At 33.8% G+C, this 72,089-nt stretch overlaps 6 protein-coding genes and 1 pseudogene across 8 annotated transcripts; all 7 read right to left on the bottom strand.

Moving 5' to 3' along the window:
* Positions 1-10,987: 10,987 nt before the first annotated feature.
* LOC109184739 lies at positions 10,988-11,920 on the bottom strand. The gene has a single exon (XM_019334777.1). The coding sequence runs from the start codon at positions 11,918-11,920 to the stop codon at positions 10,988-10,990; it is 933 nt and encodes a 310-aa protein (XP_019190322.1).
* An 11,912-nt stretch (positions 11,921-23,832) lies between these two features.
* Positions 23,833-28,354, bottom strand: LOC109184821 (N-acylphosphatidylethanolamine synthase). Its single transcript, XM_019334867.1, has 5 exons — positions 28,020-28,354; positions 27,717-27,844; positions 26,297-26,382; positions 26,012-26,149; positions 23,833-24,424 (listed from the first exon to the last, which is right to left on the bottom strand). The coding sequence occupies exons 1-5, from the start codon at positions 28,226-28,228 to the stop codon at positions 24,101-24,103; spliced, it is 885 nt and encodes a 294-aa protein (XP_019190412.1). The 5' UTR covers positions 28,229-28,354; the 3' UTR covers positions 23,833-24,100.
* Positions 28,355-29,570: 1,216 nt separating this feature from the next.
* On the bottom strand, positions 29,571-35,346 carry LOC109184738 (annotated as a pseudogene).
* Positions 35,347-37,254: 1,908 nt separating this feature from the next.
* On the bottom strand, positions 37,255-39,736 carry LOC109184822 (cytochrome c oxidase subunit 6b-3-like). The gene is made up of 5 exons (XM_019334868.1): positions 39,576-39,736; positions 38,741-38,827; positions 38,543-38,625; positions 38,361-38,442; positions 37,255-37,610 (listed from the first exon to the last, which is right to left on the bottom strand). Exons 1-5 carry the CDS (start codon positions 39,615-39,617, stop codon positions 37,557-37,559), a joined length of 348 nt encoding a protein of 115 aa, XP_019190413.1. The 5' UTR covers positions 39,618-39,736; the 3' UTR covers positions 37,255-37,556.
* A 2,310-nt stretch (positions 39,737-42,046) lies between these two features.
* Positions 42,047-47,114, bottom strand: LOC109184790 (alcohol dehydrogenase-like 1). Its single transcript, XM_019334827.1, has 10 exons — positions 46,972-47,114; positions 46,725-46,864; positions 46,577-46,623; positions 45,588-45,913; positions 44,628-44,710; positions 44,181-44,256; positions 44,029-44,093; positions 43,089-43,184; positions 42,620-42,778; positions 42,047-42,315 (listed from the first exon to the last, which is right to left on the bottom strand). The coding sequence occupies exons 1-10, from the start codon at positions 47,024-47,026 to the stop codon at positions 42,190-42,192; spliced, it is 1,173 nt and encodes a 390-aa protein (XP_019190372.1). The 5' UTR covers positions 47,027-47,114; the 3' UTR covers positions 42,047-42,189.
* A 3,125-nt stretch (positions 47,115-50,239) lies between these two features.
* Positions 50,240-55,303, bottom strand: LOC109184791 (alcohol dehydrogenase-like 1). The gene is made up of 10 exons (XM_019334828.1): positions 55,161-55,303; positions 54,914-55,053; positions 54,766-54,812; positions 53,777-54,102; positions 52,811-52,893; positions 52,372-52,447; positions 52,220-52,284; positions 51,280-51,375; positions 50,811-50,969; positions 50,240-50,508 (listed from the first exon to the last, which is right to left on the bottom strand). Exons 1-10 carry the CDS (start codon positions 55,213-55,215, stop codon positions 50,383-50,385), a joined length of 1,173 nt encoding a protein of 390 aa, XP_019190373.1. The 5' UTR covers positions 55,216-55,303; the 3' UTR covers positions 50,240-50,382.
* A 5,524-nt stretch (positions 55,304-60,827) lies between these two features.
* On the bottom strand, positions 60,828-69,182 carry LOC109184793 (alcohol dehydrogenase-like 2). 3 transcript variants are annotated; one of them, XR_002054876.1, is made up of 10 exons: positions 69,054-69,181; positions 68,820-68,959; positions 68,146-68,192; positions 67,734-68,059; positions 66,135-66,217; positions 64,371-64,446; positions 62,991-63,055; positions 62,777-62,873; positions 62,113-62,271; positions 60,828-61,136 (listed from the first exon to the last, which is right to left on the bottom strand). XR_002054876.1 is itself a non-coding variant. In XM_019334832.1 (10 exons), exons 1-10 carry the CDS (start codon positions 69,103-69,105, stop codon positions 61,020-61,022), a joined length of 1,161 nt encoding a protein of 386 aa, XP_019190377.1. In that variant the 5' UTR covers positions 69,106-69,182; the 3' UTR covers positions 60,828-61,019. The 3 variants fall into 3 exon arrangements, 2 of the variants coding, with proteins under 2 accessions (XP_019190377.1, XP_019190376.1); XM_019334832.1 differs by having other exon boundaries at positions 62,777-62,868; positions 62,987-63,055; positions 69,054-69,182; XM_019334831.1 differs by lacking the exon at positions 62,777-62,873 and having other exon boundaries at positions 69,054-69,182.
* Positions 69,183-72,089: the final 2,907 nt, after the last annotated feature.

Below are 72,089 nucleotides of genomic sequence, written 5' to 3'. Positions count from 1 at the left end.
GAAATATAGTTATACTATTCTGGATACACAGACGCAACAAACTGCCAAAACAGAGTACCCGCGAATTCTGAATATATAGATATGCAATTCTGGAAATATAGTTATGAAATTATGGAATTATTATTTTGAAATTCTGGCATTGTTGTTATACAATTATGGATATATACTTATGTGATTTTGTATAAATATTTACAAAACTAAATGGCAGATTCTAAACACAAAAATCACTGCTAAAAATAATTGTATCACAATGAATCACAAAATCAAAAAAAAAAAAAAAAAAAAAAAAAAAAAAAAAAAAAAAAAAAAAAAAAAGCAAAAGGAACAAATGCAAAAACAATAGCAAGATGCAACACCTTGAATCGAATGCCCAGCACCAACTGCAGAATTTGTCTGCTCTATTCCATCTTCCATCTAACAATCAATACGTATTCCGACACCAATTGCGATTGCGATTGCGCATGCGGCGATATCGAATGCCAATTCCACAGTGAATAACTGTCAACGATCGAATTGGAAACTTGGAAACGAAACCAAAAGGAAACAAACGTCGTTAACGGAATTTTTTTTTTTTTAAATAAAATGCTGCGTCCTGACTCTAAAACGACGTCGTGTGCATGGTGCATACCGATGTACAGCATAATTTGCCCCAAAATATAGTGTTGATGGGTGTAATTGCACCTTTAAAAAAGTTTAGAGGGCTAATTGACTTTTCAATTAAAATTCGATGGCCTATTTAACTATTTTATTATTAATTTTTATTCACTGCACAAAGTACATAAACAAAACTGAAGGACTTAAAGAATAATAATCTCAACAATTTGAGATAAATTCAAAGTTTTTATTTTTATTTTTGCTACATTGTTTAAATGGAAATTAAGTATGTAATTGGTTTATTTTTGAAGGTATGTAATTTGTTAATTGAAAGTTTAAATTATGTTATTAGAATATAATACTTTTTTCGTACAAGTCAGTTAATGGAATAGAGCAAAACTTCAAAACTTAAATCGAAATAAATTAAAAACTTCAAAACTTCATTAAAGAAAATAAAAAATCGGAATACAAACAAAACTTAAAAATTTAAATTAAAAATCGGAATACAAACGAAACTTCAAAAATTTTTTCTAAGACTGCATTATTGGGCTCGTCTCGTGTAATAGAGCAATGGGTTACTTGATCGTGTGTTGGGCCTCTTTAATCAACTTTTAGTATGGACCATAAAAAATTAACGTCATCTGAGGCCTTCCGAATATAGTGATTTCGCTACATTTAGTTTTAAATTTCTGTTACGTTTAGCCGTTTAGGATGTCAAAAATAAGGGTAAAATCGTCTTTTTAATTCAACAAAGCCCAATTTCGTATGTTTCTCTCTAAAAAATCCTTAATTACGTAAGTGCATTGAAACAATCGTTATACCCTACACCACGGTGCGCAGCGCGCCTCCCAAAACGACGTCGTTTTGGGGTCGTTTTGGGAGGCGCGGTAAGAAGTTGCTGTGATTATGTGTATTTGTTCACACAATTATGTATATTTGTTCACACAATTATGTGTATTTGTTATACAATTATGTACATTCTTTTTATACAATTATGTACATCCGAATCAGAAAATTTGTGTGTATTATGTTAAGAGTTGATGTGTATTATATTAAAAGTTTATGTTTATTATGTATTATGTTAGATTATGTGTATTATCTTTTAAAAAGAGTATGTATATTTTGTTATATAATTATGTACATTCATGTATACAATTATGTGTATTCTAGTATAACATTATGTACATTTTTGAACAACGGATTTTTTTTAAAGAAAAAATTACTGCCATTCACTGGGACAGGAAATTTCAAAAAATAAAAAATAAAAATTAAAACGACGTCGTTTTACATCTGGACGTACAGTGCAACGCGCGCCGTGATGTAGAATATAAATTGCGGCATTGAAATAGTGAAACGACGGCCATTTAAGAAGGCGGATGAGATATTTGAGTAACTGAATTTGTTTAAACAGATAGATATTAATTAATTTTTATAAGAGAGAACAATTTAGGGGTCTACTTTTTCAAAATAAATAAATAATAATAATAAATTGATTAGGTTATAGAGGATGTGCTTCAGAGAATATTTACAAACATAATTGAATTACAATTCTGTGGAAGGTCCAATTACGCCGTTTAGTTGAAGGGAATTGCAATTCCACCGAATTGCAATTCCCTCCAAATGCTGAATTGTAATTCATACCTCCCCCCTTATGAATTGCAATTCGGTGTTTTGATGGGAGAAGAAAATATAGTGTGAAGACCATTTTACCCTCTAATATTATTTTGTCTTATTAGCTTTACTTCCTTCTTTCATTGTTTCTTCTTCCCCCTTCATCATTCTTTCTTTTCTTCTTTCTTTTCCCTTCCTTATTCTTTCGGCTATTCTATTTCTTCCCCATTCTTTTTTCTTTCCTTTTTGTTTTCCTTTCGTCCTCTTCCTTATTCTTTCACCTTTCTACGTATTATTATTATTATTATTATTATTATTATTATTATTATTATTATTATTATTATTATTATTATTATTATTATTATTATTATTATTACATAAGGGCATTTCAGTCATTGTATCACTTATTCTCTTTCAATTCCATGCCTTATTCTGGCATACCAAACACTGTAATTTGAATTCCTACTTTATTCTCACCTACATACCAAACAGTGTAATTCAAATTCCTACTTTATTCCTATCTTATTCTTTTCCACCGAATTACAATTCTTTTCCACCCTAATTCCTTCCTTCCAACCAAACACCCCGTAAATACAGAAACTAGCAGGGTTGCCGGAGAAGCCAAAAACCAAAAATTTCCGGCCACGCACCCACCCACCCACCTTTAGTTTCTATAGACTACAGAAGAATTGAAGAAAAACTTTGGCTTGGTTGTGGGCTAGTGGCACAAGCACTTAAAAACGAAGCAAATGAGTACTTAGCAAAGCAAGAAGGGGCTGTATATATGGTCTTGGGAGAGAGCGTTGGTGGAACTAGTTTCCCTGCTTTCTTCTTCATTGATGGGGTCTAACATTCTGGATGCCCTGCGCCGCCTTATCATCGTCACGAATTGCGGCGGTGCCACCTCTGTGATGAACCTTACAATGCGTGCATTGGTTATGGCTAGCGTTGGAGCTCTTGGGTTGAGTTGAGGAAGAAATATTGATTTAAAAAATAGAAAAATAACATTATAAGACATTTTTACCTTTCATTTACACGGCTCTAATGGTGGAAACTAATGGCAGGATCACAGATGGTAACATTTTGAAAGTTAGAGGACCACGGATAGTTAGAGGACCACGGATAGTCAATTTGAAAGTTTATGATTAAATGTGGCAAAATCACCATATTCATATGGTATTAACTCGGACCATCAATAATCATAGTAGTTTTATGGTTATTATGTATTGTGTTATACCAAGATTATGTGATCTAATGGTACTTGGGTTAGATTTTCATTTAGAAGGTTGTGAGTTCGAGTTTTAGTTGAGTCAAAGTTATTGACTCTATTATGCTATTGTTATATTTATTTCATAACTTTTAATTTGACTATATTTAATTTCATGATTTGTTGACATTGTCACATTTTTGTTCAATTGACTTTAATTTTGAAATGTATTTGGTAATCTCACAATTTTAATTTATTCTTCAATTAATGCTTAAAGATATTGTCATTGTTATATTTATTTCATAACTTTTAATTTGACTATATTTAATTTCATGATTTGTTGACATTGTCACATTTTTCGCCTGTTACCATTTTTGTTCAATTGACTTTAATTTTGAAATGTATTTGTTAATCTCACAATTTTAATTTATTCTTCAATTAATGCTTAAAGATATTGTCAAGCACCTTGTGCTCAGTTGGCATGTAGTGACCTCTCCTATATGAGAGGTCATGAGATCGAGATCGAACTTCAGTGTAGGCGTTGTTGACTCTTTATATTTCAATAGGTTGACAATGTATGTTTGAATAGATACTATAATATAATAGAGCAGCACCTAATAGCACATCATATCATTTCTTGGTAGAGCACCTCAGTCAGTCAAACACCCACACCTAGTTCTACCTAAGCACTAGTAGCTCATCATATCATTTCTTGGTAGAGCACCTCAGTCAAACACCTAGTTCTACCTAAACCTCAGTGCCTGAGATAGACAGTAACCAAGGGCCAAGGCCACACTTCGCAGCAAGAAAAGGGGGTTAAGACCCTATAGAAGGGACCTCAAGTCTCCCCTTTAGACCTTGTTTGGTGGTGTCTTTTTTTTTTTTTTTTTTCAATTTTTTTAATTTATTATTAAAATTTATTAAAAATGCCAATTCAGCGATCACGTAAGCATAGGTCTGTGCATCGGACGGATCGGATCGCTATTCCGTTCATCCGATCGGATTGCGGATTGCATTTTAGAACTCCTATCCGTTTTTTTGTAACTAAAACCCTAACGGATATGCTATGTCGGATTTCGGAGTATACGGATCGGATGTCAGACTTCATTCGGATTTCGAAAAGGTCATTAATAATTGAAATTTGAAAAACTGAAACAAAATAATATTATAAATTTAATATGATAATATCTTATCTACCAAGTCTCTATTAACAAAATAAGTAATAACTAATAAGTAAACAAAATAAAACATGCAACAACTTAATAATTTGCACTTTGCAGAGCTAAATAATTTAAGTTTACAAACAAAACTGCAAAAAGTAAACAAAAATTACAAAATTAATCTAAGTTTAAGTGTTTAACTTCCAAAACATCAAAAAAAAAATGTAATATTCGAAGTTAATCACTTAAACTTCAGCAATCATTCCAATCTAGGCCTTTTCAGCAAATCTGCTGACATCAATCACCATTTCTACACTTCTTCCTGTTAATATGAAAACTTAACACAATATTAGATTATTAGACAACATATGTAGTAAACAGCTAACTAAGTAACAATATTATGCTGTTGGGGCATTAGGCTAATAGCCTTATAGGCTCATATTGCAATTTTCCATTTCAAGTAAGGATAGTAGCAAATTGCTCAAATGTGTTATAATAGCACATGAGCAACATAGCAACACTATACCATTTGTTCAGACAATAATGGAATCATCATAGCCAAAAAAAATAAGTAATAAATAATAATGCATTAAAACTGAACAGAGATCAATTCAGAGGATGAGAGGAATACCAGAGATCCAAAATGGATGTAATGGGACATCAGTACTGAATAGTGCTCAACTCTAAGTGGGGAAACATTTGTATAATATAATTATAGAAAGTTGCCAAGCCACTTAGACAGTTAAGACTCTTAGAGTTTCATCTTGTGAAGGCCAACAGCAAACAACAGTACAACACCATAACATATAAAGATAAATAATTAGTTAAACAAATAATAATTATTGAAAACATTACAGGAATGGATGGCAGCATTGATGGTAGAGTAGATGCAGCTCCAGTGTGTAACTCTGCAAAACAGTTAAGGATAAGTAATTAGTTCTTGACTTACAAGTTACAAAAGTAAAAAAGAAATGATTTATACAAATATATTTACCTTTCTCCAATCTTTCAACCTCATCTAAATTTTCCTCAAGTGTGATTGGCTGATTATGTAACCTCAACCAATCTTGGGTACAAAGTAGGGCTTCCATAATTTTAGGAGTCAAGGAACTCCTAAATGCATCAAGCACCCTTCCACTTGTACTAAATACACTCTCAGATGCAACTGTGGAAATAGGAACTGCAAGCACATCTCTAGCCATTTTGGAGAGAATAGGAAATCTCTCACTATGACTCTTCCACCACTTTAGAACATCAAAACTCACAGATTCATCATCCTCAACCAGATTTTCACTCAAGTAAATTTGTAGCTCTGTCTGCTTACTGCTTCCACCACCACTCTCCAATCTCTTTTTTTTTTAAGTTCACTCTTCATCCTTGAGACAGGCCTACCAACTGTACAACTAGTAGCCTGAGACTGGACAGGTTGGTTAGAGGATGAACTGTCAGAGTATGTAGCTGCATAGTCATTATACAATGCAACCATTACAGTTTGGACCTTGGCAAAACATTCTTTGCCTTTAACATCTCCATACAACTGGACAAACTGGTGAGGCATGTACTCCTCCTTATCTCCGGGGTCCAGAATATTGGCAAAGAAAATGAGATGGTTCATTTTTTCTGGATCTCCCCAGTACTTATCAAACTTGTCTTTCATTTTTGTCCCCATTGCCTAATAAATACAGAAACTCAGAAAGCATAAACATTTTAAAACATATACAACTTACAAGTTATACAGAATTACACAAATAAACACAAGTGTTTTACCTTTTCAGTATTCTCAGCTTTAGTCATATCTTCCAGCATGCAACTTAGATCAGAGATCTCAGAGAAGAATGTGTTAGAAGTGACATAAAGAGAACCAGATATTCTCACTGTCATTTCATAAAAAATTTTCAAAAGCTTCATTAAGCTTTCAACAGTCTCCCAATCAATGAAAGAAGGTGCAGAACCCAAGTCAGCAGAAAAAGGAGGATCATTTTGATAATATGAGTCAAAGACACTTTGATATTGAATTGCAGTGTTGAACATAATGTAGGTGCTGTTCCACCTTGTAGGGACATCAAGCTGCAAAGCTGCTTTGGCTTCCACCCCAATGAGTTCAGCAAGCTCTCTGAACTTATTCAACCTAGCAGGTGAGTTCCTAACCCATCTCACTGCATCCCTCACCCTTTTTACTGACTCATTTGCAAACCTTAAGCCATCTTGAACCACTAAGTTTAAGATATGGGCTATACACCTCATGTGCATATACTGCACTTTAACAGAAGAAGAACCCCAAGACAACAACTTGCTTTTAAAAAATCCCATAGCTGTATCATTAGAAGAAGCATTGTCCACTGTCACAGAGAACACATTTTTAATCCCCCACTCCAACAGACAACTCTCTAAGGCTTTGGCAATATACTTCCCCCTATGAGAAGAAACAGGGACAAAGGAAATTATTTTTTTCTAAAGCCTCCACTGGTCATCAATAAAATGTGCAGTAATGCACATATAATTAATCCTCTGGACAGAAGTTCATGTATCAGTGGTTAAACTGACCATTTGGGTGCCCACTCTAAACAACTTCTTAAGACTCAATCTCTCATCTAGGAAAATTTGGTAGATATCCCTAGAAATAGTCCACCTAGAAGGAATCTGAAACCTAGGACAAGCTACAAGAATACACTTCTTGAACCCCTGACCCTCAACAAACCTAAAAGGGAGTTCATCTATGATGATCATCTCACACAATGCCCTCCTAATGGCCTCTTGATTAAAGACCCATGTCCCCAAAACCCCCCACAGGAGCCTTTGTTGCAGAAGTTGAAACAGTATTGAATGTGAGAAAGGACTGCCTAATATCCTTTGAAACAGGATTTTTAAGGCATGCCAGCATATGATTTTTCAAAGATGATGTGCCATGTTTCTTAGACTCACAGACAAACACTTTCAGGCAGTAAATGCACTTGCCTTTAACCACTACATTTTCAGAGTTTTTGATCTTTTCAAAGTGATACCACTACATTTTCAGAGTTTTTGATCTTTTCAAAATGATCCCAGACTGGAGATCTAGACTCAACCACCTTCCTCTTTTTTTTGCAGGAACAGCAGGAGTAACCTGAGGCTGTTGAGCAGGATTCTCAGTGCCTTGGGCTTGTCCTCCATGTCCCTCTTGAGTTGAGGGTTGAGGTCCAAAATCAGGAAGATTGATGCTCTCCATCTAAAATGATGGGCATCAATTAAAGGTCCAATAAATACAAGTACTTCAAGTACTTAGCAAAGGCAACAATCACATAAACATACAAAGAAATCAAGATTTCACATTTTCATATTTACATATTTACATATTTACATATTTACATTCAATTAAGGGTAATACATCCATAAACATACTCAATGAATGAAAGAAATCCAGATTCAGGAACTGTATCCAGTTCATCATTATCTGGATTTCAGTTAATGGCTTCCATCAATAAATGGAAATTTCAAGTTTGAAACTTCTCAACAGATCGCAATATCAGATTATCAATTTATCATAGTCCACAGAAATCACAATCACATAAACCCTAAGCAAACTATCAAAACTATCAAAGTATCACAAATTATACACAAGTGACACTGTGACATGCAATCTGAAACTTCTCAACAGATCACAATATCCCATTATCAGTTTATCATAGTCCACGAAAATCACAATCACATAAACCCTAATCAAACTATCAAAACTATCAAAGTATCACAAATTATACACAAGTGACACTGTGACATGCAATCTGGAACTTCTCAACAGATCACAATATCACATTATCAATTTATCATAGTCCACAGAAATCACAATCACATAAACCCTAATCAAACTATCAAAAGTATCACAAATTAGAGACAAATGACATGCAATCTGGAACTTCTCAACAGACCACATTATCACAGTCCACACAAATCACAATCTATAAGACTAGGGTGAGTAAATCAGTTAGTAAATCACAACTACAAAACTAGGGTTTGTACTTCCACCATAATAGATCACAACATAGCATAATCACAATCTATAAGACTACGAGTGAGTAAATCAGAACTACAAAACTAGGGTTTGTGCTTCCAACATAATAGATCACAAAATAGATCACAACATAGCATAATCACAATCTATAAGACTACGAGTAAGTAAATCAGTGAGTAAATCACAACTACAAAACTAGGGTTTGTGCTTCCACCATAATAGATCACAAAATAGATCACAACATAGCATAATATAACACAAATATACGAACATCTGAACATGCAGAGAGAAAAGAATCAACAAACAATAAAAACAAAAACTAGGGTTTGTGCTTTACTTGGTTTCCCCTTAATATTCCCCGGAGAACAAGGGCCTCTAATCACCAGTCCACCACCAACTCGAGAAGGGCTTCCACCAGTCCACCACCAACTCAACAAGTCACCAACGGCCAACGACCACCGGACAATCAGACAATCGAAGTATCCACAGAGTTTCAGATAGAGAAACTATAGAGTAGAGACTCAGAGTCTCAGACAGTCAGACTCTCAAAGAGTAGGGACTAGAGAGAGGTGAGACTGTGAGAGACTCAGAGGAGGAGATTTGAGAGGAGTAGAGAGAAGTCAGAGAACAGAGAACAAGAGAAGAGAGCTGAGAGTCTCAGAGAAGAGAGCTGCGCATCTGGCTCACAAGCGTTCAACATACATATATACTAACCTCATACGACGTCGTGTAGCATACACCTAAATCCTAACCCTAGCAAACTTCGAATAATCGGACGGGTCGGATGGGAAAAAACCAAACCCTATCCGAAGTCCTTTATCCGACGTCGTATAGGGCTGCGGATCGGATATGGAATCTCGGATGCGGATCGGGTCGGATGCCTTGGTTTCGGATTTCGGGTCGGACGGTTTTTTCGGGTTTACACAGGCCTACGTAAGCAGGTAACCTGCTATCCGGTGAAACTACATACATTTGGAGTGTTCAGTGCTCTAATTGCACGTTTTTGAGGTGTTCAGTGGCCTAATTGCACTTTTTTTCATTCAATGGCCTAATTGCATTTTCAGGTTAGATTACCTTATTCCAACAATAGACTATGTAAGGTCAAAGTGGACCATGTGTTCAAGGAATATGCTCTTATTAAAGTTGTCATTTGGTCATGATCATGGTTTGATAAGAGCAGTATAATTAGAACAATTTTGCTGCTACTCCAATGTCCTTAGATGTGCTAGGGGCAATTCATCATTAAGATATGGGCTTGATGAAATCAGAAATGTCAGTTTCCTGGGAAACAAGTTGTATGCAAACATTCTGCTCCTTAACGTCAAAATGATTCCTCACAGTGATATACACACTGAATTAGGTAATTAATACTTACCTCAACCTATTAATTAAAATACATACTCAACATTTTACGCTTTATTCTTTTTCCATTTTCATTGTGACAAAAAGATAAAATCGTTCACTTCAAGTGTTTCCACACCCCTACCTGACAATTTGCGAAGGGGTGAATACAAAACTCAACTGATCATCAAAGGTTAGACTTTTGTTTACCGTGCACAAGAAACCCTCCCCGTTTTGAGAGGTTACTCCACACTGTCACTAGTGAGACTCGATCATTGATCTCTTGTGACCAGGGCCGTATTTTAAATTTTGGTGGCCCTGTTCTGGTAAATAAATGTGGCCCTACCAAAATCACAATTTTTAAAATCAATACATGCAAGTTTCGAACCTTTGACCTCCAAGTTAAAATACAATAAATATACATTTTTACCATCTCTTCATAGAACCTTTTAAGTTTAATTGAAAACTCTTAATTTTTATTTCTAAACTAGCTAGGTAAAAATTAAATATTGGACCTATAAAATTTGGGGCCCCTCTAAAATTGGGGGCCCTGTGCGGTAGCCCAGCTTGCACAGCCTAAAATCCGGCCCTGCTTGTGACAAAAGTTACTTCACACTGTTACTAGTGAAACTCGATCATTGATCTCTTGTGACAAATTTTACCATGTGACCAACAATCATTATTGTGTGGACAAGCTGTGTGGGTCATATTTTGTATACTGTAAAATAATGTACATTCAGTATAAAAATAATGCACTTCTAATATATTAAAAATGTACATTGTATTCAGGGGATATACATTATTTGGATGTAAATTATATTATATAATGTACATTCAGTACACAAGCCTCTTTTTTCCATTTTCCTGAGCCGAGGTAAGTAATTAGTAATCAATACTTACATGTTGGTCATAGCACATACTTCCCAAAAGATATCATTCATACTTCATACTTTCATAGGTTGGAAAGTAGTGTTTCTGCAATGTGGCAACAATTTACTTGGTTTCCATTACAATACAAACACACTTCAATATATAATAAATGGGGAATAATATACTAAACTTGATATGATGGGTATATTAACAGTAATGTCAAGAATCTAAGCATTCCCATTGATGAGCAAGAGCATGAACAACACCATCAAAGCTATCAAACCTGGAACTCACCACATCAATCCCAACTCCAAGCCTCTCGGCGCCGGAAGCCGTCACCGGACCGTGGGCGGCCACCACTAGCCCCGGGCACATCCTCCTCACCGTCTCCCAATCCAACCCGTACTCTCTCAAGCTCTTCAGCAGCCCCTCCACTTCTCCGGTGCTCGAGAACACCATCGCATCAATCCCACACTCCTCTCCGCTCCTCCTCACCACCTCCGCCGCGCACGCCGGCCCTCCCCACCGCGTCTCGTACGCGTTAACTCTCACCGGAACCCACCCTTTCTTCGCCAAGTCCCGGAGGAACGCCGGCACCACCGGCGGCTCCTCCAGGCCGATAACCGACGGGACGGGGCAAAGAACTTTCTTTCTCCCTTCCCCGTCGCCCAGCGCCTCCACTAGACCCGTCGGGGTCGCAATCCGAGGCTCCACGACCCTGATTCTCTCCGGGTTTTCGCAGATTCTTGAAATGAAAGAGTCATCGAGAAGCTCCAGATCCTTACCCAGAGCTGAAATTACCAAGATTTCTCCGGTTGGGGACAAAGGGTACGTCCCTATGCTCGAAAGCGCTTCTGAAAAGGCAGAAATTCCTGTTCTTGAAGTGAAGGCAATGGCGGAAAAGTGTTCGAGGAGGGGGTTAGGGTTTGGGGAAATATGGGAGTGGATAGAGGAAATGGTTTGCGGGGTGGTCTGAACAATGACGGTGGGGCACCAGAGAGGAGTCCAGCCTTTGAGGTGGATGAGATCCGATAGCCTTGCGGCGTAATTCTGAGGAGTGGTGAAAGCTATGACTCTGTTTTTGCTCTGTGGAGAGTTTGGAGTTCCCCAAGAAATTAGGGGAGGAGGGTGTTGCAGATTCAGGATTATCATTGCCACATCTTTCTGGGGAGATTGATACTTTCCAGCTTTGCTATTTTCATTTGAGAAAGTGAGGAACTATGGATAACTTAATCTATTTATTTGGGTGGATGTCAAAAATCAAAATTGTGTCCTCTTCTTCTCTTCGAACAGTAACACCTGGTATGCGTAATCCGACCCACCCGAAGAATTTGACCGATCCAAATCTGAAACCGAGCAAGAAATGGGATCAGTGGGAGCCACAATTACGCCGTTTGGTTGGAGGGACGGAATTGCAATTCTCTCATTTTGCTGAATTGTAATTCATGGCACCCCACTATTAATTGCAATTCGGTGTTTGTGAGAAAAGAAAAAAAAAAGGATGAAATAACAAAAGTACCATTAATTATTACTACTATTATGGAATAAGGGTCAAATAGGTCATCCAACTGCACACAATAATTCAATTAGGCCACTGAACCTAAAAAAAAAAAACAATTAGATTCCTAAACTAATCATTTTTTTGCAATTAGTCTAATTTGTAAGTTTTCTAGGTTGTTAGCAGGTCACCTTGGATTTAAAATATTTTTTTAAATTTAAAATATTTTTAAAAATATTTATTATTTAAAATAATTATTTAAAACTTAAAAAAAAAAAAAAAAAAAAAAAAAAAAAAAAAAGGAAACAGATCGTCTCCGGCCATGGATTCGTCTCCATGGCCAGAGACATCTTCGTCTCTGGCCGGCCGGAGACGAAGAGACCCGGCGAGTCTCTTCGTCTCCGGCCATGGAGACGAAGAGTCTCTTTGTCTCCACTGTCGGAGACGAAGAGACTCTTCGTCTCCATGGCCGGAGACGAAGAGTCTCTTCGTCTCCGGCCATGGAGACGAAGATAACTTCTTCGTCTCCGGCCGGCCAAAGACGAAGAGGTCTCCGGCCATGGAGACGAATCCATGGCCAGAGACGAAGAGGTCTCCAGCCATGGAGACGAATCCATGGCCGGAGACGATCTTCTTCTTTTTTTTTTTTTTTTTTTTTTAAATAATTATTTTAAATAAAAAAATTATAAAAAATACTTTAAATTTTAAAAAAAAAAATATTGGGAAAATGACACTTTTTCCCCCTGAGTTATATACTTATAGCACTTTTCCCCCCTGAATTATTTAAGTGGCTTTTTTCCCCCCTAAAATGTTAAATGGACATATTTACCCTTAAAATAAATATTTAAAATAAATATTTCATTTATTTTTCTTCTCCAACAAATTATTACTGTAATTTGGTTCAAACCAAACAGATACTATAGCAACCAAACCAAAATATTCCAATTACAATTTAGAATCAATACGCGATATTTAGAGTTTATTAAAATCGCAAATCGAAATGGCATGTTCATGTTCCGAACTGAAAAAATAAAATAATTTATTGTTGAATTTAGACTATTTTTAAATAAAAAATAAAATAAAAACGGTTCAAAATTGCGAACCAGATCCGGAACCGCCGGTTCACAGTTCATGATCCAGTTTTTTTGGTTCATAAATTTAATAAATTGAAATCTAAATATTGGATTCTAGATCTGAATCATAACCGAAAAATTTTAATTCGATTGCTATAGTGTCCGGTTCAGTTCGAACCGAACCGTGATCATTGCTACATATACACAATAATTTGTTGGAGAAGTAAAATAAATAAAATGTTTACTTTAAGGGTAGAAATGTCAATTTAATATATCAGGGGGAAAAACCACCACTTTTAAAATAATTGAGGGGGCTAATGTGCTTACATAAATAATTGAGGGGGAAAAAGTGCTATAAGTATATAACTTAGGGGGAAAAAGTGCCATTTTCCCAAAAATATTTTAAATTAAAAGGTGACCTGCTAGCAACCTAAAAAATTTATAAATTAGACTAATTGTAAGAAAATTGTTAGTTTAGGGATCTAATTGTTGCTTTTTTAGGTTCAGTGGCCTAATTGCATTATTGTGTGCAATTGGATGGCCTATTTGACCCTTATTCCCTACTATTATTATTATATAAGGACATTTTAGTCTTTATATCACTTGTTTCATTCTCTACCCAATAATTCTATTCATCCCTACCAAACAATGTAATTTGAATTCCTACTTTATTCTCACCTTATTCTTTTCACACCGAATTGCAATTCCTTTCCACCCTAATTCTTTACTCCCAACCAAAGTGTGATACCCCATATTTTCTGAACATTGTACGAGAGTCGTATGTTTTAGACTAAATCAAAATACATGTTATATAATTTTATTTTATTCTTTGGGCTCCAAGTGTCTTCCTAAGTCCATATTATTATAGTGGGCCTAATTATATGATATGTACCTACGTCTATTAACATGTATATATTATATATATAATAGCTTTCCAATTAAATGTGTATGTAGCTACACTGTACACACGGCTATATAATATAAGTATACATACATACATATATATATATATATATATATATATATATATATTCCTAAATTTAATATTTTCTTAATCATATATATTATAATTCTATATAGTTATATTATTCCTAAATATATATATACTCCTCAAAGTTAACCCTAGTCTTACCCTAAACCTATTTAGTTTTTCTCTATCTTTTTGTGTCAAATAATTTTTACAGATGAACATGGATAGGAATTCAAGATGAATTCAAGCTAAGAAGGAATTAAGAATAGATCGATTGGAGATTTATTATTTGAGAAGCTTTATGGTTGTATATTATTATCCTTTCTTGTATTATAGAAGTTGGGTTTTGGTTGAGTTTATTTGATGTTGTAAATCTTAGCCTTAGCGTTTGGGTATAGGGAAATACCTGAGCGTGGCGGTAACACCCATTTTCTTTTGGTTAGTTAATGCTTCCACTATGTTATTAGTGAATATTTCAATTAAGAATGATTAAATACTAAGGAAAATTTGGTTATGAAAATTGGGGTGTTACACAAACGCCCTGTAAACGTCTGTCATTAAATATATATAAGAAAATCTAATTGTTTATAAGGGAAGGAGTAGGGATGACAATGTGTCCCGTTCCCGACGGGGATCCTCGATCTTCGTTCCGATAGAGACGGGGATGGAAAAAATTTTCGGGGAACGGGAACGAGAACGGGGAGTATGTATGATTCCCCGTCGGGGACGGGGATACCCCTCCTCGTCCCGTCCTGTCCCCGATTAATTATATATATATATATATATATATATATATATAAGTAATTGCAGTAATGTAATAATGCACTGTACTATGGCTCTGTTTGGCAAACCTAGTTGAAAAGCTATAAGCTCGGAGCTGAAAGCTGAAAATGAGCTGAAAGCTGAAAAGCTATAAGTTCGGAGCTGAAAAGTGAAGAGTTGTTAAGCTAGCTGTTATGGTTGAAAGGCTCTGTTTGTCAACGCTAAGCTAGGAGCTTATAGCTTATTTTAAGCTACTCATAAGCTATAAGCTCTGTTTGGTAATGTTCCCAAAATAAGCTCCTAGCTTAAAATAAGAGCTTATTTTGGAACGCTACTATTATTATTAATGTTATTTTGGAACATTATTATTATTATTATTATTATTATTATTATTATTATTATTATTATTATTATTATTATTATTATTACTACTACTACTACTACTATTATTATTAATGTTATTTTTAAATTAGCAATATGGCTTCAATCTCAATTTGAACAAGAGCAGCCAACTAATGCTCAAGAAGCATTTAATCGTGCACCTTCTTCTCTTCGAAGTTGTATTGAGAAATCGTTTGCAATATTGAATAAGAGAGGGAAGATACTTGCTAAAATGTCGCAGTTTAGTGAGGAAACCCAAATTGATGTTATTATGGCCACATTTGCACTACATAATTATATTCGGAAAAATTCACAAGATGACATGATGTTTAATGTGCTTGAGCAGCATCCAGATTACATACCGCCCGATGAACTTCAAGATTCAAGTAGTAATATCTCCATCAACGAAAATTTAAGTCACACCTCTATGGAGATGAAGGAGGTTCGCAACAATATTGCTACTTCATTATGGGATGCTAGATCATGATCATGCTAATAGTTTTATTTTAAAAAGTGTTTACTTTTTTTGGAAGATGAAATGTTAAATTTTAATATGTAAACAAACTAATTTAAATTTTATGAAGATGTCTGTTTTAGTCTTTTTACATTTATCAGCTTATCAAAAAGCTAATTTCACCAAACACTTTCAATCATAACAGCTCTTCAATTTTCAGCTCCGAGCTTATAGCTTTTCAGCTTTCAGCTCCTTTTCAACTATCAGCTCCTAGCTTATAGCTTTTCAGCTAGGTTTGCCAAACAGAGCCAAAGTGTTTGGTAAAATTAGCTTTTTGATAAGCTGATAAATGTAAAAAGACTAAAAATGACATCTTCATAAAATTTAAATTAGTTTGTTTACATATTAAAATTTAACATTTTATCTTTAAAAAAAAAAATTAACATTTTGAAATAAAACTATTAACATAATCATGATCTAGCATCTCATAATGAAGTAACAATATTGTTGCAAATCTCATAATAATAATAATAATAATAATAATAATAATAATAATAATAATAATAATAATAATAATAATAATAATAATAATAATAATAATAATAATATTTGTGGTGAAAGTTGCGGATAAAGGAGAAGAGAAAAGGATTTTAATTGGGAAGAGTAAATTATGTCATTTCTTTAAAATAATAAGGATAAAGATGGAAAAAAGTTAGGAAGCTAGGAGCTTATTTTGATAGGTAACGTTCCAAAATAAGATCTTATTTTAAGTTAGGAACTTATTTTGGAAACATTACCAAACAGAGCTTATAGCTTATTAATAGTTTAAAATAAGCTATAAGCTCCTAAATAAGCTCTGGCAAACAGAGCGTATATGTAATGAAATATATATAGAAGTAATGGTGGCAATATGGACTCTACTATATATATATACAATGAACCATATATAAAAGTAATGTTGCCACGGAATATATAAGTGGTAGTATGCAATGTAGTACTGTACTATATATATATACATGCAGTATAAATCTCTCTCTCTCTCTCTATATATATATATATATAGGCTTCGAATCCGGTGCACCCCCTATATTAGATGAGGTCATGAGGTCTCATCACAACCATTAAGTTACTAGAATTTGATGGATGTGATTGAAAGAGATGTGTTAGATAATTAAGGTTAGAATTTAAAAATAAGGATAAAAGAGTCATTGTAATAGTGTTGTTAATTATGGCTAAAATAAATTAGTAATATTTAGCATAATATTAGATGGAATAAGAATGGCAACAAATATAAAGTATCTGTGGATGAGATACGAACATGTAGTAGTAGTACGGAAATTTAGCACGCTGTAGTGTTTGGGGTCTGTGCGTTTGGAATTGCGGTCTGTGCGTCTTGTAATGGCATGTACGTGTTCCTGTAATTCGACATCCAAGGAGTTAAAGAATTATTGGGGGTATGATTGAATGCATGTTGTTTGCCCGAATGTGGAAGAAATTAACTAAATGGGTAGAAGTGGTTTGTTATTGTTTGGGCGTCACGGGAGTAGTATAGGGGGTCTGTGCGTTTGGGATTGTGCTCTGTACATCTGCTTGTTATAGTGTGTGCGTGTTACTATTGTAGAGTGTGCGTTTTAGTGAATTGGAGGTGTAAAATGTTTTTCCTGTAATTCGTGATCCAAGGAGCTAAGTTATTATTGGGGGTATGGTTGAATGTATGTTGTTTGCCCGGATATGGAAGAAATTAACTAAATAGGTAGAAGTGGTTTGTTATTTTTGGGCGTCACATGAATAGTATTGCGGGTGTGTGCGTTTGGAATTGTGGTCTGTGTGTCTACTTGTAATGGTGTGTGCGTGTTACTGTTGTGGCGTGTGCGTTTTGGTGAATTGGAGGTGTAAAATGTTTTTCCTGTAATTCGAGATCCAAAGAGCTAAGTTATTATTGGGGATATGGTTGAATGCATGTGGTTTGACCGTATATGGAATAAAATTACTGAATGGGTAGAAGTATGGGGGGTCTGTGCGTTTTTAATTATGGAGTGTGCGTATTCATGTAGTGGCCTGTGCGTGTCGTGGATTCGGTTAGTGCGTGTTGGGTAAATTCATTTTGGTAGCAGATGTTTAATTGTCAGTATGGTGTGCGAGCAATGGAGAAGCGTGTGCGTAATGATGATGGGGCGTGTGCATTTACGCGTTGTGGTGTGTGCGAATGAATCACATTATGAAATGGGTTCAAATAGATGAAAAGGCAATATCACACTGGAACCACACGAATTCTGATACTTCTATATAATGAGAAGAAAATCAACTTTTGGAGGCAATTGATTTAAACACATTACACATGTAATGAATTGTTGGCAAGAAAGCAACCATTTAATTAAATTGAGTCACTTCAGTTACATGGTTGCGTGAAAGCCTAAATGTCATCCATTAACAACCAATATTCTAGGCAAAAATGGTGAAATGTACACCTTGGCAGATAAAAGAGATAAAAGAGTATCTGGCTCTCTCTTTATATGCAGGTCATGATCAATAGAGAAGAGCCAATCTTTCTGTATACAACTTCAAAAGCTTTGAATATCTCAGCCTCATAAAATCCATACTTCTTATAAGCCTCCATCTTCTTTTCCCAAGTCTCTTTGCTCATTGCCCTGAAGGCATGAACTACTAGAAGAAACTTGTATCTCCATGGGTTAAACCCCATTCCCTGGAGGTTGAAAATCATGAATTGCAGTGCAGGATGAATTCAAAACATGAATTGCAGTGCAGGTATAGGCAATACATTTAGCAAAACATTTAAATTGCATTTAAGCTTGTTGAATTCAACTTTAAAACTAAGACCCATTGTTGAAACCCACAGTTTATGTGAAGCCATAGCTCTATAACACCTTAACAACACAATCAAAACCACCAAAAAAACAACTGGAATAAGGTGAGCAACAGCACATACTATCCATTATTCTTCATTGTCCAATAACAACAACCTCTTGATTTCCAGGTCCATAATTCAATACATAATCTAATCATAGGCAGTCATTTACAGCAAACAAGAACAACCCCAACAGGAAACAATCACAAAGACTCAATCTTTTCTTGCCTACATAAACACTCTTATAAGCAAAAAAAAAAAAATTAAACTCACTGGTAACACCACAGTAATAACAAGGTCTTTGCTTTCCCATATTTGTGAATTTAATTCCCTCCCTTAATTTCAAACAACAAAATTCATAAACAATCCTGAATCAAAAAGCAGGCTTTTTTTTAATGAAAACAAATCCAAAAAAAAAAACTGAAAATTACATATTTCTTTTAGCAAATCAAAAATTACCTCAGCTTCAACTCTTGCCAATGCTATAAGTGGTGCTATACCGCCTTCTTGTCCAATAGCAATACTATTACAACAACAAACATTGTATAAAGCATTAATTCTGAAAATAGACAATATAAACTATACCAGCAATCATTGCTTAAACCCACCGCCCAACACCTCCACACCAAAAACCCCCAACCCTGTACACCCCCATCTAAAATTCAAAAAACACCCAAAAAAATCACCACACCACCATCCAAATAGTAATTACAATTAAACCTACAAGCACATGGTAACACCCCTAGAACGCACAAACCTATGAACAACCCATAAATCACAATCCACCTAAACCCCCAATCCAACACACTCCTGCAGAACAAAAAAACACCAAAATCCCTAACATGCAGATACTATTAAGCCCATGCACCCAGACCAGTCCAAACCAAACCCAGGCTGTTAAGGGAGACTACTGTGGAGAGAGAAACAAAATAAACCCCCTATTTCATCAACACACACGCAATAAAGCCGGCGAAGATCCAGACTTGTTATAATCAAATATAATAATGAATTACAAAATAGCCCCTATCCACAAACTAAAGCAGCGCACGTGTATTAAAATCCCACAACATCAGGACCGTTAAAAAATAAACATCAACGATTAGAAGGAGTGCTCACGGGCTCGGCTAAATAGGGGGTGTGCACCGGATTCAAAATCTATATATATATATATATATATATATATATATATATTAGCCTTAGTATTTTAATTTTTGAAACTACGATTTAGATTTTAAATTTTTTCTTATTAAAAATTAGAGTAAATATCCAAAATGGTCCCTCGACTATAGCTAAATTCACAAATTGGTCTTCGACTTTTAATTTCAACCAATTAAGTCCTTAACTTTGCAATTTTGGCACGATTTGATCCTCCATCTATTTGACCGTTTGTTGACCGCGATCTTTGAGGATATATATGTAGTTTCACGTGCAAGGCTCAAGAGAACGCTCTTGGAGGTGACATCGTTGTTTCGGAGGGGGAAGTGCTTCTCCGCTTGCTGCTTGGGGATCACAAGCCGGTTCAGCTTAGAGAACGCTCTTGGAGGTGACAACGCCGTTTTGGAGGGGGGAAGTGCCCTCCGCTTGCTGCTTGGGGATCCCGAGCCGGTTCAGCTTGCCTACATCGCTTGGAGTCACAGCTTTCTCGAAGAGCCACTCCAGGGACTTCGGCGATCTATCGATCAAAATGATGAAAGTTTGATATGGACTAACTTGAGCTAAGATGGAAAGTAGAACTAAGCAACTTCATTGATGGTAGAACAATTGAATGAATAAGATACAGATAAGGAAAGGAAGAAGACTTCCTTATATGGTCTGGTACAGCCACAACCGAAAATAACAGAAAGGGAAAGGAGTGTTAAAAAAAGACAATACTACTCTTAACAAGTCTTTATAAACAAAGCACTACTTATTCACTTTGACACAAAAGCTATAATCTCTCCGGCATGGGGTGCAGCGCCGACGGTGGATTCAAATGTAACAGTGCGGTCTAGAAATGCAACCGGAACCTTAAAAAACCGACGATGAACCATGAAATTACATATATATCCTAAAAAAGTGCAGTCAACAAACGGTCAAATAGACAAAGGACCAAATTGTGTTAAAATTGCAAAGTTAAGGACTTAATTGGTTGAAATTAAAAGTCGATGACTAATTTGTGAATTTAGCTATAGTCGAGGGACCATTTTGGGTATTTACTCTAAAAATTACAATTATTTAGCATTTTGACTAGGAGTTGACGGGGAATGGGGAATCCCCGTCCCCGCCTAATTTCCCGCGGTGACGGGGACGGGGAATATTTTCAATTCTCCGCCGGGGATTGGGACGGGGTCGCGCGGACGGGGACGGGGAGTATACTCCCCGCCCCGCCCTGTTGCCATCCCTAGGAAGGAGATACCCACATATCATAATCGCCTCCACTGAAGTTCGAACCATCTATCTCCCACATAAGAGAGCAATCGGGTACTAGTGGACCACAAGATTCTTGATAACAATGGTGGTGTTGTGTTGTGCTTTGGACAACTGTGTGTACTCATGCACAACATTGTGTGCACCATAGAATGTCGTCAGAATAGTGTGAACACTTCTATATTGCACTATGCAGATTTATGCATTGCAGTGTGCACCTTCCTTATTGTACTATGCACACGCCCACATAAATACGCATGCACCACCACCTCAGCAAGGAAAACAGTGATCAAATGTCTAGTTGATTCACATACCTAACTAGTGCACAAACACATCATTAGATGCAACCCACGGCACAATGCACAAACTTATGTACTATATTGCACACAGTTCACACTTATACATAATACATTGCACTATACACACTAATATTACATTTACATACGTTCACATTGAAATGCATGCAAAGACATCAATACATCATACACCACCACCACCACCCTTAAGGAAAACAAGTTTTAAAAAATCCTAGTTATTTAACATGTCTGAGTAGTGCGAAAACAAATCATTAGATGCAAACAACACTACAAACAAATACACATGCATATGTACTATAATCACACACACCACGCTTATACATTACACTGTGCACACTCTAAAATTACAGTGTGTACATGTTCATGTTGAAATGCACACATAAACATCATGCACCACCACCACCAGCAAAGAAAATAAGGAAAAAACACCCAAGTTAAATCACACACTCAACTAGTGCACAAACACATCATGACATGTTAACCACACCACAAACAAATGAACATGCATATGTACTATAAGCACACACGCCAAGTTTATAATGCATACGATGTAAGCCTGAGAGTCTAGGCTAATTTATCTTCTTGCGGTGCATATTTTTACTTCTTCGAATGCATATGTTTATCTCTTCAAGTCCATATTTATTTTATTAGTTTCTAAAAATATGAGTGCACTATTTTCCTTCGTTTAAGTGCATTTTTTTCCTTTTTTATGTGGATATGTTTGTCTCTTTGATGTATAGTTTCTTTTTTAATACACATAGTTCATTATATTCATTTAGTAGCTCATTAATTGAATTGTATCCAAATATCCATTGCTTGGCAAATTCTACAATGTTGATCAGCGTTGAATGCAATTTAAATAATAATAATAATAATAATAATAATAATAATAATAATAATAATAATAAGGAAGTTTTATGTTTATATCAAGTGCATAACTTGAAAATTTTATGGTGAATGCTTTAAACCTTAGAGTGCATAACTTTGTTCTTTGGAGTGCATAACTTTAAACCTTCAAATGCATAACTTTGAACCTTCAGTTGCATAACCTTAAACCTTCGGTTACATAACTTCGAACCTTGAGGTATAAAACTTTGAACCTTGAGGTGCATAGCTTTAAAACTTAAAGTGCATAACTTTGAACGTAGGTGTGTATAACTTTGAATCTAGTGCAAATGATCATCAAATATTGTGTATAACAAGCTTGATACCAGAAATTGTTCTTGAAATTCAAACCAAAGACAGAAGAAACATATTGTATATAATCATGGATTCTTTAGTAAAGTTAAAAACTAGTATTATGTTTAACTAGTGGATTCAATTCATAGGGCGCTCCATCTACCTGCAATGATTAATTTACCAATGTTCATGTGAGGGAACAAAATATGAAATAGGCTCATGAATCAACATAAAATAAACTCATACAAAAATCCAAAGAATCAATCTCAAACACACCTCATTCAAACTCAAATCCATGAAGCGTTTTATATATATATATATATATATATATATATATATATATATATATATATATAATTTTCTTTCATTTCAAGCAGTTGATCTAGATTAGATCAATGTCTCAAATCTCACTCATTTTTTATCTGAGGGTTCATTCGCATTTGAGATTCAAATGAAGATGAGCTCTCGGATAAAAAATGGAGTGAAATCTCAATCATTGATCTAACCAAAATCACAACAATCCAAAATAATGAATTTTTTTTTTTTTTAAAAAAAAAACATGGTGGCATTATAGTAATTTAGTGCATAACTTATAACTTTAAGTGCATAACTTAGAACTTAAATATATAAGTTCGAAACTTAAGGTACATCAGTTCGAGACTTAACGTACATAGCTTTGGAACTTAAGGTGCATCAATTCGAAACTAAGTTGCATCAGTTAAAAACTTAAGATGCATCAAGTCGAAACTTAAGGTGTATCACTTTGAAACTTAAGCGCATCACTCGAAAACTTAAAGTATATCACATTGAAACTTAAAGTGCATAACTTCGAAACTTTAACTGCATGACTTTATCCAATAAAATCTGTACACCAAAATTTATACTTATTGAAAATACATCTAACATCTTCCTTTCCAAAATGTAAGATAAGGAAAAAAAAACGACAATTGCAGGAAATCATTCGCAGCCAGTTGCCAGGAAGCGTTTCTTTTTTCTTTTTCTTTTAAAAAAAAAAATTTTTACCTTCATTCTGAGCAGTTGATCTAGATTATATCAACGGCTCGAATCTTATCTCATTTTTTACCTGGGAGTTCATTCCCTCGTGAACCATACATATTTTAATGGGAGATGATGAAAAAAGGAATTCAAGAAGCCAAGTTACCTACCAGGAAAGAAAGGATGAATACAGCTCTAAATTTATGAAGTTCCCTAAGCTGAGCAACAAAGATCCTTTTTCTCTCCAGTGCAATCAGTAATTTTTCCAACACGAGTAGCTAAAACACATCAATAGTCCTAACTGTATAGAAAAAACTCAGAAGATGATACCTACCTGCATTCTAAACCTCTTGGAAAGAACATGGCCTCTTCACTTTCACAATTATCTCTCTAACTGCAACATAAATTTCAAAAAGATGCACCTAATAACCTATTTTGATTCCTCAGAAGATGTCAAGTTACACTCCGACTTCATATGAACTTTACAGCAACTTCTTAACCTCTCCATTGCAGTTCGTATTTGATCTGAAATCGTTGTGTATAGATATTTTTGTGCTGCTTCATCCAGTCCACCTACGACGGTTTTGGGCCACTGATCATCACTCGAAAATGTCGACTCTTTGGACATTGATAGCGCCATCTGCCTTAATACAGGAAGGTCAAATTCTATCGGCTTGCCCACAACTATACTCATCTTCCGATTACACAAAGGAAAAGGCGGTCTTCTGCCAAACATATAATTTTCAGGCATAACCTGGAAATAGTTATTTGGATAAGAAATCACGCACAACTTGACAATCAATCCATAAATATCAACAATTATTCATGCAATGATTGCTCTCCCCAGCCAAAATGGCTAAAGATACAAACTTGTAATCACAAGGTCACGAGTTCGAATCTCAGCCCTCTTGTTTGAGCCGGTCAACTATGGACAACCGTTGGGGTCTGGCACAACATTTGCTTATCAAGAATAATCACAGATATTTAACGATAAGAAAATAAATAGCAGCGTAATGTAATTTCAAATCTCCAAATATATGAGTTATTCCAAGTTTTCATTTGCATAACTCAATTTCTTTGAATGTCCTTCCTCCTAGATCGTTAGCAAATAACAGGAATGCTGATAATTTTAGTTGGGTACAAATTACAGAAATTTCAATAATAACAGGACTGTGAATTTACATAGGCAAGAAACTCGCACCAGTGTAACAAACAGACAAACAGTCCATGATTAAGGTGTGAACCTAAACAAATTAGGTAAGTACTCCACTGGCCCTAGCCTGACCTTTATGCTTTGGGTCACACTTGTGTGAGACTGTCTCACGGGATCCTTATCTGTGAGACAGGTCGAGTCAATATGAAAATATAATATTTATACTGAAAAATGTAATACTAATAATGAATAAAGCGTTTGTTACTTGGAAAGTGTAATACTTTGGAGGAAAAATGTAATAATTTTACATTTTGATGTAGAAGTATCACATTTTTCATAAAAAATATTACACTTTATCTTATAAATAATGTTGGCAAGTGTTTGTTACTTATAAGAGAAAATGTAATAATGTAATACTTATGATGACAAATGTAATACTTTTAAATCAAAATGTAAAAGTATTACTCCGTACACTTTTCTTCAAAAGTATTACATTTTTCGGTTTTTTCCATTTAAGTAATAAACACTTTATTCCTCATTAGTACTCTGTATTACGTTTTTCAGTATAAGTATTACATTTTCATCTTGACCCAACCCGCACACAAGTTTTTGCCTTATGCTTTATGCTTTTAGCTTTACCTCCTCTTTGCCAAAGTAGCTTCCCTGGTCGTAAACCATATTGTCTTCTGATTTTACTGCCCGTCACGTTATCTTCAATATACATTGTAACTATAAGACATTCAGATCCTAATACTATGTTCTACTTATTTATACCTCTTGCAGACTTCTTGAAGGAGTCTATAAATTTCCACTTTTGATTTCGAAATATTCAAGTCTCAAATATGGGTACTTATATTCCAGTTCTTGGCTCCAACTCGGGAAATTTGTTTCTTGTCTTCTGGAATAATTAAGACTCAAAATTCTAAAAGCCCATTAACGTGTAATCAAGCTTAAAAGAGGGAAAAGAACGGCTCAAAAAGACCAGAAAATTTTTCTAAACTCAACCTGTGAAGTCTTGATACTTCTAGTCGCAACATTTAGACCGGGATAAAAGCTAAAATAAAATCGAATTCTTTCTCGATTAATGCAGCAAAAATGAATGTGCGAAGAGAGGAGATGAGAAACGAGGATTCACATGCATTATTTTATTATCACAAGAACCACTACAAGATGAAATTGAGATGGTACCTTTTCAAAGCCATGATGGATAATTGGTAAAACTATCGGAGTTACCGGAGCACGGGCAATGAGACTGGCAGTTCCCCACTTTAGTCGTCTTATGGGTGCATCTTCTTGACATACCTTTCCTTCTGGGAATGTATGCAACTACTCATTTGAAAAAAAAAAGTTTAAAATCATAGTTAATCCATTATTTCTCCAGAATGAATCAATGAAATATCCAATTTAATAGCATATAAAGAAACACATTCCACAAAGTGCAAAAATCAAATTACAGGGGAACAAGGAGAGTACCCAGGCTCCATCACTCAATTGGTCAAGAGCTTCATTCATATGCTCTTGATAGATTCCACCTCCTCGTATAATAGGTATGCATTTCCCTACAGAAACATTGTCAGAACAAAAGAAGGTGCATCTTTCCTTATTCACCAGAAAGTAAAGTAACAATAACGATTATTATAACCCCAGCAAAACCAACATCATTAAAATTCAACTGCTTTGCACTTGTCATGAGTAAATGCAAAAACTTCCCAGTTCTACATGAATGACACTTGAATCAAATCCATTTGAAAAATGCACTAATGCAGTGCCATATATATACTTGCAAGTTGCAACAGTTCACAAAAAGTCTGATTTTAGATATCAACCCACACTAATCCGGTGAGCACACTTCAAGCATAAGTTGAGTTAATAATAAGGGGCAAGTCTAACACATATAGGCCCTGTTTGGTAAAATAGTTAGCCTATCAGCCAATTTTGGCTTATTTTACCACTATTAGCTATTTGACTTGATTAAACAATCAATATGAGTGTTTGATTAATTAGCTTTTTGTAACAACTTATTGCTCCAAAATGCTAAAATTAAAAAAGGTTAGCTTTTTGAGAAGTCATTTTGTATGTAATCAGCTATCAGCTAATAACTAATTTACCAAACACTTTTCTACAATCAGCTAATGCTATCAACTATTTAAATCCACTAACCCAATCAGCTAACAGCCATTTACCAAACACCCCCATAAACTTTTATCTTGGTATTTCACTGTATTCTTCCTAAGCTGTTTAGCATCCCTGAGATGGTTAGGCAGTTAGAGTTTTCAATTTAAGCATCCATTCAAAAGTTATTCAGCCAGTGAAGTCTGCTGCTTCTTGTTTTCTCAACATTTTCTGGAGCTTCGTAGCTTATTAGTCAATAATGTTGGATCTTTCCCGTATTATATATTAAGGCCTTAATTATAAGTTGACTAGGCTTATTAAGTAGTTTTTAACTGAATAACTAGAAGTTGACTTTGTGCCTAATATAAAGCCTATATTGATGAGATATAGGATATACATTATATAGCACATACAGATTACAGTACTAATGCTGCTTAGAATAATCCCAATACACCATTTAAGGTCCTAAATCAAGTATGAGACAAAACAACTAATGTTACTCTACAGGTCTACCGTTCAAGAGGTAACACAACTAAGAGGACATCAAGTATGGCTGGAGATAACATTGCTTCGGCTTTCACTACTATGAGGTTAGATTTTCCTAACCTAGACTTTATATTTAGTTAATCCTTAGACTACATTTATATCTAACAAGTATTACTACTACAATTGTGACGGAGAACTCCGGTCTAAGTTGATGAATGATGAGAAATGCACATTCAAATTTGGAAAATGCAAGGATGCAAGAGAAGAACAGCAAAACTAACAAACCATTACACACCAAGGCGGAAAAAATATGACAGAATCGAGTTTTTAAAGCATATATCCTCTGCTGCCAATACCCATCTCGCCAGTTTTGCATCACAAGTCGGAAAACCTTTGAATCCCCACATTACAGGATCATCCAAACTGAAAATGCCAAAGAAAAATCACAACCCATGTATTAGAACAAAATAATTAGCCCCAAAATAAAAACCTAGTACCTAAAAATCGTTCCAAAATATGAACTTGGGGGGGAACCCGAAGATTTATATGTGAAAAGCGGCGAAGAAAATAATGGGAAATTGAAGACTGACTGACTGACGTGGACATGTGATTGCTGACGGTGATGAGAGGGATGCCGGGAGGACGAGAGGCGACGAGGCGGAGGAGGGTGTCGGCGTTGTGGACAGTTGTGGTGTTGATCAGATTGGCCACGGCCTTGGCAAAGCAGCCCACGGCGGCGATTACCATCTTTCTTGGAACGCCGGCAAGGTGGTTTGGTCTCGCCGCCCACTCTATCGTCCTCCCCATTTCGGTCTCCTCCGGCCTCCGCCTCCAGTCCTCCTGCTTCAGCAGTATTCGCTTAGTCAGACTACTATGGCTTTAGAGTTTTTTTTTTTTTTTATCGAATTTTTCCTTCAGAGCCAAAAACCCAAAATATTTTTGCATAAAGAAATGTCAAATACACTTTAACTATACTATGTTTGATTTTTTAATTTTTATACTTAAAAGAGTTCATCCTAGTGGATGTCTTTTTTTTTTTTTTTTTGATAGTAATTCCATGTTTAGTTTTAAATTATGATTTTTGTCATTTAACACTCCAAAGTATCATATTTTATGTCTTTGTTTCATCACTTACAGGGCGTTTGGTTGGAGGGAGGGAATTATGTGGGAAAAGAATTGTAATTCCATGGGAGTTGAATTACTGGGAATAAAGTGGGAATTTAAATTCCAGTGTTTGGTTGACAGGAATAAAATTACTGGGAATTTCAATTCCAATGTTTGGTATACATGGGAATTGAAAGAGAATAAGTAATATAAAGTCAAAAATGTCCATTATTGTTGTTAGACATTAATTTTAGGTTAAAAAAGGAAGGGGTAATTTTGACTCATCACTATCTTTTTTTCCCAGGAATTAAAATACCAGGGGGGGGACCTGGGATTTTAATTCCATGAAAATGGGGGAATTGCAATTCCATGGAATTGCAATTCCCTCCAACCAAACTACGGAATTTAATGGTCTTTGGAATTATGTGGGAATTAAGTGGGAAGGGAATTTAAAATCCCTCCAACCAAACACCCTGTTAAGGTTCAAATTGGTCCCTGAATGTAATTTAAAAGTGCAATTAGGCTGCTGAACGAAAAAAAATATAATTAAGTCACTGAACACTTCAAACGTATGCAATTTCACATGATAGCAGGTTACCATCAATTCCAACAGGTTGCCTACTTACGTGGAAAGTGAGTTGACATAATTTTTAATAATAAATTTTAAAATTAAAATAAAAAATAATAATACTGAGTACAAAACTTCGGGGTGACTGCCGACCATCCCCTCCTCCGTCTCCGGTAGGAGACGAAGGCATATATTATCCCAGAAAGTTTATTATTCAAACACATAAACAGCTGAGCAGATTACACAGTTATTGACAAACGGAATTCCTTTTACGTTAAAACGTCGTCGTTTTACACCGTGATCCACAGAGCTCCACACAATAATTTGTCCAATTGTGATATCTAACAAAGCTTACACAACAAAGATTTCGACACAACCACAACGTCATTGTCGAAAGTCCCCTCATGCACATTTTACAAGTGATCCTTCACCACCACTACCAAGTAACATCTAATTGAGTGAGATAGTGAGTGATAGCTAGCGACTTGTAAAGTCAGTAAAAGACTGAGTGGCACCAAGGGTTGACATTCCAGCAGAGGCTGATGCATCGGTAGTTAATCTTTTGTCGAAATCAATGAAGGTTGGCTTGCTTGGGGATTTCAATTCAATTGGAATATCACTGGTAAGCATCACAATTACTTCTGACATGCTGGGCCTCAGATTAGCCGGTGATTGAGTGCACATTAATGCGATCTCTATCACTTTCTTCATCTCTTCTGCCTTGTAAGTTCTCGGGTCTAAACTCTTATCTACCAGTTTTAGATGCTTCTCATTCTCGTGCAGCTTCCATGCCTATTTGCCATGATTCAGAAACGAAAATGTTTATGCTTCAATTTAGTCCCCATACAATGAATGTGTTCTAGAATATTGGTGTTGGGTAGAGGCCGGTAAGGGCCAAGTGGAGCAGGATTTGGCTAGGGGATTATTGGGCGGAGGCTAATGAAGGGCCAAGTCTAGCATCCTGACGCTAAAAATTATGTGGCGGTATAAAAAAATAAATTCGCATTGCACCTTCGCTACTAGATATAACTTTTGGCGTAGTAGTAAGCTTATATCATGGCTAGGCAATGTTGCAAAAATCGCGCATAGGCGGTCCCCAGGTGCCTAGAGGGCGCCTAACGATTTTTTCAACATTGTGGCCAGGTCACGGGTTCGAGTTCAAGTCCTAGCTAGCAAGAGTAGTTAAGTTTAACTGGTGTTGAGAGGGGGATTGTTGGGCGGAAGGGCAAGTCTAGCACAATGTGCCTAGGGATTGTTGAGCCGAGACTGCACCATGTGACTAGGTGGATTGTGGGCGGAGGCTGGTAAGGGCCAAGTCCAGCACCATTTGGAGGGATTGTTGGACGGAGGCCTCCGCTATAGCTTTTGGCTAGTAGTAGGTGCTTAATCCTAACAAATATAATGAGTTGTGTAATAAGATACCACCTCTTTGAGGAGGAATTCGGTGCTAGGTTCCATCCGCAGATGATTGCTTCTACAACCACTGATGATTTCTAGGATGACAACACCAAAGGCATAGGTGTCCACTTTTTCAGTCAAATGCCCATACATTGCATATTCTGGGGCTATATATCCCCTGTTCAATAGGAATTAGTCCTTTTGTTGATCAGTAGCTATAACAATAATTTTGTGAAATTATGGTTAAATAAAGCTAAAGCACTTAAGCAATATAACTTACAACGTCCCGGCAAATTTGGTGCTAAGATGACTATGATTCTCGGGGAAAAATCTTGCCAATCCAAAATCAGCAATTTTTGGTTGAAAATAATCATCAAGTAAAATATTGCTGGCTTTCACATCCCTATGGATAATGCAAACATGGTATTGCTCATGTAGATATGCAAGACCTTTAGCAGTGCCAAGGATTATATCAAATCGTTGCTTCCAATTGAGTGTGCCTTGTTTGTCACCTATGATACCAGCACCATATATAAGGAGAGTTAATATATAGTTTTTTTTTTCTTATAACAATCAATGTTGCAGAAGGCGCTAGGCGCTAGTCGAGTTTTAGGGTGCCTAGGCAGCCACTTAATTAACAAAAAAAGGGTTTCGACTGACTAGCAAACGCCTACACCCCTTTTCGTCTCAGTCTAGTGGCGCCTAATGCCTAGGTGGCCGCCTAGGCCGATTTTTACAACACTGATAAGTGATAACCATATAATACATATATGATATGATGTGAAAGAAATCGTTTAGGAACAATCACTGTTTTGATCCCTCAATTATTTTGCAATTGTCAATTTAGTCTCTAATTTTTAATTTGGTTGAATTGACCCTCCAATTGTTTTAAATTTCATAAATTAAGTCCCATAGCCACTATTCCGTCAGTCAACGGTTAGTTACCAAAACAGTTGCTAGGGGATTTAATTGACGAAATTTAAAACAATTGGAGAGTCAATTCGACCAAATTGAAAATTAGAGACTAAACTGACAATTGTAAAACAATTGAGAGACCAAAACAGTGATTTTCCCAATTGTTTATGACCAATATTTTACTAAAGAGATAAGAAGCTACCAAATAGGTATCTGTCAAGGCTGCTGTTTTCCATGTATTCATAAACTAGTAACAGCACTGATTCTTTCTTAGAACACCCCAAAAGGTGAATAATGTTGCGGTGATGAACATTACTAAGAATCCTAACTTCGATCTCAAAATCATCCTTCGCTCTTCTGGAAAGCATTAGTTTCTTCACAGCAACTACATTTCCATTTTTGAAAGTGCACTGTTTTGACAACATAAGAATTAGTGAATCATTCTTTTCTAAATTTATTGTCACAGTAGTGAAAATGAGTTAAACGACTTGATCTTATTTGTTACTTGCCTCGTATACATCTCCAAAACCTCCTCCTCCTAGTTTGTTAGCTTCACTGAAATTGTTTGTCCCAGTTTTCAAATCTCTATATTTGTACTTCATAGGGCCTCTCAGTGCAGCTGTCCCCAATACATTACCTGTTGCAATAGTGGATACAATATCAGACTGTTGGGTGGAGGCCAGTAAAGCTAGGGACGAATCTAGCACCCTGAATCTCGAAAATGTGTGGTGGTATAAGGAAATAAAGTTGCGCATTTATTACTAGCTATAGCTTTAGGCACTAACAAATGGTATCAGAGCTAAAGTCACTACTGAAAATTATGGAATTTCCGACCACCTGAAAATGATCTTAAATCAAGTCAAAAGCCTTGTTCCGACCACTTTTGGTATCCGGAAAAACCTTTGTTGCTATTTCCGACAACTTTTTGCTTTTGAATTGATTTAAGATTAATTTCAGGTGGTCGGAAATTCCATAATTTTCAGTAGTGAGTTACGAATTCGAGTCCCAACAAGAATAGTGAAGGCTAGTTGGTGTTAGGAGGGGATTGTTGGATAGAGGCCGTTAAAAGGCTGAGTCCAGCACCCTAATGTGTGGCAGTATAAGAAAATAAAGTATAGCGTAAGTGGTAAGCATTTGGAGGGGGATTGTTGGGCGGAGGCCGAGTCCAGCACGAGTCAAACACCCTAATATGTAGCGGTATAAGTAAATAAAGTTTAGCATAAGTGGTAAGCGCTTGGAAGGGGATTGTTGGACGAAGGCCGGTAAAGGGCCGAGCCCAACATCCTAATGTGTGGCAGTATAAAGAAATAAAGTTTGGCTTGGAGGAAAATTGTTGGGCAGAGGACAGTAAAAGGTCGAGTCCCGCCCTAACACCGACTATGAACAAAAAATTAACGATTAGATCATCATCATATGCTCCCAAAACACAAGTATAGTACCTCTTTGATTTTCCTTTGGCTTTGATGATCTTTGATACCAAAGTAACAAGGTGATTACTGTCAATATAAGGCCAGTAACTCCAACTGCACATGCAAGAATCAAATTTTTCTTGCTGCTTGAAATTCCTGGAAAAAAAAACAAACATGCTAATCAATATCCCATCTTTATTGCTTTCAATATTAGAGAAATAATGGCAGTATGATTCCCTTACCCCTTACAAAGAATGGAGTGATGTCTATTGTCTGATTATCAAGAAAAAACGGTGTATGTGAATACCTAAGGAAGCACCCTGCATCAACTGCCCTTCCTTCTCCAAATTTTGCTATACATCCCTGTATATAGCAGTCTTAGCGAACAGAGCTTTCGGTAAACTATATTCGTGTTTGGTAAGCGTTCGTTTATGTTCACTTATTAAGGTAAACGAACATAAATAAACAAATATTAGAGCTCGTTTAATAAACAAACAAACAGAGGAATATGGTCGGAATTTCGTTGGAGGTTCTCCGGAACCCTAGTGACCTGTAATTATAGGTCATCAACGGGGTTTTGGGTCTCAATGCTCTAAAATAATATGTTTAAGGGTTTAATTGCGCAACCTTTGAAAGTTTAAGGGCTTAATTGACTTCTTGAGTAATGTTCAGGGGTCTATTTGACCCTTTTCCTTCAAAAAAAAAATAAAAAATTAAGATAGTACTTTAGTTTAGCCTAATTTTTTATAGTCGTTATGTTTTTTGCTTAGTTATTGTTTGTAAACATAGACTATTTCTTGTTCATTAACATGTACATGTGTTTGTCTGTTTGTTTAGCGTTTGTGAACATGTGTGTTTGCTAACATTAACGAATACGTTCGTGAACTTAAAAAACACTAACTTATACTTAACAAACGAACACCAACAGAATTTTCAAAAATCTTAACAGTACAAATGAACACGAACACTTAAAAATCTTATCAAATGAACACACCGAATAACCTCTGTTCGGTTCGTTAACGGGCCCTACCTGTATGTTGTGGTGTGCCACAGTCAAGCAATCTCTGCAACCTTTCTCCGTGATAGTTTGGATGCACTGGGCTACCGCATACACAATTGTATCACCCACACCAACTTCTTTTTTTGTGGCTGCAAAGAAATTTGTGGTCCTGGGGGTTGCAATTATGAGATCATTCAGTAGTACAGTTTTTGTGTTGTTGTATTTATAGCCTGTTCTTGAGAGTCTTTTCGTTTCTGACAAATCTCAACATTTCCTGTGAAAGTAGTCTCGTCATAGAAGTAGTTGCTCTCGTACCTTGATAACAGAATTCACCAATATAACTTTCAACTCATAGCTAAAAATAGGGCATTTTACCATCATCATTAGAATTATGCAGAAACAAAATATATAGCATGTCAAATTAGTAGTATTACTTTATTGGAAAAATCACTGCTTTAGTTCCTCAATTATTTTGTAACTGTCAATTTAGTCCATATTTTTTAATTTGAAACGAATTTGATCCTCGAATTATTTTAAATTTCTTCAATTAAATCCCTTTGACACAATTTCGTCAATTTAAACTCTTACCTGTGACTGGAAGGTATGTTTACTTCTCAGTCACACCGTCGAGAAGTGTGCACTCAAATAAGGGCAACTAACAATTTGAAATAAGGGCGACCAAGAAGCTAAGTAAACTTACTTCTCGGCTAGGTCGAAAAGTATACTACTCTTGCCTATGATTGGAATGTATGTTTACTTCCCGGTCACATTCTAGGTTATTACGTCTAAGAAGTGCGCACTCAAATAAGGGCAGGGCAACTAACATATATATGAGTGACAGAATAGTGCTAAAGGGACTTAATTGACGAAATTTAAAACAATTCGATGATCAAATTCATTCAAATTAAAAAGTAAAAACTAAATTAGCTCTTGTAAAACAATTGAAAGACCAAAACAGTTACTTTCACTTACTTTATGTATTAGCTTGTGATAACACATTTAGGGTATGTTTCCATTTTTCTAGAGAAAGGCCGGGAAAACAAAAAATATGTTTACTCGTACATTTGGAAAACAGAAAACACAGAATGGACCCGAGGATGGAAAACGAGAGAATTGAAGTAAACGCAATCTACAGTTACGAAATTAGAGATGAAACTAACCTGAGTAGGCAGCCATCAAATAGGACACGAGCACCATTGGCATCAGAACAGCTATGAATTTCAGACACTGCAGCATCATAGCAAGCAACACAATCCAGTTTAGAGAGATAGTTCCTGCACTGAACCATGGCATACACAGGTTGCTGTGTCGTTGCAAACCGCTTATCATCGCCATTGTTCAATTGGATTCTAAGATCAAAAAAGCTGGCATTAAGGTCTCTGAAAAAACTTTTCTGGTTGCTAATATTGTATGTGCTGCATCCCTTGGTTAACAGCATAGTTTCCGGGCTTGATTCTCCCAGTTTTAACCTCATTATTAGTCCACAAACTATGACTACCATTAGAGAGCTGTAACTCCACTGGCTTGCCATAGTTATAGGTATATATTGCTTATTAGCACATTGCAACAGTTCAGGGTTCTGGGAAGATTTAATTAGTTCAAAACTTCTAGATATTAAAGATGGTTTTATAAAAGGTATCATAATCGGAAATAGTTGGAAAGATTTAACATATATATAGTGTAATTAATTTGTTAGCCAAGAAAAAAAGTTCAAGTCTTTATTAGACAAAAACTATTTTGTGCCATGGTACATGCATGTGATAGAAAATATTACGTTTTAGCAAACTTTATATGATGTTACTGTTCACTTCTGTTTTTGCGTTTGACAATATTTATTATTTAATAGGTTGAAATGTTCACATCTGGCTTGATACGACATGCTATATCTGGACTCATATTATATTAGTATATTACCATAACAGATATAGTAACTTTGGATATTATCATGGCTGTACTTATGTAGTCAAGCCCTTAGTCTAGGTTAATTTATACATGTGCTGCACATTTTAATCTTTCACATTGGATTGGATAAGAAAATTATACATAATAGCTCTGACACCTAATTAAATACCCAGATCCACTATGATGTTTTACCTAAAATGTATATGGTTAATGGTATCAGCACTATTTTTTTTAGTACTCGTACTACTACTGGAGCTTGAATCCATGATCTCCCATTTGGGAGAGTCACATCGTGCTACTAGATCACAAGGTTATTGGCTGGTATCACCAATATAGTATTGAGTTTCATGGAAAAATCTGGCAGATTGGTTGCAACATATTGACTATATCCCTTGTTTAATTGTGTGCTTATCCCTGGACCCTGGACCAAGATTTACAGTACAATGCAAGCCAAATGGAGATTGATTGTATGAGTAGTTTAGTTAATGTTAAGAATCTCACATTGATTTTTTTTTTTTTTTCCTGAAACACTCCTGCGACCATCAATTTCTAATGGTGTCATCACATTATATAGTAGTTGACAAAAGTTTTATATTGATAAAATAAAAAAAAGAATATATGATTTTATAAGGCAATGAGTTAGACTAGCTAATTTAATTGATTGCATTTAGTCTTTTAGTATTACTTGACCATGTACATTATAGCCCAATCGAAACAAGTTAACAGATAAGAGAGTTCCTGATTATTTAATGAATTAATGTTGTGATACACTCAGGCTGATGCTGCAGTTATTATTATTATTATTAGTGTATAGTGGAAACATGGGTAATTATAATGCAATAATGAGTTAGTGGGTGATTTGGAGTTGGGCTGCCACTCGAAGCACAACCATGTCTCTTCTCCCTCTTTTTCTGGAGTTTAACTCTTGACTCGAAGAAGAGCAACCCATGCAACCTTAGGGTTGTATCATGTTGTTTCCTTAAAAAAAAAAACATATAGAAGATTGCACACTCAAGGAATCCGTCCATAACCTTTTTTGTGATTTAGAAATGAGCTTACCATGTACACTCTTGTAATGTTGAGATCCCTATGTAATATGAATAGTACAGTAGTTTTATTATTATTATTATTATTATTATTATTATTATTATTATTATTATTATTTTAGAATTTTGAGTATGTGTATGAATATAAAAAACAAGATAATGGTGTATGCTTTCTGGTCTTGCAAACTAGCTTCTCATCACTAGTTTACTTAGATTAAATGCTTCTCGCAAATAACTTAAACATTTAATGCACTTCTCATGCAAAGAAAGAAGAGATTATTTCACTTCAATTCAGAATATTACAATCTTGTTTGAACCATTTGGTTATGGTGTATTTATAGGAAAAGAAAAAAAAAAAAAAAAAAAAAAAAAACACTCACCGTTTTTCCATTGAACCTAAGAACTGAAGATTTTGACCATATTGTGGTCTGTTGAAGGCAAAGAAAATATCAAACACAGTTTTTTTTTTCTTTTTTCTCTAAAGAAGATAGTAAGATAAATCAGAGCCTTATTAACCACTGTATGTATGAAAATCTGAACTGACATTAAAAGTTTCTTAACTGGTGCTAAAGACTAATTTATGAGTTACAAAAAAAAAAAAAAAAAAAAAAAAGAGCAAAAACTGAAATTAACTCTTCAGCAATAAATTGGGTTTATGAGCCGTTGGAGCAGCATACTCGTTATTGATTTGAGCTTGTTCAGCAATTAAGTCAAAACTTATTCTCATTGTGTTTGAACCGGATTCCAATTGCATGTAATGAATTCAAAGGCGATGGTAGTGACCGAGAGGCACTTACAAGGGACCTGGAAAGCAGCCATTCTCCCTTTGCTCGTTCCATTTATCTATCTGCATCCAAAAGCATTGTCAAGTTAGAACCGAAGTAGTTTAGTGTACACTACAGTCCTAATGTACAATAATAGCTACTAAACTCTGGAGCTTCATAACATCTAAATGTAAACTATCAAACACCATCTCTACCATGTACTTCCCAAACAAGATAGCCACCAGATCAAGGGTAACCCCAGCCAAGATGGCTAAGGATACAAACTTGTAACCACAAGATCACGAGTTCAAATCTCAGCCTTCTTGGTTTGAGCCAGTCAGCTATGAACAACCTAGACTGGTTTACCTCCTTGTGGTCCTTTACCGGCTAGGATCACAAGGAGGGGTTTACTCAGTGGCTACAGGTTTCTCCCGTCACCCAAAAAAAGAAGAAGACGAGTACAGGGCTCTATAAACCAGTGTTTAAATCCCCGTGTTGGCAGTAATAAAAGAGGAAGAAGATAGCACACCATTTTAGCAGAGTGACATAAGAAGTATAATCCCAATCTATTATGATGGACAATTGTGAGGATTCTAAGTTAGTTAAAGTAGGCAAAAACCAGCAGGGTAGCATACACCATGTTCTTGTAGTGACAGAACAGAACATAGTAATTAAGATTGGGCTAGGGTAACTCAACTGGACAATAATGCACATGGGTCAAACCACACTAAAAAATTGAATTCAACCAATTAACTAGTTTAACCCATGGACTTATAAACTCATATGCTCTCACTTATTTTATCAATGTGGGAAACTCTTAACAAGAATATTACCCATTCGCCTGGGCAAAGGGAGCGATAATACTTTGCAAACTTGTCACACTCAGGTGCACCGTCACCCTTTGCAGCTATGCACCTGAAAGGCAACATAAGCTACATCACTATTCTTGGACAGAAACGTTTATGAAGCAAGATATAAATGGAAAAGAAGTACCAGCATTACTCGTTTGACTCACCGGTGATATTCAACATATCGGGTAAAGCAATGCCTAGTCTGGTTGGTAGTAGGGAACCGGAAATCCGCAGGAGCTGTCTCAAGCTGGTCCCAATTGTGACACAAAACGAGAGAGAAAGAGAGAATGAGCACATACAGTAATAAATATATAGAACGCATGATTCAACAAAGCAACTAGTATCCAAGAGACCAAGATTACCTTAATCTCAACAATACGGGTCTTTAAATCTCCTGCTGGCTCGATGGCCACATTTAATTTGTCGTCTTTCTCTTTCAGTAAATATTGCTGTGAACAAAAAGTATTACAAAAGATTGAAATGCAGCAAGAGCCCCTAATAAGAGGAGTAAAGGAGCATTTCTATGAAAGGTTCAATGGAAGAGGCATTCAATACTTTCTTTCTAAATGTTAATAATATTTAATTCTTGGGTACAATTGCATATATAGGGATGGGCATATGAAGCTAAAGAAAAATACACTGCAGGAAATTATAGAATTTTCGACCACCTAAAATTGATCTTATATCAAGTTGAAAGCAAAAAGTGGTCAGAAATAGCAACAAAGGTTTTTCCGGATACCAAAAGTGGTCGGAACAAGGCTTTTAACTTGATTTAAGATCATTTTAGGTGGTCGGAAATTCCATAATTTCCGGTAGTGAAATTTTCACCCACTTAAACAAAACAATTCATAGTAAGTTAGTAGATTATTTTTCAAGATCAAATGTTAAGTGCAAAACGGAAAGTTCTGTCATATCCAGCCTACATCAAGGCAGGATAAGAAAGAAGATTTTCCCAAACATAAAATGGCATAAATCCCAACAGAGGCAAGAACAAAGAAATGTGATCTCCATCATCTCAACTAATTCAAATATAAATAAGCAAGTAAAAAGCAATTAAACCAAACAAAACAGCATAACATAAACATCTGGATCAATAATAAGAATCCATTATATAAATGAAATCCACAGAATTCAGATCACAAACTAAATTGTGCATGTACATATAGATAAATACATAGTGAGAGATAAGAGTTTTACATCGGAGAGGGAAGGGTAGATTTTAGTATCGACGGCAGCCATTGATTCAGTCAGCTGCGAACTGCGGGCGTCGAGAGAGGGAAAAAGTGATATATGACGAGAAATTGAGTGGTGGGTGTGCGGTGAGTCGAGGAAAGATCCAAGAAGCTTAGAGAATAGAGTGGGAGGATGGTGGACGTGCAACAAACAATCCTTATACCATGGACAGGTTCTAAGTGTCCAATTTTAGTTTTTGGTGTTATGAAATTTTATACCTTAAAAAAGTATGAATTTTGTACTTGAAAGTTGAAATAAATTAGTAATTGTGTTCTATATTATGAATTTTTGTGTCTTGTTTTGTGAAATTATGTGCTTATGAACGTAAATTTTGTACCTAAATCATATTTGAAATATAAGTAAATATGTAACATGTGTATGTATGTATCTTGTGTTGTGATTTTTTGTGTCTTGTGTTATGAAATTTTGTACTGTACGAGTATGAATTTTGTACCTCGTCGTTTCGATCGAGAACCTATAATGCTATGTGGACTTGACCCATGATATCGGTTTTACATGAAGAAAGTGGTCGAGAAGGAAGCTACGAAGGGAAAGTCCAAATTTATTGAAGAGGAAGAGCATGCTCCTCCTTCATAGCAACCAACGAAAGCCTTTTCCAATGAAATGAGGAAGGCCCAAGCTTTTTCAAGGGGCAAATTATTCCCTGGACCCGTGTCCACAATGAATTGTGGACACGGGCCTAAAACGATGTCGTTTTTCAAAGAAAAAAAAAACGCGTCATTTAATTTTAAAAAAAAATTCGCACATGTTTTGCTTTTAACGGCGTTATTTTTTTTTTGGATTATGGATGTACAGTTATGCCGTTATGAATGTACAGTTATGCCATTATGAATGTACAGTTATGCAATTATGAAATTATGAACACAGAGCTCTAACATTATGAACTTACAATTATGAACATATAGTGATAAAATTATGACCATGGAGCTTTAAAATTGTGAATATAGAGCTTCGAAGATTATGAATGTACAGTTATGGAGTTATGAATGTACAGTTATGGAGTTATGAATGTACAGTTATGGAGTTATAAATCTACAGTTATGAGATTATGAATCTACAGTTATGGAATTATGAATGTACAGTTATTGATCGAATTATGAACAAAGAGCTCTAACATTATGAATTTACAATTATGAACATATAGTGATAAAATTATGAACATAGAGTTCTAAAATTGTGAACATAGAGCTTCGAAAATTATGAATGTACAATTATGAAGTTATGAATGTACAGTTATGGAGTTATGAATGTACAGTTATAGAGTTATGAACGTACAGTTATGGAGTTATGAATGTACAGTTATTAACATATTGTAATAAAATTATGAACATATACTCCTATAACGAAGCGGTCTGAAATTTTTTTTTTAAAAAAAAAAGAAAAAAAAAAAAGGAGATAACAGTGCATGCTGGACACGGGTCCAACGCATAACGATTGTTTTCAAGGTTTGAAGCGCAGTTTGTGGACCCGAATCCTCAAGCTGGACCAAGCACGAGAGTTCCAAGTCAACCGAATAGTCCAGTTTGAGAGGTCAGAGAAGACACAATCCGAGTTGATATTGATCGAATGGTTGAATAAGTCATATCAACTTCAATTGTTGAGGCTGAACAGTCAACCGATATTCAACCGAGTCATCAGGCCGAGGACGCAACTCATGCAGAAGCCAAGGAAACAACCCGAGAGGTTGAAGAGGCTATTCACCGAATGGTTAGTGATCTCATTGCCCGAGTGGTAGTAGCAGCTGAGCCGTCGCAAGTATCATCTGAGCCTGCTCGAGGGGTTGTAGAACTGAGCAAAGAGGCTGCCAATGTTGTTGAGATATCGAGTAGCTCTCCAACCACTCGAGAGGTAGTGGAACTGAGTGGTGAGTTATCTCGAGGAGTAGAAGTTCTATCAAGCTCACCTCGTTTGCTAACTACTCGAGAAGATGCAGAACCAAGTGGTGAGGCCGAGCATACAACCATTCATGAGGCATAACGATTCGCAACTCCTCATGCTGAATTTGATGAATGAGTGATTGTTGAATTTGATTCTAGCTTAGCCAGTACTGGTGGAAACTGAGAAGTGCTGACTAGTGCGAGCTCAAAGAATCTATAGCCGACCATCACATCCTGATTGTTGAAATAGTTTTTTGACTATAACAAAATTACCAATTTGGTCCCGAGTTAACGGATGTCTAACAACAAAATAAACGGATGACCAAATTGGTTAAGATTTTTAAAGTTGAGGGACTTAATTGGTCAAGAAAAATAGTCAATGACTAAATTGATAATTTCACTATAGTCAAGGGACCATTTCGATAATTAACTCAAAATAATATATATGGTATCAAATCATTAAAACATTCCAAACTTCTGTACCAACTTTAGCCAAAACATAGGGGGGGGGGGGGGGGTGGTGTAAACAAACAGTCATCACTAAGGATATGATGATTGAATTTGTTACTGTGTTACATAAACAAATTAACACGGCATAATTCTCTGTAAATAAAATCTCTGCATTAATTGATTTGAAGAGAGAATTTCAAATTATGTATTGTGTGTGGCTAAAAATAAAATTATGCATTATTATTATCCATCCAGATGATGCAACGCAGAGATTTCTTCTGCTCCAGCAACTCAAATGCTTGCATAATGTCTTCGAATTTGACTTCATGTGTTTTGAAACCCTCCAAATTCAGCTCCTGCATTTATTTATCGTAACCAAAAACGATTTTACTGTCAGACGTGTAATATTTTTTATAAATGTAAAAAAAATTGTTACATTTTAATTAAAAAGTATTTATCCAGATAAATTCGTGACAGTCACACATTAAACGCAGGCTAAAAAAGGACTACTCAAATAATGTCCCATCAGTTACCACCCCCTAACATTCGAGAAATAACAAGTTTTTTTTTTTTTTTTTCACTCGAAGAAACAACAAAATAGCAAAATAAAATGACAACCATATATTTGTCTGATTTGGAATAATGCATTGCGAAACTTACATTTTTCAGATATTTTTCAGCAAGTTCGGGAATATCAGTTTTGGCATTGATTCCTCCAAAATTGCACCCGATAATGGTCTTTTCTGCTAAGAGTTCGTAAGGATTCACACTTATTGGCTTTCCGTGCATTTCTACTCCAAGTATTATTGTATATCCACCCTATAAATTATAACTCAAAAAATTAATTATGTTAATAAACAAGTTTTACATAATTGAAGATAGAGTATCAATTTTAATAATGAAAAACCTGCAAGTAGAGCTGTTAAAACAGGCTTAACTCGCTGAACTAGCCTATCTCGCCACGCCAAAAGAACAAGACGAGCTCTAAAAATCAGAGCTCATATTATAGCGGAATTTTAGCTCGTCCCTATTTAACCCGCCGGTTTAACGGGGCGGGCTTCGTCCTGTCGGTCCGTTTTGATAGCTCTAGCTAGCCGCAAGTATGGTCAAAGGGGATAACAAAAAATACCTGACGTGAGCTTGCGAAAGCATCTTCCATCAAGGATGCTAATCCAATGCACTCGAAGCTATAATCAACGCCTCCATCCGTCATTTTTTTAATGGCCTATATATTTAAGGTAAAGTTTAGATTTGTTTAATTATTAAATTAAAATAACAGAAAAAATTTATAGTTTTTGATCTCTTAATTGTACATTTTTAAATTTAAATCTAATTTTTCTATTTTAATTTGTACAAATATGACTTTTTAATTGCTAAACAAGTTATAAATTTTGTCTATCAATTCATTTAAGACTAAGACATCGAGTTTTGTTTGTACCTAGGGTTATCATTTATTTATTTATTTTATAAATTTTGGTACAAATGGATTTTAACACCTCAATTTATAACCATTTTAACAAATAAGGCAAATTATTATGTCGACCTAGTCTACCTTACAAGGTGGACCCAGGTCCAAATGTTCACAATTTATTTTTTAAAAATTCACAATGTGTATACTACGAACACATAATGTTAACATATATATAATTGATTATATTATTTTGTATTCACAAGTTCCTTTCAAGTACTGCAGTCACACAATATTAACATATTAGGATTTGGTGACTTGTATTATATTAACATAAAAACACAATTTATATTCTAAAAGTTCACAATTTCAATACTAAAAATACACAAATTATACGTCGTTTAGGACCAGGGTCCACGTTGCTAGGTGGACCCTGGTCCATGGTATAACAACTAAACAAATAAAGGACTGTATTAGTAAAAGTTGAAAGGGTGAGTCTAAATTTAACTCGAGAACAATTAAACGACCAAAAATGTAGGGAGTAATCTTTTTTTTAAAAAAATAAAAAATAAAATTATCTTTTTAATTACTATTTTAATATGATTTGGAACAGTTTTACGAAGATGTAAGCATAAATTCAAGAATGAAAGATGCATCTAACCTCCGGTACTGAACTTTCCCCAATAGCTTTTGGATTAATAAAATCTGTAAGTCCAAACTTCTTCCCTACTCATTGAACAAATATAATAATAAATAAATAAATAATTCATTATTTAATATTAATATTTTTAATAAATATTTTGTAACACTTACCAAGTTCAAATTTGTCTGGATTCAAATCAACGCCTATTATTTTTGAAGCTCCCCTTAGCCTTGCACCTTCTGCAACCTATTATAGTTTGAAACCAGTAATTGATGACTAAATTTTATTCTGAATAATAATTGACAATAATAGAGTTCAAAAATTTACTTATAAATAATTAAATTTTTAAACACTAATTTTTTTAACACTATTTTTTTTTTTTTTGAGAATAATTTTTAAACACTAATCACAAATCATTAATTTCATATTTGTGGTGATATTATAAATATAATACGTGTTGTTATTTGTAATAGTTTCTACTAAATTAAAATATAATCGAGATTTGTATATATATATATATATATATATATATATATATATATATATATATATATATATATATATATATATATATATATATATGAAATTATCCAAAACAAAAAAAAAACTCAAATTACCGCAAGTCCTACAGCACCGAGTCCAAAAATTGCAACTGTAGAACCTTTCTCAATCTTTGCAGTTTTCCACGCTGCTCCTACACCTGTATATATATACACCAACATTAATAATTAAATTTAAATTTATGTTTGATGATGGAAAAATAATAAATAAAGTTATTTTAAGTATTGTGTCAGTTAGTTGATGGTTGATTATGCTAGTTGTTTTGATCAGTTGATAATAGTAATAATTTGTTTTAAAGTGTTTGATAAATTAATTATTTATTATCAGTTAAAATAAAATTAAATGGCATGAGTTTATTATTTTATTTATTAAATTATACTTAAATTATTTTTAATTTTAGATAAAAATAAGTTGTTATTGTAATCACTATTGTGGTTGTTATTGTTATTGTTATTGTTGTTATTATTATTATTATTATTATTATTATTATTATTTATTTTTATTAATAATAATTCAATATTAAAATATAAATTTAAAAAATAGTAAATAAAGTTTTTCTAGGTATTTGTTTTGATAAATGAGTGGGATAGTCAGCGATGTTTTTGTATTCATATACAAATTAAAATATAAATAGTTTTTTTTTTAAAAAATAAAAAATCATCACGAATCAATGATGCAATGATAGATACTAAATATCTATAATAATATGTTTAAGGGGCAAAATTGTCAAAATGAATAGGCTGATTGAGATTCCTCTTAAGTCTCTACTCTCTACACCTCTATAATTTAAATTTCTTTTGAATACTATTGACATTATTACACCTCTATAAATTAAATACTCTGGTTATATAGTCTTGACCTAAAGGAAAAAAAAAAAAAAAAAAAAAGAGTAATTAATCCAATTAATGGCAACTACTATGTATTTTTTTTTTTTTTTTTTTTTTTGTGAGAACTACTATGTAATTTGATGATACATTTGTTATCATTCCAAACGAGAAATAAGAGGATATACAGACCTGTAGGAATACAACAGCTAAGCAAGCAGGCCTTGTCAACCGGTAAATCGGGAGTTATCTTCACAATATGAGAGATATCAACAACGGTGTATTCAGAAAAACTTGACACCCATAAATGGTGATAAATGCCTTTTCCATCCTTATCCCTGAATCGGGTTGTTCCATCTCTTGGCATTCCGCCATAATGCTCAACTGGGAATTTAGTACAAACACTGTTTCTTCCGAGTTTGCAATCCTTGCATTCCCCACAGTTCCTTCTGCATACCGGGATTACCATATCCCCAACTTTCACTTCATCAACATTCTCACCTACACTTTCAACCACCCTACCAAAACCCAACTCTGAATTTGTTAGGCATAATAGTGAAAGATATATGCAATATGTATATGTGAATATTTCAGAATTTAATCATGCGTGTTGTGCTGAGGTCGGTGAAGAAGTCAATTAAGTTCAACACCCTGCCTCTTGAAAATGTGATGACTGCATAAAGTTATGCCTTCATTCGCTATTAGCTATAGCTTTTGGTGTAGTAGTAAGCACTTGATCCTTACAAGCGGTATCATAACCAGGTTACGGGTTTGAATCCTAACAAGAGATTGGTAGGTGTTGGGAGAGAGAATTGTTGGGTGGAGGTCATGGCAGGGATTCAAGCCCTAACAATATATAGATTGGCAGGTGCTGGGAGAGAGAATTGTGGGGCGGAGGTCAGAGAAGGGTCATGGCAGGGGTTCGAGCCTCAACAAGTGCCACGAGGAAGAATTGTTGGGCAGAGCCCGATGAAAGATCATGACAGGGGTTCGAGTCCCAACAAGTACTAGGCCGGTGAAAGGCCCTAGTAGGGTTCGAGCCCCAACAACCATACTTTCATAGTAGGGATTTGAGTCCCAGCAAGACTGACACTTGCTGAGAGGTGAATTATGGGTGGATGGTCAATGGTAAGTGCTTCATCCTTAGAATGCTATAAGCAAGTACTACTCATCATTCTTACCCAGCTGCTTCATGGCCCAGAATTCTTGGAAATAATGAAGCTGGCCCCTGATTAATCAACCATATATGCATAACTCCATTAATAATATAATTCAACTTTAAGTAATCTTAAACAAGATCGAGCTGCTAGTAAGAACAATTAGACTTACAAGATCTAACTTCCACAAAGTGCAATCAGTATGGCAGAGAGATGTGCAGAGAATCTTAACACGAACCTCCCAAGCCTTGGGAGGATCCACTTCGATCTCTTCTATCACAAGTGCCTCTCCAGGCCCTCTACATACAGCACCTGAAACCAAAATTTCTTTCTTTTTCAGTAATTCACAGTTCTAATTTTTAACACCAACAATAATAAGGCAAATGAAATTTAATTTCTTAGACAAATATCAAACCAACCTTTGCATTTGATGGGTTTTCCTATAGTCTCTGATGCACTGTTGTTGGACTCCATCACACTCACAGATTAGATAGATAGATAGATTGATTGATTCTTTCTCTCTTTCTTTCACTTCCCAAGAATATGTTGGGTTTGATTCGGAGTCTTTATATATATATATATATATATATATATATATATATATATATATATATATATAGTGACAAGCAAGTGTAGCAATCTTGAATAGCATATGATATGATATCACACTTTCTCATTTGATGGCTTTTACTCTGGTAGTCAAACTTGGCTCCTTACACTGAACACACACATTCTCTCCAACACAGTATTATATAATTTTAAATATATTTATTCTTTTAAATATATAATGACATACACCCACACACGTGCATTATTTTTTTTAGTTAACTGGCTAAGTGCTAGATGCTATTCTATTGCCCGACTAACACTTACTGTAAGCATGATTTTGATGATGTTAATTTATGTAAGAAAAGGAATTAAACTTCTGATAGATAACACTTGGTACCTGAACTATCTTAGTTAGTGTACGGGAGATCATCTTAGGAAAGCATATTCAGAATCTACTAAGGACATCCTCAATAGTTGAGATTTTGGTGTGATTTTGAGGAGTTTTTGTAGGTGTAATTATGAAAAAGAAGATTGATAGAAGAGAAAAAAGAAAGAAAAAAAACAATAGTATTTCTGACATTATGCAACATATTTCTGACATAATTCTTGTTTTGTAGGTGAAAGATTCAGTTCAAATTTGACCTTCTCATTTGTTAAAAAGTAATCCAGGTGAATTTTACTGTTCTAAAATTAAGGAATGAACCCCTATTAGGATCGCTGTAACAGTAATATCATCTACATGTCACTAATTAAGAGGATATATATTTGTCCAATGTGAAAAGAGCTCTTGGGTACTTCCTTCAAAGGATCCTGACACCAAGATATGTTAAAGACAATATACAACCCTATTAAATTAAGGCATAGTATATTGTCATTAAAAAACTAACAAAATTCTCAAAAAGAAGAGTATACAATGGCAAACACGTGCAAGTTGCAACAAACTTGACAGCTTAATATAGCCAAATATTGGCGGGCTAGCATTTTTTTATATCGGAGAAATATTCTAACACATACTAGTGCTTATTGGGCTGACAAAATTGACTTCCAACTCATTCGCACACCATGCATGATTACAATCACAATTGTTATATTGTGGAATCGTGCAAGATGGACACGATTCTACAATCGTTATGCTATGGACCCGTGTCTAGCATGCATGCTGGACACAGGTAACAGTGCCATTAGGCACTGTTATCTTCTTCTTCTTCTTTCCTTTTTTTTTTTTTTTTTTTTTTTTTTTTTTTTTAATTTCGGACCGGAGTAAATTTCAATTTTGGTCATATGACTATAGATGTTTTGTTAATTTGAGTCTCTGACTTTCAAAAGTGTTAATTTAGTACCTTAACTATGTAATTTTTGTCAATTTTAGTCACTCCGGCAAAATTGCCGGCCAAATTTCGCCGAAAAATTTTAATAATTAAAATAATAAGGGTATTTTGGTCGTTTCATGCCTCTTTTCATCTTCTCCGGCGAGTCCATCACTTTCTCTCCCATTTCTGGCGTTCTTTCTCCATGTAAACCCTATCTTTAATATCATCAAGCATCCTTTCCCCATCATCTTAGTTCATTTCATTCGTCGAAAACGGGAGAGGAATGGCTGGACTCGCCTGGGATGAAGAAAAGAGACGTGAAATGATCAAAATATTCTCATTATTTTAATAATTAAAATTTTCCGGCGAAATTTGACCGGTAATTTGACCGGAGTGACCAAAATCGACAAAAAATTACATAGTTAAGGTACTAAATTGACACTTTTAAAAGTCAGGGACTGAAATTAACAAGACCCCTATAGTCATAGGACCAAAATTGAAATTTCCTCTTTCAGACTGCTTCGTTATAGGAGTATATGTTCATAATTTTATTACTATATGTTCAGAATTGTAAGTTCATAATGTCAGAGTTCTATGTTCATAATTCCGTAACTGTACATTCATACTTTCATAACTGTACATTCATACTTTCATAACTGTACATTCATAATTCCGTAACTGTACATTCATAATTCAATAACTGTAACTTCATAATTTTCGAAACTCTATGTTCATAATTTTATCACTATATGTTCATATTGTAAGTTCATAATGTCAGAGCTCTGTGTTCATAATTGCATAACTGTACATTCATAATTCCGTTAACTGTACATTCATAATTCCGTAACTGTACATTCATAATTCAATAACTGTAAAATCATAATTTTCGAAGCTCCATGTTCACAATTTTAGAGCTCTATGTTCATAATTTTATCACTATATGTTCATAATTGTAAGTTCATAATGTCAGAGTTGTGTTTATAATTTTATAACTTACATTCATAATGTCATAACTGTACATTCATAATGCCATAACTGTACATTCATAATCCCATAACTGTACATTCATAATGGCACAAACGAATAACGCCGTTAACACCGTTAACGACGAGACAAAATCAATTTTTTTTTAACTGGAATGACACGTTTTTCAGCTGAGCCGTCGCAAGTATCATCTGAGCCTGCTCGAGGGGTTGTAGAACTGAGCAAAGAGGCTGCCAATGTTGTTGAGATATCGAGTAGCTCTCCAACCACTCGAGAGGTAGTGGAACTGAGTGGTGAGTTATCTCGAGGAGTAGAAGTTCTATCAAGCTCACCTCGTTTGCTAACTACTCGAGAAGATGCAGAACCAAGTGGTGAGGCCGAGCATACAACCATTCATGAGGCATAACGATTCGCAACTCCTCATGCTGAATTTGATGAATGAGTGATTGTTGAATTTGATTCTAGCTTAGCCAGTACTGGTGGAAACTGAGAAGTGCTGACTAGTGCGAGCTCAAAGAATCTATAGCCGACCATCACATCCTGATTGTTGAAATAGTTTTTTGACTATAACAAAATTACCAATTTGGTCCCGAGTTAACGGATGTCTAACAACAAAATAAACGGATGACCAAATTGGTTAAGATTTTTAAAGTTGAGGGACTTAATTGGTCAAGAAAAATAGTCAATGACTAAATTGATAATTTTACTATAGTCAAGGGACCATTTCGATAATTAACTCAAAATAATATATATGGTATCAAATCATTAAAACATTCCAAACTTCTGTACCAACTTTAGCCAAAACATAGGGGGGGGGGGGGGGGGTGGTGTAAACAAACAGTCATCACTAAGGATATGATGATTGAATTTGTTACTGTGTTACATAAACAAATTAACACGGCATAATTCTCTGTAAATAAAATCTCTGCATTAATTGATTTGAAGAGAGAATTTCAAATTATGTATTGTGTGTGGCTAAAAATAAAATTATGCATTATTATTATCCATCCAGATGATGCAACGCAGAGATTTCTTCTGCTCCAGCAACTCAAATGCTTGCATAATGTCTTCGAATTTGACTTCATGTGTTTTGAAACCCTCCAAATTCAGCTCCTGCATTTATTTATCGTAACCAAAAACGATTTTACTGTCAGACGTGTAATATTTTTTATAAATGTAAAAAAAATTGTTACATTTTAATTAAAAAGTATTTATCCAGATAAATTCGTGACAGTCACACATTAAACGCAGGCTAAAAAAGGACTACTCAAATAATGTCCCATCAGTTACCACCCCCTAACATTCGAGAAATAACAAGTTTTTTTTTTTTTTTCACTCGAAGAAACAACAAAATAGCAAAATAAAATGACAACCATATATTTGTCTGATTTGGAATAATGCATTGCGAAACTTACATTTTTCAGATATTTTTCAGCAAGTTCGGGAATATCAGTTTTGGCATTGATTCCTCCAAAATTGCACCCGATAATGGTCTTTTCTGCTAAGAGTTCGTAAGGATTCACACTTATTGGCTTTCCGTGCATTTCTACTCCAAGTATTATTGTATATCCACCCTATAAATTATAACTCAAAAAATTAATTATGTTAATAAACAAGTTTTACATAATTGAAGATAGAGTATCAATTTTAATAATGAAAAACCTGCAAGTAGAGCTGTTAAAACAGGCTTAACTCGCTGAACTAGCCTATCTCGCCACGCCAAAAGAACAAGACGAGCTCTAAAAATCAGAGCTCATATTATAGCGGAATTTTAGCTCGTCCCTATTTAACCCGCCGGTTTAACGGGGCGGGCTTCGTCCTGTCGGTCCGTTTTGATAGCTCTAGCTAGCCGCAAGTATGGTCAAAGGGGATAACAAAAAATACCTGACGTGAGCTTGCGAAAGCATCTTCCATCAAGGATGCTAATCCAATGCACTCGAAGCTATAATCAACGCCTCCATCCGTCATTTTTTTAATGGCCTATATATTTAAGGTAAAGTTTAGATTTGTTTAATTATTAAATTAAAATAACAGAAAAAATTTATAGTTTTTGATCTCTTAATTGTACATTTTTAAATTTAAATCTAATTTTTCTATTTTAATTTGTACAAATATGACTTTTTAATTGCTAAACAAGTTATAAATTTTGTCTATCAATTCATTTAAGACTAAGACATCGAGTTTTGTTTGTACCTAGGGTTATCATTTATTTATTTATTTTATAAATTTTGGTACAAATGGATTTTAACACCTCAATTTATAACCATTTTAACAAATAAGGCAAATTATTATGTCGACCTAGTCTACCTTACAAGGTGGACCCAGGTCCAAATGTTCACAATTTATTTTTTAAAAATTCACAATGTGTATACTACGAACACATAATGTTAACATATATATAATTGATTATATTATTTTGTATTCACAAGTTCCTTTCAAGTACTGCAGTCACACAATATTAACATATTAGGATTTGGTGACTTGTATTATATTAACATAAAAACACAATTTATATTCTAAAAGTTCACAATTTCAATACTAAAAATACACAAATTATACGTCGTTTAGGACCAGGGTCCACGTTGCTAGGTGGACCCTGGTCCATGGTATAACAACTAAACAAATAAAGGACTGTATTAGTAAAAGTTGAAAGGGTGAGTCTAAATTTAACTCGAGAACAATTAAACGACCAAAAATGTAGGGAGTAATCTTTTTTTTAAAAAAATAAAAAATAAAATTATCTTTTTAATTACTATTTTAATATGATTTGGAACAGTTTTACGAAGATGTAAGCATAAATTCAAGAATGAAAGATGCATCTAACCTCCGGTACTGAACTTTCCCCAATAGCTTTTGGATTAATAAAATCTGTAAGTCCAAACTTCTTCCCTACTCATTGAACAAATATAATAATAAATAAATAAATAATTCATTATTTAATATTAATATTTTTAATAAATATTTTGTAACACTTACCAAGTTCAAATTTGTCTGGATTCAAATCAACGCCTATTATTTTTGAAGCTCCCCTTAGCCTTGCACCTTCTGCAACCTATTATAGTTTGAAACCAGTAATTGATGACTAAATTTTATTCTGAATAATAATTGACAATAATAGAGTTCAAAAATTTACTTATAAATAATTAAATTTTTAAACACTAATTTTTTTAACACTATTTTTTTTTTTTTTGAGAATAATTTTTAAACACTAATCACAAATCATTAATTTCATATTTGTGGTGATATTATAAATATAATACGTGTTGTTATTTGTAATAGTTTCTACTAAATTAAAATATAATCGAGATTTGTATATATATATATATATATATATATATATATATATATATATATATATATATATATATATATATATATATGAAATTATCCAAAACAAAAAAAAAACTCAAATTACCGCAAGTCCTACAGCACCGAGTCCAAAAATTGCAACTGTAGAACCTTTCTCAATCTTTGCAGTTTTCCACGCTGCTCCTACACCTGTATATATATACACCAACATTAATAATTAAATTTAAATTTATGTTTGATGATGGAAAAATAATAAATAAAGTTATTTTAAGTATTGTGTCAGTTAGTTGATGGTTGATTATGCTAGTTGTTTTGATCAGTTGATAATAGTAATAATTTGTTTTAAAGTGTTTGATAAATTAATTATTTATTATCAGTTAAAATAAAATTAAATGGCATGAGTTTATTATTTTATTTATTAAATTATACTTAAATTATTTTTAATTTTAGATAAAAATAAGTTGTTATTGTAATCACTATTGTGGTTGTTATTGTTATTGTTATTGTTGTTATTATTATTATTATTATTATTATTATTATTATTATTTATTTTTATTAATAATAATTCAATATTAAAATATAAATTTAAAAAATAGTAAATAAAGTTTTTCTAGGTATTTGTTTTGATAAATGAGTGGGATAGTCAGCGATGTTTTTGTATTCATATACAAATTAAAATATAAATAGTTTTTTTTTAAAAAATAAAAAATCATCACGAATCAATGATGCAATGATAGATACTAAATATCTATAATAATATGTTTAAGGGGCAAAATTGTCAAAATGAATAGGCTGATTGAGATTCCTCTTAAGTCTCTACTCTCTACACCTCTATAATTTAAATTTCTTTTGAATACTATTGACATTATTACACCTCTATAAATTAAATACTCTGGTTATATAGTCTTGACCTAAAGGAAAAAAAAAAAAAAAAAAAAAAGAGTAATTAATCCAATTAATGGCAACTACTATGTATTTTTTTTTTTTTTTTTTTTTTTTTTGTGAGAACTACTATGTAATTTGATGATACATTTGTTATCATTCCAAACGAGAAATAAGAGGATATACAGACCTGTAGGAATACAACAGCTAAGCAAGCAGGCCTTGTCAACCGGTAAATCGGGAGTTATCTTCACAATATGAGAGATATCAACAACGGTGTATTCAGAAAAACTTGACACCCATAAATGGTGATAAATGCCTTTTCCATCCTTATCCCTGAATCGGGTTGTTCCATCTCTTGGCATTCCGCCATAATGCTCAACTGGGAATTTAGTACAAACACTGTTTCTTCCGAGTTTGCAATCCTTGCATTCCCCACAGTTCCTTCTGCATACCGGGATTACCATATCCCCAACTTTCACTTCATCAACATTCTCACCTACACTTTCAACCACCCTACCAAAACCCAACTCTGAATTTGTTAGGCATAATAGTGAAAGATATATGCAATATGTATATGTGAATATTTCAGAATTTAATCATGCGTGTTGTGCTGAGGTCGGTGAAGAAGTCAATTAAGTTCAACACCCTGCCTCTTGAAAATGTGATGACTGCATAAAGTTATGCCTTCATTCGCTATTAGCTATAGCTTTTGGTGTAGTAGTAAGCACTTGATCCTTACAAGCGGTATCATAACCAGGTTACGGGTTTGAATCCTAACAAGAGATTGGTAGGTGTTGGGAGAGAGAATTGTTGGGTGGAGGTCATGGCAGGGATTCAAGCCCTAACAATATATAGATTGGCAGGTGCTGGGAGAGAGAATTGTGGGGCGGAGGTCAGAGAAGGGTCATGGCAGGGGTTCGAGCCTCAACAAGTGCCACGAGGAAGAATTGTTGGGCAGAGCCCGATGAAAGATCATGACAGGGGTTCGAGTCCCAACAAGTACTAGGCCGGTGAAAGGCCCTGGTAGGGTTCGAGCCCCAACAACCATACTTTCATAGTAGGGATTTGAGTCCCAGCAAGACTGACACTTGCTGAGAGGTGAATTATGGGTGGATGGTCAATGGTAAGTGCTTCATCCTTAGAATGCTATAAGCAAGTACTACTCATCATTCTTACCCAGCTGCTTCATGGCCCAGAATTCTTGGAAATAATGAAGCTGGCCCCTGATTAATCAACCATATATGCATAACTCCATCAATAATATAATTCAACTTTAAGTAATCTTAAACAAGATCGAGCTGCTAGTAAGAACAATTAGACTTACAAGATCTAACTTCCACAAAGTGCAATCAGTATGGCAGAGAGATGTGCAGAGAATCTTAACACGAACCTCCCAAGCCTTGGGAGGATCCACTTCGATCTCTTCTATCACAAGTGCCTCTCCAGGCCCTCTACATACAGCACCTGAAACCAAAATTTCTTTCTTTTTCAGTAATTCACAGTTCTAATTTTTAACACCAACAATAATAAGGCAAATGAAATTTAATTTCTTAGACAAATATCAAACCAACCTTTGCATTTGATGGGTTTTCCTATAGTCTCTGATGCACTGTTGTTGGACTCCATCACACTCACAGATTAGATAGATAGATAGATTGATTGATTCTTTCTCTCTTTCTTTCACTTCCCAAGAATATGTTGGGTTTGATTCGGAGTCTTTATATATATATATATATATATATATATATATATATATATATATATATATATATAGTGACAAGCAAGTGTAGCAATCTTGAATAGCATATGATATGATATCACACTTTCTCATTTGATGGCTTTTACTCTGGTAGTCAAACTTGGCTCCTTACACTGAACACACACATTCTCTCCAACACAGTATTATATAATTTTAAATATATTTATTCTTTTAAATATATAATGACATACACCCACACACGTGCATTATTTTTTTTAGTTAACTGGCTAAGTGCTAGATGCTATTCTATTGCCCGACTAACACTTACTGTAAGCATGATTTTGATGATGTTAATTTATGTAAGAAAAGGAATTAAACTTCTGATAGATAACACTTGGTACCTGAACTATCTTAGTTAGTGTACGGGAGATCATCTTAGGAAAGCATATTCAGAATCTACTAAGGACATCCTCAATAGTTGAGATTTTGGTGTGATTTTGAGGAGTTTTTGTAGGTGTAATTATGAAAAAGAAGATTGATAGAAGAGAAAAAAGAAAGAAAAAAAACAATAGTATTTCTGACATTATGCAACATATTTCTGACATAATTCTTGTTTTGTAGGTGAAAGATTCAGTTCAAATTTGACCTTCTCATTTGTTAAAAAGTAATCCAGGTGAATTTTACTGTTCTAAAATTAAGGAATGAACCCCTATTAGGATCGCTGTAACAGTAATATCATCTACATGTCACTAATTAAGAGGATATATATTTGTCCAATGTGAAAAGAGCTCTTGGGTACTTCCTTCAAAGGATCCTGACACCAAGATATGTTAAAGACAATATACAACCCTATTAAATTAAGGCATAGTATATTGTCATTAAAAAACTAACAAAATTCTCAAAAAGAAGAGTATACAATGGCAAACACGTGCAAGTTGCAACAAACTTGACAGCTTAATATAGCCAAATATTGGCGGGCTAGCATTTTTTTATATCGGAGAAATATTCTAACACATACTAGTGCTTATTGGGCTGACAAAATTGACTTCCAACTCATTCGCACACCATGCATGATTACAATCACAATTGTTATATTGTGGAATCGTGCAAGATGGACACGATTCTACAATCGTTATGCTATGGACCCGTGTCTAGCATGCATGCTGGACACAGGTAACAGTGCCATTAGGCACTGTTATCTTCTTCTTCTTCTTTCTTTTTTTTTTTTTTTTTTTTTTTTTTTTTTTTTTTTTTAATTTCGGACCGGAGTAAATTTCAATTTTGGTCATATGACTATAGATGTTTTGTTAATTTGAGTCTCTGACTTTCAAAAGTGTTAATTTAGTACCTTAACTATGTAATTTTTGTCAATTTTAGTCACTCCGGCAAAATTGCCGGCCAAATTTCGCCGAAAAATTTTAATAATTAAAATAATAAGGGTATTTTGGTCGTTTCATGCCTCTTTTCATCTTCTCCGGCGAGTCCATCACTTTCTCTCCCATTTCTGGCGTTCTTTCTCCATGTAAACCCTATCTTTAATATCATCAAGCATCCTTTCCCCATCATCTTAGTTCATTTCATTCGTCGAAAACGGGAGAGGAATGGCTGGACTCGCCTGGGATGAAGAAAAGAGACGTGAAATGATCAAAATATTCTCATTATTTTAATAATTAAAATTTTCCGGCGAAATTTGACCGGTAATTTGACCGGAGTGACCAAAATCGACAAAAAATTACATAGTTAAGGTACTAAATTGACACTTTTAAAAGTCAGGGACTGAAATTAACAAGACCCCTATAGTCATAGGACCAAAATTGAAATTTCCTCTTTCAGACTGCTTCGTTATAGGAGTATATGTTCATAATTTTATTACTATATGTTCAGAATTGTAAGTTCATAATGTCAGAGTTCTATGTTCATAATTCCGTAACTGTACATTCATACTTTCATAACTGTACATTCATACTTTCATAACTGTACATTCATAATTCCGTAACTGTACATTCATAATTCAATAACTGTAACTTCATAATTTTCGAAACTCTATGTTCATAATTTTATCACTATATGTTCATATTGTAAGTTCATAATGTCAGAGCTCTGTGTTCATAATTGCATAACTGTACATTCATAATTCCGTTAACTGTACATTCATAATTCCGTAACTGTACATTCATAATTCAATAACTGTAAAATCATAATTTTCGAAGCTCCATGTTCACAATTTTAGAGCTCTATGTTCATAATTTTATCACTATATGTTCATAATTGTAAGTTCATAATGTCAGAGTTGTGTTTATAATTTTATAACTTACATTCATAATGTCATAACTGTACATTCATAATGCCATAACTGTACATTCATAATCCCATAACTGTACATTCATAATGGCACAAACGAATAACGCCGTTAACACCGTTAACGACGAGACAAAATCAATTTTTTTTTAACTGGAATGACACGTTTTTCAGCTGAGCCGTCGCAAGTATCATCTGAGCCTGCTCGAGGGGTTGTAGAACTGAGCAAAGAGGCTGCCAATGTTGTTGAGATATCGAGTAGCTCTCCAACCACTCGAGAGGTAGTGGAACTGAGTGGTGAGTTATCTCGAGGAGTAGAAGTTCTATCAAGCTCACCTCGTTTGCTAACTACTCGAGAAGATGCAGAACCAAGTGGTGAGGCCGAGCATACAACCATTCATGAGGCATAACGATTCGCAACTCCTCATGCTGAATTTGATGAATGAGTGATTGTTGAATTTGATTCTAGCTTAGCCAGTACTGGTGGAAACTGAGAAGTGCTGACTAGTGCGAGCTCAAAGAATCTATAGCCGACCATCACATCCTGATTGTTGAAATAGTTTTTTGACTATAACAAAATTACCAATTTGGTCCCGAGTTAACGGATGTCTAACAACAAAATAAACGGATGACCAAATTGGTTAAGATTTTTAAAGTTGAGGGACTTAATTGGTCAAGAAAAATAGTCAATGACTAAATTGATAATTTCACTATAGTCAAGGGACCATTTCGATAATTAACTCAAAATAATATATATGGTATCAAATCATTAAAACATTCCAAACTTCTGTACCAACTTTAGCCAAAACATAGGGGGGGGGGGGGGGGGGGGGTGGTGTAAACAAACAGTCATCACTAAGGATATGATGATTGAATTTGTTACTGTGTTACATAAACAAATTAACACGGCATAATTCTCTGTAAATAAAATCTCTGCATTAATTGATTTGAAGAGAGAATTTCAAATTATGTATTGTGTGTGGCTAAAAATAAAATTATGCATTATTATTATCCATCCAGATGATGCAACGCAGAGATTTCTTCTGCTCCAGCAACTCAAATGCTTGCATAATGTCTTCGAATTTGACTTCATGTGTTTTGAAACCCTCCAAATTCAGCTCCTGCATTTATTTATCGTAACCAAAAACGATTTTACTGTCAGACGTGTAATATTTTTTATAAATGTAAAAAAAATTGTTACATTTTAATTAAAAAGTATTTATCCAGATAAATTCGTGACAGTCACACATTAAACGCAGGCTAAAAAAGGACTACTCAAATAATGTCCCATCAGTTACCACCCCCTAACATTCGAGAAATAACAAGTTTTTTTTTTTTTTTTCACTCGAAGAAACAACAAAATAGCAAAATAAAATGACAACCATATATTTGTCTGATTTGGAATAATGCATTGCGAAACTTACATTTTTCAGATATTTTTCAGAGTCATTTTTACAATTTTTTTTTTTTAAATGAGGATGCCCATTTTTTTTTTTTAATTTTTTTTTATTGATTTAAGCCGTTGATCTAGATTTGATCAACGGCTCAGATCTCACCCCATTTTTAACCTGAGAGTATCTCCACACTTGAATTGCTACACACACACACATATATATATATATATATATATATATATATATATATATATATATATATATATATATATATATATATATATACACACACACACACCCACACCCACACACTCTACAGTGTATTTTGAGAGTCATTTTTCATTAATGCACAATCAGTTATTACAAGTTACACAATTAGGTAGTAACAGTTGTATAATCCAACGTAATGAGTTATACTAGGTAATTCTCACATTTTCACAGAAATAGTGATTCTTATTTGATCCTGACTCTCTCTCACTCTCTCTCTCTATATAATCGAATATTAATCCATGTTATTTGTTATTCAATTGTGTGGTTGCATATATAACTATTTGCATATATTATTTATAAAAAAAAAAAAAAAAAACTACAACTTTTAAGGATGTGTGGTTACTTCTAAATGTAAAATACGTGATTTTTACATAAAGTCATGTTATATTTCTCGACTAACATTACCGTATATAATAGTTCATATTTTTTATTGTGATGGAATATATCAGATTGGGCCTAGCCCATGTGTTCAGGGGTGGCTCAATGATAGAAGGATGGGCTTGCAGACCGGCATGCATGCACAGAGGATGGCTGCATGCGGTCTGCATACACAAAGGATGACTAAAAGCACAATGTACACAAGATTAGCATTAAAAACATGGACATAAATGAGGGATATAACTTTGATTGAGACTTATTATGTTTTTAATTATGCAAATTCTTTAATTTATTAACTTGTAGAAAAATCAACTAATTGATAACTACTCCACTTCAAAAAAAAAAAAAAAAACTAATTGATAACTACTCAATAAAAATGAAAATAAATTGAGTAAACATTAATTAAAGAATTAATATTAAGAAATGATTTTTGAAACTCTCGTTTATAAACTTTTCATGAAAGTATGTATGTTGCTTAGTTCATTAGAAGTCCAGAGTGCATCTATCAGTCTATCTGTCTGCCAATATCACATATTTTAACGGAAGTCCGGGAGCTTTTTTGTGGCACTTTCATGTTGGTCTCAAACTATTATTTTAGTTATTACAGTTCCAGTTGGGCTATTAAGGGTGTGTTTGATTTGAACATGAGAATCGAAATCGAAATATGAATAAAATACTTGATAATTGGAATATATTTTGGTGAGACTAGTTTGCATGTTTGGTAGTAGGGTGGAATTTGAAATAATTATCAACATTGATGTTTGGTTATGTATGGTCCTACAAATCTACAATCGAAATAAAGGTTTTAAAAATACCAAGAGCAAAAAATCAAGGCAATTGATCTTGAAAAAAGAGATCGTGGATCTTGAATGCAAGAGATTCCTAAATGGTTTTGACTTAATTTTTAATTCAATTAATTATCTTTAATTTAGCCGTGAACCACACACAATAAAAAACAACAAGGTAGAAAACTAAGTAAAGAAATAAAACCGAGGACACAACAATTGTTAACACAGTTCGGAAAAATTCCTCTTACGTTTTTCGAGACAACTCAGCCCAGCCCAATCCACTAAATGATCACCAAAGATTACAGGGGTTAGTAAGACATAACCATACACAAAATGGCCCTAGCCAATTACACCAAATCAATCTTCAAACATCTAGGTTGAGTAGGTTTGTGCATGCCACAACAAATCTTCAATCTTCAACACACCATAATTTTACTCATTAAAATTTTCTAGCTACTTCAACATACCAACAATTTGATAGTTTTAAAACTCGTGGACTGCAATTAACAAGACTCCAATAGTCATAGAACCAAAAATGAAATAATTCTAATAATCTAATGTGGATAAAAAGGCAGACGCTTATGAAGATCCAACTAAAATTTGTTAAGCATCCATCCAGATGATGCAACGCAGTGACTTCTTTTGTTCGAGCAAGTCAAATGCTTGGTTAATATCTTCGAATTTGACTTCATGTGTTTTGAAACCCTCCAAATTCAACTCCTACATTCATGTTATAATAGAACAAAGAAAAAAAAATGATTAATTGGACACATAGTGATGTATGAAGTAAGTGATCGCGGTATGTTACTCTTAAATTATTAGTAGTGTAATTGTTATCCTTCAATTTTTAAAACGGTACATATATTGTCCCTCCTATATGGTACGAGAGAAAAATTGAAGGGCAATATTTACACTACGAGAGGATATATATATATATATATATATATATATATATATATATATATATATATATATATATATATATATTGTTTTAAAAATTGAGAATCAGCATTTTCACTATTAATAATTCAGAAATGACCCCGCCTATGTTACTCTTAAATTATTAGTAGTGTAATTGTTATCCTTCAATTTTTAAAACGGTACATATATTGTCCCTCCTATATGGTACGAGAGAAAAATTGAAGGGCAATATTTACACTACGAGAGGATATATATATATATATATATATATATATATATATATATATATATATATATATATATATATATATATTGTTTTAAAAATTGAGAATCAGCATTTTCACTATTAATAATTCAGAAATGACATTGATAATTTACACCAGATAAGACCCTGTTTGGTAAAATGGCTGTTAGCTGTTAGCTGTTAGTTGTTAGCTGATTGTGTTAATTAGAGGGTATAAATAGTTGATAACATTAGCTGATTGTATAAAAGTATTTGGTAAATTAGCTGTTAGCTGATAGCTGTTAGCTGTTTGGTATAATTTTTTTTCTCAAAAAGCTAATTGAAAAAGTTGCTTGGAGTAGCCTTTTAAATTTTAGCCTTTTGAAGTTGCAAAAAGTTAATTAACCAAACATTTGTATTGATATTTTAACTAAATCAAACAATTAATAGTTGTCAAATAAGTCAAAATTGGCCTATAGGCCAATTTTTTACCAAACATGGCCAAGTAAATTCAAGAGCTTACATTTTCAAAAAAAAAATTCAAGAGCTTACCTTTTGCATATATTTTTGGGCAAGTACGGGAACATCAACCTTCGGTTTGATTCCTCCAAACAAGCATCCAATGATTGTTCTTTCCGCTAAGAGCTCATAAGGGTTTATACTTATCGGCTTTCCATGCATTTCCATCCCAAGTATTATTGTACATCCACCCTACAAATTATAATAACTCCAAAAATTAATTATTTTGTAGTATACGTCTAACTTTAATTAAAAATTTATTAGTTTTTTAGTTACTCCTTATAGGACATTTGCGAGGATGTAAATCACAGTGATTCAGACATGATCAAATGTCAGTGCGTAACGCCCCGTCAGGACATTTGCGAGGATGTAAATTACAATGACACAGCAAACAGGGCCAAATGTCAGTGCGTACAAAGAATCTACCCACTTCAACCCCAGGTCCCCACACCCGCCCCGTCAGGGCATCTGCGAGGATGTAAATCACAATGACTCAGCAGATAGGGCCAAATGTCAGTGCGTACAGAGAATCTACCCACTTCGGGCATAATCCCCACACTGCTACCGTTTAGATTCGAGCATTGATCTTAGTGAACCATTGAGCTAAACTCGTGGGGATAGTAATTTTTTAAGCTTTTTAATTGGAATGAAACGCTAGTATTTGTTATGAATATAACATATTAAGTGGATTTGATACTTGACGAGAGCTGGCGAAAGCGTCTTGCATCAAGGATGCTAAACCAATGCACTCGAAGCAATAGTCTGCCCCTCCATTGGTTATTTTTTTTTATGACCTATTTAAGATAAATAAAATAATTAATATTCAACGAGAGTACTAGTTTAATAACTATTCCATATTTTTTAATATCATATATAATAATTTTTTTTTTAAAAAGGAAGATACTCTTGACCTCAGCTACTGAACTTTCCCCACAATTAGTTGGATTGATAAAATCTGTTAGTCCAAACTTCTTCCCTGTGACATTCAACAACAACAATAATGACAATAATAATAAATCAATTTTTTGAATCTCTTAACTGTTGCGATTTTCACTTTTGATTGTCGAGTTTAAACTAATAAAAAATTTGGTCCTCACTCCTGACTAATAAAAATGTGCCACTTTTAATTAGTTCTTATGAAAAACTAAAAATGGCCCAATTTTAATAGTTAGTGATAAATTAATTAAGGGGGTGTATTCAATCATGACTTTCATAGAGTTTTAAAGACTTTTATGAACTTTAAAAGTTTGGAGGTATTCAATTCAAACTTTTAAAGAGTCTTTAAAAGTCATGCGGTATTCAATCAAGATTTTTAAAGAGTCTTTAAAAGTCGTGCGGTATTCGATTAAGACTTTTAAGGAGTCTTTAAAAGTCATGTGGTATTCAAAAAGTTATGAACTTTTGTAGACTTTTTAATTTTAAGACTTTTGTAGACTTTTCCTTCTCAAATATAAATAGTTGAAATCCAACCATCAACCCCAAGATTTCAAAATTTCTTTCTAACAACTTTGAATGTTCTCTCTCTCTATTTAAACTCTATATTAAACCTATCTAAATTCAATAAAATTATTTTTTCTTCATTATCCTATATTTTCCTCATACCTAAACTCTACCAATTTTTCTCTCTCTCATAAACTTTAGAATCTTCATCTAAAAATTTGAAACAATATTATTTTTACTTCATTATTGCTTGTTTATATTAATTTTTATTTTTTTCTATGAATTTTTTATCCCTAACTTTCTCTAATTCTCCCTAAATACATGAACAAAGCAATTTTTTTATCGTCAAATTTTATATATAAGTAATTAGCATATAAGTCTCAGCATACTACGGATAAAAATAATAATGTTGAGAATGTTGATGTGGGTGAAAAACTATATAATAAGAAGAATTTTATGATATATTATAAATGTTTTGTAAAAAAATTGTAAATGATAAGAATCAAAATCATTGAATGTTTGTAATAATGTATTCAATTTAGAATTTCAATGACTTTCGTAGACTTTTTAAAATAAAAAGTTGATAAAAGTCTATGAATATTTTTTTATATAGACTTTTATAGAGTCTTAAAAAGTTTTAAAAAGTTTTGAACGACTCTATGAAAGTCAATCAAAGTTTATTAAAATCTATCATTTTAAAAGTCTTTAAAACTCTACAAAAGTCATGATTGAATACACCCCCTAAGTTGATTTTGAACTCAAAGGATAAAAATGATAAAAATGTAATGGTCAAATAATAATAATAATAATAATAATAATAATAATTTTTATATATTCTTTATCATACCCACCAAGTTCAAACTTTTCCGGAATCAAGTCAACCCCAATAATTTTGGATGCTCCACGTAGCCTTGCACCTTCAGCAACCTATAATATAATAGTTTGAAATCCACAATATTAAGTGAGTAATGTCTTCATTTAGATTATAATATATTTATGCTCTTTTAGATTATCTATCATCTTCACTCTACTTAAATTGTATATGTTCATTTGGTGTTGTAATATTAATGTAAGTGCAATTGAAATGAATGTAAAAAACGCGTTCATCTTATGTATGTTGAATTAGGAGAAATTTTCAATTTTGTAAAACTGAATTCTACTATGTAGCAAAAAGAGAAAAAAAAAATCAAATTTTATTTGTATTATTTTATTGTCATAGGAAAAATATCTATTTCGTAAAAAATCACATCGATCTCAGATCATAGCAAGAACTTCTTAATTATTCAGAGTATAAGGGTCAAAGTACCTATGAGGTTCATATACTATAATGTTTTGTTCAATTTAGTTCTTCTACTTTAATTTTTTCCAATTTAGTCCTTATTCTTTAAAAATTGAAATAATTAAGGACAATAGCTTATGTGACCAAATATTTATGTATTTATTTGTGATATATTAATGTAATATATTGGTGGTAAAAATAATTAGTTTTAAATATTTATAAAATAATATATGAGTTGGCATATAAGTATGATGACGTGACAGAGATAATGTTAGCAGCAAATCAACTATTATCCTTAATTGTTTAGCTTTTCAAAGTAAAGGGACTAAATTGATCAAAATTAAGATAGAAGGACTAAATTGAACAAAACACTATTGTACATGAACCTCATAAGTACTTTGACCAAGTGTAAGTTACCAATTGCAATGCATCATGTCAAATGAAGTTTTTTTTTTTTTTTTGAATGCTCCTGACTCTATTACATTTGAAGTTTATTTATGCTAAGAAATAATACTATTAATAAAATTATCCAAAAACTTGTATTACTACTAGAGTCGTTAATGCATGGATCATAGTCCATACTGTTGTGTGGACCACAAATAAAAAGTACATTATATTACTCCGTATTTGTGTACATAAAGTACATTATTTGATTATTGAAAGTACATTATTTTATATATCAAATAATGTACATTCAATATACGAATAATGTATTTTTAATATATTAAAAATGTATATTGTGTTCATGGAAAGTATATTATTTGAGTACTGAAAATACATTATTTTATATAATGTACATTTAGTACACATATAATCTACTTTTAGTATATTAAAAATAATTTTTTTATGGGGTCACATTTGTGTGAGATCGTTTCACTGATCCTTATCTATGAGACAGGTCGAGTTGGATCGAGTCAATATTCAAATGTAATACTTATACTACCAAATGTAATATTAAATTAGAATTAAAATGTTTGTTATTTATAAGAGAAAACGTAATACTTTTATATTTTGATGTAAAAGTATTACATTTTCCATCAAAAGTATTATATTTATCCTTATTAATAATGTTGCACTTATAAAGGAAATGTAATACTTTTGATGAAAAATGTAACACTTTTACATCAAAATGTAAAAATATTACTTTTTTTCTTCAAAAGTATTACATTTTTCCATGTAATAAACATTTTATTCTTAATTTAGTATTACATTTTCTAGTATAAGTATTACATCCCGACCCATCTCACGAACAATAATATGTCAGGTGGTCTCATACACAAATTTTGTCTTTTTATGATCAACTCATCACTATGTGAACCATAAAAAGTTGCCTTACCGCAAGCCCCACAGCACCAAGTCCAAAAATTGCAACAGTAGAGCCTTCTTCAATCTTAGCAACTTTCCAGGATGCCCCTATACCTACATACATAAACAATTGCATTGATATTTTTTCTCAAGGAGAGAGATAATATCATTTTTGATTTATCAAATATAATGGTAATGGATATATTAGAAATGAGGCAAATCAACCCAAAGAAATGGAGCACCGAAGACCCGGAGCCTTGGGATCAAGCCTCACGCTTAACTCGGGCTGCCTCGGCAACAAACCTCCCAGGTCCGCGTTGGCGACTTCCCAGGCCGCAGTTGGTGGACTGCCCAAGACGACTCCCCCAAGCCAACCTCTCGGTCGGGAGTCTAGCCGACCTGCCTGGGCGGCAGGTGCAGTCAAAGACGGTTGTAACCGTCCCCTCCTCTTTAGGGTGGCGGTTACGGGTCTCTTGGGTATAAAAGGTGTCCCTTTTGTTCCCTTAAGACATCACTGGCTATGTCTTAACATCTTGTGTTGTCTTGTCCTAATTCACTCTTGTAATAGGATTACACTCGTTGTAATTCGTATATCGACTTGTTATTAATACAATATTGTCTCTGTGACACATATTTTGTCCTGTTACCTTGTCAATTTGCTATTCTTTATTTATTCTTCCAAAAAGGCTGAACCCCAACCCTAAGGGCGCTATTCCTTATTTATTGGTTTTATTGATTCGATCCACCCGGGTTAATTAAATCCATCAAATGGTATTTTTATTTTGGGTAACACTTGTGTGAGACCGTCTCACGGGTCTCAATTCCTGAGACCGACCGAATATTTAAGTAATGGGTCAAATATTTGATTAATGGGTTGGATTTTTTACCTTATTAATCAAAGATCTCACCCGTCTCACGGATTAAGACCCATGAGACGGCCTCACAAAAGTTTTTGCCTTTTATTTTTTTGTTTTAAATTACCAATTCAATACTTTTAGTTTCTTAATCTATATAAATTGGCTCACATGACACTCGTGTAAGACCGTCTTACGGATCCTTATTCGTGAAATGGTTCGGTTGGGTCGTGTTAATATACAAATGTAACATTTATACTAGCAAATGTAATACTTATTAGGAATAAAGTATTTGTTACTTATAAGGGAAATGTAATACTTTTACATATTTTGATGTAAGAGTATTACTTTTTTTTTCATCAAAAGTATTATATTTTCCTAATTAGTATTACATTTGCTAGTATAAATATTACATTTTCATCTAAATTTACTAACTTTTATTCAAAACATTTAAAATACCCTTATATTCATCAAGCTTCAATTCACCATTTTTTTATTGAATGACGAGGGAAACCTGCAGCCACTACCCGAGAGTGTGCACTGGTAGTCTAGGTTGCCCATAGTTTAATCGGCAAAGACCACAAGGAGGTAAACCAGCTAGTCTAGGTTGCCCATAGTTTCGTTAACTGACTCAAATCAAGAAAGTTGAAATCCGGACTCATAACCTTGTGATTAAAAGTTTGTATCCTTAGTCATTTTAGTTTATTTTAAAAAGGCCGAGAGACTAAAAATGATCAAACCAACAAAAAATGCTACAGAAGTTGAAGATAATCTACCTGTAGTGACACCACAACTGAGCAAGCAAGCCATATCAATGGGGAAATCAGGGTTCATCTTAACAACATGAGTGATATCTACCACAGTGTACTCAGAAAAGCTGGACACATTCAAAAGATGATGAATGCTTTGTCCATCCTTATCCTTGAACCGGCTTGTTCCATCTCTAGGCATTCCACTTTGATACCTAACTGCAAATTTTGTGCAAGTGTTACCTTTTGGGGATTTGCAATCCCTACATTCCCCGCAGTTCCTTCTAAACACAGGGATTACCAAATCCCCAAATCTCACTTCATCCACATTTTCACCCACACTCTCAACCACACTAAAGAAAAAAAAAATTTATTGAAGTCATTGTACAATTTAATTATGTACCAATAAAAAAATTATGCAATTTAATTAATTACTTACCCGGCTGCTTCATGGCCTAGGATTCTTGGAAAAAAAGACAGTGGTCCCTAAATAGTGAACCATAAGTCACAACTTACATTATATATAGTAACAGAGAGTATATATGTCACTTATTGAAAAATCAAAGTAAATTGTGAAATTATGTTTTTATACTGAATTAGAAACTCATGACCTTTATACACAAAAATTACACCTTACATTTTTTTTTAAAAAAAAAGTATTATATTTTTTCTTACCAGGGACACTTTATTCCTTATTAGTATTACATTTTTCAGTATTATATTTCCATCTTGACCCGACGTGTCTCACTTATACAAGTTTTTGTCATTAAAAAAAAAAAGGAAAAGGATCACCCTTAACTTTTAAAGTACCAATTAAGTCTATCGACATTATATTTTGATGCAATAAAGTCCAAAAATCGATTAGTGATATGTGATTGTCACATGTCACAAGGGTTCCGGTCAACATTCAAGCCAACTCCGACGATATTTTCGACAATAAAGTGAACAGTTGCCGGTAAATATAAAGTGAACGGTAGCCGGAGAATCAAGAAAAGATAAGGCAATTAACCCAGTTGCCTTTTCACCGGAGAAGGCAACCGCTATATGCTGATCATCATAATGTAATTAATATGGAGGTTTTAGTTGAAAATTGGAATAATTCTTAGAACTTACAGACTTAAATTTCCAGTAAGTAAGATCAGAATGGCAGAGGGATGAACAGAGAATCTTAATCCGAACCTCCCCAGGCTTGGGAGGAGCCACTTCGATTTCTTCTATCACAAGTGCCTCTCCAGCTCCTCTACATACTGCAGCTGTGGGTTTAGTTCACACCAAACCCAATTTAATTCCCTCCTTAAAGTATGAATTCAAAAGATTTTAGTGAAATTTCTTAGAGAAGATTCAAACCTTTGCATTTGATAGGTTTCCCTATCGTGTTTGGTGCAGACTTGAACTCCATCACACAACTCTCTCTCACTCTTTCTGTGGCTATAATCTGTCCCGGGATTAGGATAGATGGAGATTCTTTGCAAAGAAAGTTGTCTTTTATTGTTTTGTTTTCGGGAAAATGGTACTTTTTACTCCTGAGTTATATACTTATAGCACTTTTTCCCCCTCAATTATTTAGGTAAGCACATTAGCCCCCTCAGTTATTCTAACAGTGGTGCTTTTTCCCCCTGATATATTTAATTAACATTTATACCCTTAAAGTAAATATTTTATTTATTTTACTTCTCCAACAAATTATTGCGTATACGTAGGGATGACCACGGTTCGGTTTGAATTGAACCGGATACTATAGCAATCGAATTAATAGTTTTCGGTTATAATTCAGATCTAGAATCCAATATTTAAATGTCAATTTATTAAAATTATGTATCAAAAAAATTGAATCTTGAACCGTGAACCGGCGGTTCTGGATCCAATTCACGATTTTGAACCGTCTTTATTTTAAAATTTTATTTTTTATTTTAAAATAGTATAAATTCAACAATATATGTATTTTATTTTTTCAGTTCGGAACATGAACCGTCCGTTCTGGTTCACGATTTTAATAAACTCTAAATATCGGATTTCGATTCTAAATTGTAATTGGAATATTTCGATTTGGTTGCTATAGTGTTTGTTTGGTTTGAACCAAATTATGGTCATAATTTGTTGGAGAAAAAAAATAAATTAAATATTTAGTTGAAGGGTAAATATGTCCATTTAACATTTCAGGGGGGAAAACAGCCACTTCAATAATTTAGGGGGCAAAAATGCTATAGGTATATAACTCAGGGGAAAAAAGTGTCATTTTCCCTTTGTTTTCTAATAAAAACAAATAGCTCAATCAACGAGAATGCACTAATTAGAGCACAATATAAACGTGTGTCTTTTAGGGGTATGCAAACTTCGGATAATTTTCGGTTAACCGACTGAACCGACAAAATTCGGTTAACTGTTTTTTAATCTAACTTTTTTGATTCGGTTAATGGTTAAAATTTTTTTCAAACTTCAGTTAACGGTTAATTCGGTTCGAAAGTGTCAGTTAACCGAACTTTTCAATATATACTAGCAGGGCACGCGCGATGCGCGTTATGCAAGGCTGAACTAACATAGATGTAAGAACTTTAATATAACAGGGACATATGAATGTGAATACAATACGACTTAAATTTCAGAAGAAGCGGTTTGAGTGTAACTGGAAAGACAAAATAAGCGTGACAATTATATGAAGGCAAATTTTTCTATCAGTAGGAATGACCAGGTACCTGAAGAAGTCATCGAAAGAAGAGAAAACATCTCTCAAAAGTCTTAACTGCCATAACGCATTATTAAATCATTAGATGTTTGAGTGAGTATGATTCATTGGATCATTTCAAGATTTTATACTTAGCATTTCGCTATCACCAAAAAATGGTTAATTGACAATTGCAAAATATTAATTAGTTCAGTAAAATCTCTAATAAGTGCAAGCAGTAGAATTTCACACAACTCTCTCCCTCGCTCTCTTTCTGTGGATATAGTCTGTCCCGGGATGGAGATTCTTTGCAAAGAAAGTTGTCTTTTATTGCTCTGTTTTCTAATAAAAACAAATAGCTCAATCAAAGAGAATGCACTAATTCGAAAAACAATATAAACTTGTATCCTTATCTACTATCCACTATATCCAGAGCCAATAAACTTTGGTCAGAACTACTATCCACTATATCCAGAGCCAATAAAGTTTGGTCAGAAATTATTGGATGAAATGAATGGTTCAGATTATTTAGATTTTAGTAATTTTTTTTTTCTACTTTACCCTCTATTATATTATTTTATTTCCTTAAAAATATTCGTATTTCATTAATATAAACTCTAGTAACAAAATATTCTATTAACTAACTTACTCATTGATTTCTATAATAAAAGTCTTAGGTTAATAGGTTCGAACCCAACCCAATCATAGTTAGCATAATTGCTGAACATATACTATAAATATGTTATAGTGTATTAAAAAAATATATAATATGAACTTTGGTCAAATAATTAGTTCGACTAAATACATAGCATTCAAAGTTGAGCATCAAATATTACAAATAAGGAACCTTGAATTTTTTTTTTTTTTGTATTTAAAAAAATAAATTTAGGTTAAGTTTTTTTTTTTTTTCCGTTTAATTAATTTTTTATTATTATTTAAAACAAGACTGAATATTTCAATTATGCTTTAGCATTATTGGAATGATTTAGGTCATTATGGTGTTAATATTTTTGTCTATATTTCTATAATGATACAATTGTACATACATTACTTTACAAATATTGTACTATTATTTTTTTATTGGACAAAATTGTTCTTACATCATTGTCAGACCTGTACGACCTAACTACAAAGTAGTTGGTCAAGAATACAACTACACATGGACTCTAAATGGTAAGACCATTGTCCAAAGAATTGACAATGTTGACACCCACTAGCTTCAATTGAACAAGTTTACACATCACTCTCAGAATTTTATCAATGAATAAAAACTTTAAAAGAAATTTGTAGGTTAATTTTTACTATAACATTATCACAATATCTATTGTAACCATATTCTGAATTATTTATCAGCATCCTCTATAGACAACAATTGTAGCAATTGTCATTGACAAACTCAAAAAATAATTTGTCGCAACAACAAATGGAAATTAAAAAAAATCAATAACTTCATTGTGTGGATGAAAAGTAAGTACTCTACTCTATTACTTTATTAAATTAAATAAATTAGTAAGTACAACAAAAAATAATGCATATGCATTTCTTTAATTTAGAATTAGATATCTACAAAGCCTTTATTCAAAAAAAAATTATTCATTATCAACAAATTTAAAAAGAGATATAATTTGATTAGTTATATATTGTCTTTAATTTCTACAATGCAATCCTTACCTTCAAATTAATTAATTAATTATATTTACTACATTGTCCATTGCATTCTT

Source organism: Ipomoea nil, unplaced genomic scaffold (assembly GCF_001879475.1).
Source record: "Ipomoea nil cultivar Tokyo-kokei standard unplaced genomic scaffold, Asagao_1.1 scaffold1286, whole genome shotgun sequence".
Taxonomy (NCBI): Eukaryota; Viridiplantae; Streptophyta; class Magnoliopsida; order Solanales; family Convolvulaceae; genus Ipomoea; species Ipomoea nil.
The sequence above is the reverse complement of the archived record's forward strand: the minus strand, read 5'-3'. Positions and strand labels throughout refer to the sequence as shown.

Excerpts from the sequence above, each read along its gene's own strand:
- LOC109184739 (XM_019334777.1), bottom strand. The coding sequence starts at position 11,920 with ATGATAATCCTGAATCTGCAACACCCTCCTCCCCTAATTTCTTGGGGA.
- LOC109184821 (XM_019334867.1), bottom strand. The coding sequence starts at position 28,228 with ATGGGGAGGACGATAGAGTGGGCGGCGAGACCAAACCACCTTGCCGGC. Across the intron at positions 26,150-26,296 it reads AATTGAGTGATGGAGCCTGG|TTGCATACATTCCCAGAAGG; the intron begins GTACTCTCCTTG and ends TCAAATGAGTAG. Across the intron at positions 24,425-26,011 it reads TCCATCATGGCTTTGAAAAG|GTTATGCCTGAAAATTATAT; the intron begins GTACCATCTCAA and ends AACTATTTCCAG.
- LOC109184822 (XM_019334868.1), bottom strand. The coding sequence starts at position 39,617 with ATGGCTGCCGTCGATACTAAAATCTACCCTTCCCTCTCCGAT. Across the intron at positions 38,443-38,542 it reads CGATATGTTGAATATCACCG|GTGCATAGCTGCAAAGGGTG; the intron begins GTGAGTCAAACG and ends GTTGCCTTTCAG. Across the intron at positions 37,611-38,360 it reads CCCTTTGCCCAGGCGAATGG|ATAGATAAATGGAACGAGCA; the intron begins GTAATATTCTTG and ends TTTTGGATGCAG.
- LOC109184790 (XM_019334827.1), bottom strand. The coding sequence starts at position 47,026 with ATGGAGTCCAACAACAGTGCATCAGAGACTATAGGAAAACCCATCAAA. Across the intron at positions 46,624-46,724 it reads CTTTGTGGAAGTTAGATCTT|GGGCCAGCTTCATTATTTCC; the intron begins GTAAGTCTAATT and ends TTGATTAATCAG. Across the intron at positions 44,711-45,587 it reads TAGCTGTTGTATTCCTACAG|GTGTAGGAGCAGCGTGGAAA; the intron begins GTCTGTATATCC and ends ATATATATACAG.
- LOC109184791 (XM_019334828.1), bottom strand. The coding sequence starts at position 55,215 with ATGGAGTCCAACAACAGTGCATCAGAGACTATAGGAAAACCCATCAAA. Across the intron at positions 52,894-53,776 it reads TAGCTGTTGTATTCCTACAG|GTGTAGGAGCAGCGTGGAAA; the intron begins GTCTGTATATCC and ends ATATATATACAG. Across the intron at positions 50,509-50,810 it reads CTGAAAAATATCTGAAAAAT|GAGCTGAATTTGGAGGGTTT; the intron begins GTAAGTTTCGCA and ends AAATAAATGCAG.
- LOC109184793 (XM_019334832.1), bottom strand. The coding sequence starts at position 69,105 with ATGGAGTTCAAGTCTGCACCAAACACGATAGGGAAACCTATCAAATGC. Across the intron at positions 66,218-67,733 it reads CAGTTGTGGTGTCACTACAG|GTATAGGGGCATCCTGGAAA; the intron begins GTAGATTATCTT and ends TTATGTATGTAG. Across the intron at positions 62,869-62,986 it reads AAGTTCAGTAGCTGAGGTCA|AAAAAAAAATAACCAATGGA; the intron begins AGAGTATCTTCC and ends TAAATAGGTCAT.